Source organism: Anoplopoma fimbria, chromosome 3 (genome assembly GCF_027596085.1).
Source record: "Anoplopoma fimbria isolate UVic2021 breed Golden Eagle Sablefish chromosome 3, Afim_UVic_2022, whole genome shotgun sequence".
Classification (NCBI taxonomy): domain Eukaryota; kingdom Metazoa; phylum Chordata; class Actinopteri; order Perciformes; family Anoplopomatidae; genus Anoplopoma; species Anoplopoma fimbria.
In genome coordinates, this window is record NC_072451.1 from 3,301,241 (window position 1) to 3,371,792 (window position 70,552).

The following is a 70,552-nucleotide window of genomic DNA, read 5'->3' on the forward strand; positions in this document are numbered from 1 at the left end:
TAGTTATGTCAGGTTGTTTACGACAGTATGTGCACCAAACGGACTTGTGCATTTAAAGATAAATATGACATAACAAGATGGATTCATAAAGAAATATATAGTTTGTGCAGGTTGGGCAAAAAAACGACTTTTTTAGCAAAGCAAAGTGGGACAACAACGTTTAAATGTAACTACATGACCAGGAAATGAAAATAATAGAAGCAGAGATGTATTTAGCTGTTGCTTTTCATTTTGATATATATTCATAATGATCTGTATCTCCACTCTACTCCCAAATATGTCCCTGTGTTCTGTAACAGTTATTGACATGTAGCATGGGACAAACACTCCTTTAAATGATCTCTTTATCTACACAGAAACTACTTAAAGGGTGACTCCAATTCAGCATTGCACTTCCAAATATTTGGAGGAAATAACAAGATTTAAGAAAATAAATAAAAAATAATGTTCAGATGTTGCAGATGTATCTGGATATATGTCCTTTGTTTGGCCCCAAAAATACCACTGCACTGCAAATATCAGAATCAAAATACTTTATTGATCCTCAGGGGGGTAATTGGAGTAACATTACAGCTAAAATGTAACGTAGAGAAGATACAAGTAAATACAAATGAGAAATAATGATCTAAAATATTAGCATTACACTACAATATGACAACAACACATATGGAAAAAATGTAATAAGTAATATGTCAATGAAGTCATACTACAATATATGTAAGAGTGTAAATAAATAGGCTTATAATGGGACAAAACTAAGAATATTGTAAATAAATAAGAATACTAAATGACTGTCCTGTTGAGTCAGTATTACACAGTTGAAGATGTAAATAATGCTGTTTAGGCTGCTGATACAAATAATGAATATTGTATTCAAATATAGAACATTTTACAATCAAATGAATACTGCTTTTTAAGTACAATGTTACATTTAAGTCGATATTAAACGTCTATCTTAGTTTGAGCAGTAAACGAGTAAATGACCACCAACTGAGACCATAAACTCATGTTTACCATGTTTACTGAGGGAATAAATCAAGAGAGAAGTAGAGTCATTTTCTCATAGACTTCTATACAACCAGAGGAGTCGCCCCCTGGTGGACAGGAGAGAGAATGCAGGTTTATGGAACTTTTCAGACCCAGAGTTTTCCCCTCTTATTGGTTTGGGGATGGAACTATGCATGGAGGACCCGCCACGTGAACATTGAGTGACCTCACCGGGGTAATTCTTTCACAAATTTAAGAACGCTCAAACCATAAAAGATATGAAACAACAGTTTTAAATGTGCTGATGACAGTAGGCGAGGTTTCCTCTGGCTCGTGTAAAACTGACCCTTTAAGATAAGCAGCCTGGCTGGTTGACAGAAGTTGCTTGGTGCTGTCTGGTGTAGCTCTGGATGCCAGAGAGCAGAGAGGAGTGCTACAGTTATAGTTCTGCAGCAGAGATCATCTCAGGACACGCAGGGTTTATCAGCAGCTCTGAGCAGAGGTCAGGTGACTGACGGGTCAGTCGGGTCACAGAGTCTTCCAGAACAAACTGACCTCTCCTTAATCCCCACATACTTCCTGCTGGGGGAGGGGGAGTATAGGGCAGGGAGGGGGGGTCTGTGAATCCCTCCGGAGCCGCTGAGATGTTGATAACAAACTGCTGAGTCTGACACAGCGGAGGAGGATGCATGCTGATTCAGTAAAAGAACAGCTTCTGCAGCTTCGTACCATTAAGTCCTGCATGTACAACTGTGTTTAAGTCAAAGGATGAGCAGTAAAAGTACTCAGCAGAGGACTGAATCTGTTGTGAAAGCAGGAAAAGTTTCTAAAACGTTCGACTTTTGAAGACTTTCAAGATTTTCCCCAAACACTTTCCTCTGAAATGCAGGAAGTCTCTTCAAAGAGAACCAGAACCTTTAAGCTGCACCAAAGTACTGAGCTGAAAGAAAAGACTTGAGGTACTGTGGAGGAGAAGTATGAAGAAAAGGAGTGAGCTGGTTCAGTGAAGCAAACAAGGCAAGGAACAAATGAAACTTCTGAATTGTTTGCAAACACTGACATCTAGTGTCATAGTGTGAGTACTACAAAGACACAGCGTGATTCAAAAGGCATCTTCTGAGGCTTCTGAAAAAACACCTGTATCAGACTGTATCACTGTTTTTACATTTGAACAAGATTAGTTTTCACACAGGACATATTTGAATACGGAAAAAACGAGTTTTTAGTATTGTTATTGCTAAAAAAAACAAATTATTGATTTGTCGATTGGATATTAATGTCATTTTTGAAAGATAATAAAGTCATTGCATACTTATTTATTATTAGTATTCATCAAGACCGAACATATGTCCAATATCTTCTGGTTACAGCTTCTCAAATGTGAGGATTTACTGTTTTTCTATCATTCTAAACTACAATATATTTGGATTTTGAATGATGAGACGAACTAAAGAACCTTTTCCACTGTGCTGTGCTCTCTCTCTCTCTCTCTCTCTCTCTCTCTCTCTCTCTCTCTCTATATATATATATATATATATATATATATATATATATATATATACAGTAGCAGTCAAAAGTTTGGACACACCTTCTCATTCAACTACTTTAAGAATCAAAATATAAAACATATCTGGTTTTATTTGTTTGTTTAAAAATTCTGTGTTCCTTCAGGATGTCTTTTTACTTACAATTTTTAAACTGAATGATAAGGTGTGTCTTTTGACTGGTAAGTAAAACATGATTAACAATTTTAACCACTGTTGTTGTAAACTTTTGTACAAATATTCTGATATTATTTTAAAATCTGGAATGTGATATCGCTTCTTTTGCTTAAGTAAAACTACCACTATAGAATATATATATATATATACATAGCAGTCAAAAGTTTGGACACACCTTTGGACTCATTCAACTATTTTGAAGAATCTAAAATATAAAACATATTCTGGTTTGTTGAGCATTTGTTTGTTTACCACATAATTCCATATGTGTTCCTTCAACATTAAATAAAAAAAATTAATAATAATAAAAATATTGAATGAGAAGGTGTGTCCAAAACTTTTGACTGGTACTGTATAAATAAATAATATAATATATATATATATATATATATATACAGTATATACATACATATATATATATATGTGAGCTGCTGAATGAAATAGTGTTTGATGCATTGATGACATTAGTTAACAGTGATGATGATGCATGAACCCAACTCTGGTCACAAGCTATTATATCGATAACCTTTTGTGTGTTTTACAGGACAAATGGGACATTATGTTTCCCTACTAATCAGATCTTTTGATGAAATATGGAATCAAAGCGGTGCGTCTCTGCGGCGGCCGGCAGGGGGCGCCAGAGGACGGAGCAGTATTCTCCCTAAAACATGCGCAGAGGAAAACACGCACCTTCTCCTCCAGTGCGCTTTATTCACCATCACACAAACCACCAGGAAGAAGAGACTGAAGAGCAGAAACAGAGCTACTGTGAGAGATAATGTTATTATGGAATATTACTGTGAATAAATGACCATAAATGAACATCTGTACATTTTTTATTTGTATTCTTATTTTTTATTTTATTCTATTTTTATTTTATTGTATAGTATGTGTATTTATTGTCTGTGTAGTTGTATAGTATGTGTATTTATTGTGTAGTTGTATAGTATGTGTATTTATTGTCTGTGTAGTTGTATAGTATGTGTATTTATTGTCTGTGTAGTTGTATAGTATGTGTATTTATTGTCTGTGTCTGTGTTTGTATAGTATGTGTATTTATTGTCTGTGTAGTTGTATAGTATGTGTATTTATTGTCTGTGTAGTTGTATAGTATGTGTATTTATTGTCTGTGTAGTTGTATAGTATGTGTATTTATTGTGTAGTTGTATAGTATGTGTATTTATTGTGTAGTTGTATAGTATGTGTATTTATTGTCTGTGTAGTTGTATAGTATGTGTATTTATTGTCTGTGTAGTTGTATAGTATGTGTATTTATTGTCTGTGTAGTTGTATAGTATGTGTATTTATTGTCTGTGTAGTTGTATAGTATGTGTATTTATTGTCTGTGTAGTTGTATAGTATGTGTATTTATTGTCTGTGTAGTTGTATAGTATGTGTATTTATTGTCTGTTTCTTGAATCCCCCCATGGGGATCAATAAAGGAATATAATAATAAAGAAGGCTGATATTGACAAAAAAAGGGGAAAAAAATCACGCTTTTATGAGATATTATTATTTATTTATTCATTTAAAAAAAAGACTCAGTAAAAAAACAAAAATCTGATTTTTGCATCAGTGTGCGTGCGTGCACAACCCCGTGCCCGTGCGTGTGCGCGTAGGGCTGCGCGTGCACGCCAGCGGAGGATCGCGGGGCCGAGCCGCAGCGTGCAGCAGCACTAGCCGCTGGGCGCGCAGGAGAAGCCGCAAAAAACCAAACCAGCTCTCAGCCGCTACCGGAACCCGAGGAGAGCAGAGGACCGGACCCTCAGAGGCACGGTAAGACCCCGACCGGCTGCTCTCCGGGCTTTACGCAAAACAAGAGAATAAAAAAACAGTTTGGAAGCTTTTTAGGATTATTTTATTCCAAAAAAAAAAAAAAAAAAGATCCATCCCTTTTGTCTTTTTCTTTTTTTTTGTGTGTTGTTGTTCCATCCGTCCATGTGGAGAGAGGTAGAGAGATGAGGAGGCAGGAGATGAGCTGCGTGACTGGGGGAGAAAAAGAGGAAATATATTAGAAATAAAACTGAAATAGAACATTTTTAAATAACAGGAATAAATTATTTATTTCCAATGGAAGAAAAGAAATGTGCACGAGCTTTAAAAGGGGTGTGTTCCTGTCTGGAGGAGCGCGCGCTTCACCTCATCTCTCCTTTATTCTCACTTTTATTGAGGTAAAGAAATATAATCTTTATAATGAACCGATTGCCCTGAATCTGTTTATTATTATTATTATTATTATTATTATTATTATTATTATTATTATTATTATGCTGTCTGTTAATTTAATCTATAATTTACAGACAGTTGAAATAAGCAGAGCTCCACCTCTTTGTCTGCGCGGAGGTGTGACACCACCTCACACACACACACACACACACACACACACACACACACACACACACACACACACACACACACACACATTCATTCAGAGTCTCCAATTGGATTATGTCACAGAATTTAGATGAATTATTGATCTCATATTTGCGTTTTATTGCGCCGGGAAGAAGAAGAAGAAGAAGTGGAGGATGGAGGATGGAGGAGGATGAGGAGGAGGGGGATGAAGAACTGGGGGTGTACCTGAATAACCCCCCCCCCCCTCCCTCATACATTAAGTTCACCCTCTCACTCCGTTTGCTGCTCGGCTGGTGTTTTTTCTGCAGCCAGTCAAACTTTACTGGTCCTCCTCCTCCTCCTCCTCCTCCTCCTCCTCCTCCTCCATCGGCTGGAAGCTCGGTCCTTTGTTTGCCGCGGCGCGCATGCGCACTGGGAGTAGGGTGTGGATGGGAGAGAGATGCCACCTTGCCTATCAATAGGATGGAGAAGAGGAGGAGGAGGAGGAGGAGGGTGGTGGGGCTTTTAATTCTCGGTCTGAGGATGAAAAACAATTTGATTATGGAAATAAAATGCTTTTTGTGTTAAGTGTGCGTGTGTGTGTGTGTGTGTGTGTGTGTGTGTGCGTGTGTGTGTGTGTGTGTGTGTGTGTGTGTGTGTGCGTGTGTGTGTGTGTGTGTGTGTGTGTGTGTGTGTGTGTGTGTCTTCACGCTCACACATCCTTCAGCAGATTAGTGTGTTGTTTTTCTCTGCTTCATATCTTTGTGAACTGCTATTTTCCGTCATTTTTATCGACTAAATGATTAATCGATAATTCAAACAGCCTAAAGATGAATCAATAATAATAAAATGCTGCATTAGTTGCAGCCCCGGCTCGATATAAAGGAATCCTATCTGCTCCTACTGACCTGGAAGGATGTCTGATACATTAAAGGTCACACAGACACCTTTTGTTTATCTGCTGAATTCAACATCGATGTAAATATAGCAATACGTGTGTATATCTATTGTTTCTGTGACTGGATGCATCAATCACGGCTGAATGTAACAGGTTCTTGTACTTTACTTTCCATTTGATGCTATATTTCTACATATTTTGGGGAACACATTTATTACTCCATATATTTATTTGACAGCTTTAGTTTTACATTTTACATAGAAAACATATGATAAAAATGAAGAATAATGCATTTTTTATAGTTTCATCTCCTGTTTTAGGGTTTAAAATGTACCTCTTTGACCAACTTATACATCAAAAAGCTGCTTATGTGTTACTGCATCAGAAGTATTAATACATCAGTAGGCCGGTATTTACTGGTAATAGTATTACACATGATCTAGCACATGTACTTTTGATACTCAGGTACATTTAGATGAGAATACTTCTTCCATGATCTGATTTCTTACAGTCACACTGTCCTAAACAATCCCCTAAAGTGTTAACATATGATTCATTTATTCCCTTTGTATTACCACAGCATTCTTGCAGTACAGTAGACTGATTTCCTGCCTATAATAATCAATAAATGAGCTTTTAATTCTCCCGTAGCCTTCCAATAATACTCATCTGGCAGTGATTTTCATAACTCCCTTAATTATGCCGCATTTCATCATATTGTGCCAATATTTTGGTTCTTTTAAACAGAAGGAAGTCCTCAATTATGATAATATAAGACGCCTTCTGATTGGCTGATGAACCGGCGTGCGACTGTGGGCAAACATGACTCCCGAGACAAATAAATGATAATCAATGCAACAATTCAGCAGCAGCAGCACGAAGATGTAATCAACATCATGATATTAGAAAAAAAAACCCATAAAGAAACATTCTCATATCATGACATCGATGTTACATCAATCTGTAACCTTCATTTAAAGCTCTCCGTCTGAGCCGTGTTACACGATCACCATGGCAACGGTGATGACTGTAGTAATGTGGTCCTGTCCCCGTCTGGCTGCTGATTGGCTCTCATAAATCCGGTGCGTTCATTCATCCTTCTGGACGGAGACAAAAAGCGACCTGATGAGGAAGTTACGACAGTGACTCATCCATTACCGCCGCTGTCGGCTGCTCAAGGTGTGTGTGTGAGTGTGTGTGTGTGTGTGTGTGTGTGTGTGTGAGTGTGTGTGTGTGTGTGTGTGACAGTGAGGAGGACAGAGAAATGGTTGCTCGCCCTCTCTCTCTCTCTCTCTGTAACGTATACTGTCTGACCCATATACTGTCTAAAGGCCCAGACACACCACAGTGTCGGGGCCGCTGCTCCGTGAGTTTCCGACGCCATAGTTTTTTACGGCGTGTCCCGTCAACGTTCGTACTAGTAGAAGATTGTTGGCGTCTTTTTTTTTTTTGTCGGATTGAGTGCGTTGAAACATCGGTGAAAAAACACAAACGGTATCCTGGGTGAAAGTCCTGTGTTTGTTTCAAATGCAACGTTTTAGCCAAGGAAAGGGACGTGAGTCTGCCTTCGTCGCAGCTAGTTATTTGATGTCAGTTTGTTGCGTCTGGGGCTTAACTCTTTTCTGTCTCACACAAACTAAAAGTATGTGGACAGGAGGTTATAGGGTTTTTGTCAGAGTTGTCCACATACTTTTGTCAGAGCGCAAGAGAAAGGGTGAGGCGGTATCGTGCTATGTCACCTCTCTCCTCTAGGGGAGTCTCTCAGAAGCTCCCTTCTTTGTCTGTCTTTGTGGTTCTCTCAGTGCCAAGATGTGCTATATTACACTCTTATTCCAGTCTCCAGTGAATCATGTGATCAACAGGATCACTTTCATCCGTCTTAATTAAACCGCCGGGCCGCGTGTGATGAGACGGAGACTCGTTAGCGTTCAGCGGTGGAGACGAAGCAGGACAACGGGAGGCTGCAGCTGCTGCTTAACGCACAAACAAGCGAGTGTGTGGAGGAAGGTGGGGAATAGGTGCAGCTGGGGGTTGAGTCATCACTGCTGTCATTACCGCGGCAAAGAAAAGTGGACAATTAAACACAATGGGGTCGGGTTTTGATCCTGAAATTCTCTTTGAGAGAAACAAAAACATATTCTGCCAGTGAGAGGACATTATCTTCACTACCAGTGCAGTTTGGCTCCAGAAATGAGTTTCAGAATCGTGAAACAAGACAGAATACGGATGATTCCTGCTTTAGAATGAAGAAAAATACCCTTTATTCTAGAAAAGTCTTAAAATAATCTTTAAAAGTATTATTCACAAGAGGGAAAATAGTCTCTCCTCATTTTATTGTCGAAAATAAGATCTCTTAGATTCAACCAGAGACAAAATTAACTGAGAATGTCAGGCAGTGATGTCAGAAATACTGCTGAGGTGCAGGCAGCTGTGTATCATGTTTAAGAAGCGGTTATTATAGTAGCAGGTTGTGTTGTGTGTTAGGTTGTAAGGAAGAACTGAGCTGGGTGGCCAGATGCTGACGGCCTTGCAGCGTGCAGCGGTATCTAACGAGTCTAAAATTGGAGAATACAGATAGCATAAATGAATGTGGAGGCATTTAAGGCTTGTCTTGATTAGCGCTACTGTGCGTTTGCTACATTTAGTTATTGTGTTAGGGAGGTCAAAATACCAGTCATTCCATGATTCTCATACAAATACCAAACACAGGCTGACAAAACTGCATTCACCACAAGCTAAGAATGTATTTGTGGTTGTCAAGTATTTAACGTTTAGTCATCTGCAAAGAGTCAGAGTCAACAAAATGTTCCACAGTTAGAATTTGCTATCACGACTGTTGTATTCGGTCCCACTAGCGAACAGATGTTTCTATTTTCTCAGTTTAATGCTTGAGTACCATAATAATGAAAAGAAGCCTAATACTTTTATAGTTATATCAAAGTTTGATTGTATTGAATGAGGTTGGGTGTGAAATGGGGAAGTGACTTTCTTGGAATGGAAGCCACTGTTTTGTGTTGTTTGACAGAGCAGCTCACTGCAGTGTGAAGGTATAAATATTAAGTGTTGGCTGTTAACTGTTTATAAATCTCTATAAAGAGTCCATGAGCTGCAGGGAAACCAGAAGAAGTTGTCGTTTCACACTTTTAAACCTTTTAGGAGTTTCAGATTCTACATATGGCCAAACTTCCGCTGTTTGGTTACCGTTCAGCGTCCGTCGCTGCAGCATGCTGGCCTGACAGGAATGAGGAAGTGGGGTGTTTCGATTTTGTGTCAAAGGAAGCATGACACTGTTTATTAAATGGCTTTCTAAAAGTGTATTCTGGTGCTGAAGTGGAGCCACGGTGCAGCAGAGGGTTTACAGGGAAGATGGAGGCATTGTGACGATCATCAGGAATTTGATTTCCCAGCAACATGGTCATCTGCTGCCTCACAGTTTATATCTGAATGTCTTTTTATAGATTTCATAGTGAGTAACACAGAGTCATAGTATGTCCCAGTGAGGACACTGAGGTTGTGTCCTCTGTGTTTCCTTTGGGAAGTTGGTGTTTTTAGAGACCTGGGGGAAATGATTGAAGGATTTTTTAAAAGCCAATTCCTATATTTTTACGATTATCTTTCCCACAATTTTCTGCATCTTATAGAAAATGTTTTCAAATACAAACTGTTTATAGTGAGTTTTTCTATCCAGTAAGTCTTGCATATGTGTTAATAACCGGGACATTGTGTCGAGAAACACATTTTAGAAATGCTATAAGTGCCACAAATAAAATTCTATTCAACCAGCACTGTGTTCAAGTGGTGTCAGAAAATGCTGCAGATAAGAGCTCTAAACCTCTTCAAATGATAACAGAACCAGATACAAGTAGGGATTAGCAATGGGCAGTACAGATCAAATCCATCACTGTAATTTTATATATTGTGATATTTATATATTTTGTTGTATGGTCAGAGTGTTTATGGATGAAATGAGAATGTCTGCTTTTTCTAGTTCTGTTAATTCCATCCCTGACAAATCAAGAAACTTCATTGATGCAACAAATCCAATATTGCCAATAATAATTTACAACACTGCCTAGAAAATATGACAACGGTTTAAAAAGGTATAGCAAAATGTATATCATCTCATGGTAAATATACAGTATGCATCAGGATAGGCAACTGTTTGCCAACGTGTTAGCTGTAACAACTCAAGAATCTGCTAGTCTCTGGTTGCTGTATTTGTCAACTTGTTTTCGTGTTTTTCTGCCCCCTACAGGCCAAAAATATATGCAGCTTTAAAGACAAATTAATTTGTTCATTTAATTGAGCGCTAACAAAAACAAAAAAGCACCAACAGACGTTTTCTCTGCAAAATACCTGCAGAAAAAGACCTGACGGCAGCTTTTATTCAACACAAGCACTAACAAGATTTTACAAATGTTAAACTCAAGTCTTTGACCCGCGGTTTGATGTGTCACACAGTCAGTGATTCTGCAGCAAAAAGTCCATGAAAGTGGAAGTGGAGCCCCCCCGCCCGTCATCCGCCCCCCCACCTCCTCGCGTCCCTGCCCGCTCCGGTCCCCGCTGCAGGTTTGACGGCGGTGCAACATGTCCTCGTCCTCGGCAGCTCTTTCACCATGAGCGCCATCTGTCACATCGCGCCTCGTCTTTCAGGAAATTACAGCTCCAACCAAAAGTGACAACGTTATCTGATCTATGTACCCCGACGGGGCGGGAATGAACTCAGCAATCTCAGCCTGCTCTCCGCTGAATACCAAATCCACTCACTCGCTCGCTCACTCTCTCCGTCTCCCTTGTGGATTTGGAAATCATTTGCCGATAGATAAAGGCACAATCCGGACATATTTCTTCCACCGTCCTGTCCTCTTATCTGTGAAGTAGACAGATCTCATCCTAAAAGCTGAGCAGACAGGGGTTTCAACGGCCAAACAATTTCATTTCAGACTGAAAAACTGTGACCTGTTATTGCAAAGTATTTGCTATGAAAGAGGAACAGATTATGGAGTATTGTTAAGGCCTTTTACAGCTACTATATCAACACCTGCGGTTGCAAAACAGGATTTTTTTTTTTATCACTTGTGGATTGGTTAAATAATAACTCATGGCTTTGAAGGAAAGTGGGGTTTTTTCTCTGGATTCAGGCTTGTTTACCGTCGTAATGTTCACAGCAGGTAAAACAAAAAAAGTGGCATTCCTGTTCCATGATCTCACAAGACTTCAGTGGAGGCATTTTTCTGACATTGTATGCAAGAATCAATTATTAACTGGAGGAATTTCCGGATGCAAATATGCAGTGTGAACCTCAGTTAAAGTTTACCTTTATATCTGCTGCTTTTATCAGCGAGGAAGGCAGCAGCCATCTTGTTTCAGCCCACCAGGCAACTGAGCACAAACCTGTAACAGCAGAATATCTGGTGCATGAACACTGATTATACAAACAATACAGATAATACAAATATTACATTTATTTGCATGAGTATACTGTTAATGGTCAGTATAATGTGATTGGAGGAAACAATATTTTAGCCTCACACGGATTCATTTAATCACCTGCCAAATTAAACTTTCACTGTTTCTTTTCTTTTGTGCATCTGATGACAAATACGTACATTTAACATTCAGTTGCCTGTTTAACATTAAGCTTCCTATAAATCACGCAGGCTGTTGCTTCTAGCATCAGATGTGTGTACTAAATCATGTTATGTGCCATTCTGGTTCTTTTTTATTGATGTTTGGTTGTTCAGCACTTCCTTCCAGGCTGAATTAGCTCTAATCTATTGGATTGATTAGCATGAAGTTTGGTTCAGACATTCATGTTCCCCTCAGGATGAATTGTAATAACTTTGGTGAGCCATCCTTTTCATCTAGCGCCACCATCAGGTCAACATGTCACTTTGGTTTATGACTAAATACCTGCAAAACTAACAACATTCCCATAACCTTCAGCTGTACTTTGTGCTTAGTGCTAATTCGCAAATATTAGCATGCTAACATACGCAACTAAAATGGTGAATATGGCCAACATTACTTGCTGGACAGTGTTGTGGAGATGCAGTGATTTGCACGGCTCCAATTTCCTGAGCTGAAGAGTCAAGTCAATGCTTCATGCCTTAAACTTGCATTCTCTCTCCTGTCCATCAGGGGGCGACTCCTCTGGTTGTATAGAAGTCTATGAGAAAATGACTCTACTTCTCTCTTGATTTATTCCCTCAGTAAACATTGTAAACATGAGTTTATGGTCTCAATCTCTAGTTTCAAGTCTTCTTCAATACAGCATGATGTTCATTTAGTAAATGATGCTCCATTTAGAGTCAAACAGACCATAAACAATGAGCTGAAACTTACTATAAAGCTCCATAAAGCCAATAACATATATTATATTTATTTAAATTCTGCATTGTCAACAAACATACTGTATTTGGTTCAAATTTTATGAAAAAAAAAACCAATGGTAAGCTGGACAAATCTGCACAATTATCATTATTCTATTCAGCCGTCACAATGAATACGTTTGATCTCCACAGCCTTCAGCAACGATCAGCGTCTTTCGTCGTCCCCTCAGCCTTTACCTTTCTGTGTAAATCTTTAAGGACTGCCGAGTCTGGGAAAACATTTGGGGCGCTGCTCTTTACGTGAATCACGAGACAGTTTCAGAGAGTCTGAAAATAATGAGATGGTACAACGGAGTTTAGACTCGTAGGTGCGTGGCCTCTTAGCGCTTGTGTTGCAGTCCCAGTTCTGTCAGCTCCCATCAGCCAGAGAGAAACTGGCGACGAGAAGTTACAAGAATATCTCTCTCCGGGTTTTTTTTTTCTTTTTTTCTCAAGTGCGAGACGTGATCAAGAGCTTGTCTGAAACACTCAGCGATGTGTGTGTGAGCAACACGAGACGCTGAGGAGGTGGATAGTTCTCTACATGTATGTAACAGTTACAGGCTGATTTTACATCGTAGTCTATTGTTCAATGTATAATTTAATATTTGACTAAACCTGATACCTGAAGTAGAATTTTAAATAATTTGAATTGGACTTGTATTAAAAACATATGTATATATCTAACTTGTCCTTTTTATTTTTGGTCATTAAATTAATTAATTAAATATTTTTTTGATATGTTTTTTGAAAATATATATATTTTTTAATAATTTGGATTTATTTTCATTTTGTCTACTTAATAATTCAAAAAGTTTGAATTATTTAAAATAGATATAAAATAAATATATTATTATTATTATTTACATATATTTAATTTATTTATTTCTAAATCATTTTTTCTTCACAATTTTTAATTATTTGATTAAATCAAATAATATATTTCTTGTATTAGTTTATATATCATATTTCACCATCCCCAAGGCCTTAATAGCAGAATTAAAACTAATTCTGATTTCAATAAAATATTATTTGTATTATTATGTAGTATTTAGTATAAATACTACATATTTTTTAAATAAATAAAGTACCATTCATTTGGAAGTATAAAATAAATAAATAATGAAGCCTGATTTAATTTAATTTGAAATACATTTAATAACGTTTATTTTATTTAACAAAAATAATCAGAGCAACTCGTGTTTCTTTCTGTTCATTTAGAAATTCTGAATAAATAAAATCTGAATTATTGCAGCTATAAACTAAATGGGGCTTAACGATAAACCCATAACCAGCCTGCCGTTCTTTAAATGTCTCGATCTCTCATTTTGCTTCTTGCTCAGCTATAACCCAGTTGATACCAGAAGACCAGTTAGCGGTCTGTCTAGACGCTGTGTGACCCGTGTCCTCATCGGGTCCAGTCAGCCTGCGTGGTGCTGGGTGATGGGTGTCTTGGCTCTCTCATCCCCCCCCAAATCCCCCTTGGCTCTTTTTTGGGGTTATCTGGAGTTTAGAGCCGACTTTGTCCCGTCTCCTCGTCTCGTCTCTGCCACCCAGCGTCGCTGACTGCAGGGCTGTCCTCTCTCTCTCTCTCTCTCTCTCTCTCTCTCTCTCTCCTCTCTTTCACCCTCTCTCTGTTGTGGCTGGAAACAGCACGTCCGATTTCGCTCCACCGGCGTCTGGCCGCTGGCTGCCGACGCGCTGGTGACAGGGGTCATTGAGTTGCGACGCTGAGAGGGCCGGTTTAGCCAAACCGACCAGACAGACAGACAGACAGACAGACAGACAGACAGACAGACAGACAGACAGAGGAGGAACCAGGCCGGGTGGATGTCTGTATGTCTGTTTGTCTGTCTGAGTATGCACCAGATATGTTTGTTGTGTTCTCAGACCTCGGCCTGAAGCCACATAGATTCTGCTGAGTGCTCTTTCTGGTTCCACAACCGCAGTTTCCTTTTCTTCAGTTCGACTCTAGTGGAAACCAGGCAGTCACATGACTCACGTGCAGTTCATTTATTAGACACTTTCTGGCTCGCCTGTCTTTCCTCCAGGTGAGACGTTTTGGCAGCAGAGAAAGTTCTTCTAGTGGTCACACTTAAGAACAAAGTCTAAATAAAGAGGTTGTTTCATGTAAGAAAGTAGAAACTAAAGAGAGGATGCAGCTAAAGCGTGACATTTGTGGGTCATTAGAAATATGTGGATGTTATTTTTCGTATTTAGTTATGACTAAGCTGCTAAAAGGCAAAAAAAACCAACACAGAATGTTTCAACATTTTTGAGGCAGGATTAAAGCGCTAACACACTGAATTGGAATGTTCCTTCATTTCCTCTCCTGATAATCATCTTGCATCATCCTTGCAGGAGTCTCAACCCTCAGGTTGGAATGAGAGCGAGTAACGGGAGTAAAAGGGAAGTATAAAATGCATCGTAACATGTCCGGCCTGCGTGGGCAGCAGCGGTTGATGAGACTGTCTCTCTGCTTCCTATAAACGTCTGAGGGAATCTCTCCCTCACTTCATGCAGCAGATTTATGGAACGATATTAAAGACGATTCCAGCGGCGGTGCTTTATGTTTTCCTGTGCGCCGGGATTCAGCGGATCATAAACGTCACAGAATCGTCCCCAGAAAGCAGTCAGGAGTTATGACCTCCGTCTCAGAGGCGGCAGGACTGGAGACCCCGAGAGCTGGTGTCCTCTGATTGACTGGGTGTTTTACAAGACTAAAAATACGACTCAAACAAACACATGTGGTATCATAAACCGACCACCTGACTAATTGTTGCCATAGAGACACAACGCTGTCATAGCTGAAAAAAAAGCGAGAAAATATATGATTTTGTTATTTTCTTGCAATAAAACCAGATGCTCTTGAGCAACACTTAGATCTTAGATCGCCTTAATTATGCAAAAGTATCTTTGGCAAGAAATAAAGTAGACCAAAGGCTGTTTACTGTATTGGATAATCAATCATTAGCCCCTTTTGGACCGCAGGCACTTTCACGAGTTCAATCAAGTTCTGAGAAGGTTTTACCCCCCCCCAAAAAAAGGTCCTGCTCTGGGGTAGTACTTTCTGAAAGCACGTTGATTGGTCAAACACATTCAGCGCCACTGCTTCAACTCGTGTACCGCTTCATTCATAAAACAAGGAAGCACGCTAGTATCAATTTACGACGAAAGGAGGACATTTCTCTTTGGTCTGGCAACATTAAAAAAGTCAAGTTAGGCTTGGCTGCCGGACTCTTGACTCATTTTAAAAAACGATAGAGGTAGCGAGCTGGGAGGGCGAGCCGTAGAAGAGAGAGAGAGAGACAGCACGGCGATGCATAAAGTTATTTCTGATTGTTTTTTGCAGACAAGTTCTCAAAGCTCAAATAAATAACCATCAAACACTCAACAGAAGACTTATTGTGGAGACAGACGCTCTTAGTTTCATTTTCCTCCTCTGCATTTTATTCATTACCTCCAACGTGTATCGGTAGTAAATGTCGACAGCGGACTAATCTGTTTAATCCTCACTGATCTTCAGACTAAACTATGGAAACACAGATAACAACGAGCTGAAGGAACCTTTTAGTCCCTTGAAAAATAGTCCCAGCACTAAAATGACCATGGTGGAAACACCTCTTCAGTAAATGTCTGGTCTATATGGTCTATATGTGGCAACATGAATTAGATTCTGTGTCTCATTAAGCTGAAATGAAAAGTAAGAAGCTAATGATAACTAATGATAGTGATCCAAGAAATGTCCACAGTTTGCAGCTAATGAGCTAAAACATGCAAAAACAACCGATAGTTTTATTTAAAAAAAAAAAAGAAACATTTCCCATCGGAGTCGCTCGTTTTGTTCCCAGAACTTTCTCAGAAATGTCACTTGGCTCTGATCCGTTCTGAGAAAACCGGCTCTGCATCGCTGCAGAGATATTGATTGATGTTGGACTGCGTCTGGCTCTGGGTGGGAAGCCAGGGGCCTTTGGGGGATCCGAGCAGACAGATTGGAAATGGTGGGGGTGATGGGACGGTGGGACGGCAGAGCTGCTGCTGCTGGTGGTGCTGGTGGTGGTGGTGGGTTTAAAGCTGGAGAGCTATTGATCGACACGAGAGACCAGAAGCCGAGACAAAGAGAAAAAGAAATGTCCTCCTCTGAAACAATACCCGGGTGGTTTCGGTAGCCAAAAGGAGCCTCTGTCTTAAAGCCGTGTGTGCAGATCATATCAACCTCTTTAGTGTTCGCTGCACTCTCACTGGAGTTGGACTGCGCTTCAGGAAGAGCAGATAAGCAGTAATCAGACATATCCCTACTCCCATGTCTCAACCATCAGGAAAATAATCCCCCTCTCTGTCTGGCTCCGGATTTCTGTCATTTCTTATAAAGCTTTGGTCGTTTCAAGGTGACAGTAATATCTGCAGGTTCCTCCTCACTGCTGGCTCAACCAGGAACTGAAGACAGTATTTTATGATAAGGTTATGCATTCAGCAACGGAATCTTCATCAAGGCAAATGTTTAATAATGACATCAAGTAAAGCAAACCTGTGCTTTGTCATGCAAGCACACGTGGGACATGTGGTGCACGATTGTTTCTTGCAGTTCCTCTGCTCCGTGTCATGTCATGTCACTGAGAACGACTCCATGCAGACAGCAATCAGGAGATCAAAAGAATGGAAATGCAGAACAGAAGTGAGAAAGAGGAAGGAGATGTTGAGTTCGCTGTACGCTGTTCTGGGTGACTGGCAGTGTCACATAGAGATGTAAGATGTAAATGTGATCGCAGGCTGAACGCAAACACAACAGATCTCAAACCAGTCTGGAGCTTTTTTTTTATCGATTAATTGGATTCCCTCTGTGTCTTTTCAGAGGGGCGTGTTCATGCACCACGAGAAAAGATTCACATTCAGGTTGTTTCATTAGATTGGAGTCTAACATTGAGCAACAATTAAAAATGTCGTCATTGTACGATTCTGGAATTCATTTAATGTTTCGGTTTTTAAAAAAAATTCTGACAGAGCAAGTGACATAATATATGGAGCCGCCGTTATTGAAAGTTACAATGGTATAATAACGAGATGGACGGCTCAAACCAACAGGACTTTAACCCAGGAGACCGCTGTTAGTGTCCCGTGAGAAAGCAAAAGTAAACTTGGACTTAACGCTTCTTTCGTTAAGTTGATATGCTTGTTACGTAACATTACGAAAGAAAGACCGCTAAGGACGATTGTTATTTATTCATGCTAGTTACGTTGTTACGTAACCTTGTGACGTTAATTTGTTTCGTAACATTACGTAAGAAAGGCCGCTGAGGGTGATCGTTATTAGTGCTAGTTACGTTGTTAGGTTACTTTTACGTTACGTAGTTACATGCATTGTTACGTTACTTTCTTACTTTACCTTCTTATGTAACGTTGTTATGTAACATTATGTAAGTAAGTCTGCTAAGGGCGATTGTTATTACGTCACACTAGTTACGGAGTTACATTGCAATGCTACGTTCTGTTGTTACGTTGTTATGCTTGTTACGTAACATTACGACAGAAAATAAGCCAATTGTTATCGTTATTTATTCACGCTAGTTATATTACGTTGTTGGTGTAATTGTGTGTTTCTGCAAACGTGATACGAGGCTGATATGAAACGTAATTTCTCTTCAGAAACGTTGACATTCAAAGTTTACAGAAAGGTATAATGTGACTGGTTTGCTCGCATAAACTGAATCTACAGAAAGTTGAAAAATAACAAATTTGCATTATAAAGAATAGAAAATGCAAGAAATGCTTCATGCGCAACCTTTTAACCCCAAATAGTTTTTAATAAGCACGCTAACATTAGCATATCTTTATGAATGGCCTCACTTGTCAAAGTGCCTGCAGCTCGTGGTGGAGAGATCTTCTAATTATTGGTATTCACAACACTTTGATTTATCATTTGATATTTCATGTGACATGTCTGAAAGTCACATGCCTGTCCAATGTGGATTTTCATCACATGGCATCTCATGTCTTGTTCTCATTTGATATATTGACACATTTTGGCTTGATGATCTTTGATAGAAACATAGAATCTCTGACAGATATCTAGTTATTGATAACCCTTTTTTTATAATCGTATTCCTGTAATTATGCGTCACATCTCCGTCTGTAGCTCTGTTTGAACTTCTCCGTTTTCTCTCTCTCGACACTGGACACCTGTTCAGGATTTCCAGGTATTCTCTTGTTCTGTATGTGTGGTTAAAACCGGATATGAAAGTGAAGGTATTATATTAATAAAGAGCACAAAGCTGCTGTACATTATGGATAACATGCAAACACAGCTGAGAACACAGAGTCCTTATTTCTCCTCATAACACGATACCACAAAAGACAAACACTGGTTATGACACAGTGCAGCGCGTTTGTTGACTTATCAAAATCAGATCAATATTGTCTGTTGTTTGAATTAATACACTCACCGCGGTGTCGTGCGTTCACATTGATTAATTCACTAATCAGGGCTTAACATGGCTTCCAGATTCTAGTTTGCTTAATGACATCGCTGCAGGTGCGAACGGTTTGCACAGGTTGCAAAGGTCAAAGGTGAACAAGTAATCTAAGTATACGTGATGGTGATTATCAAACGTTGAGTCAAAAAAACAAACCACCCAGCTTGCCAGGCGGGTGGGCAACCTCATTTAAATTCAGCAGAGTGTTTTGAGGAAAGATGCAGAGACGAGATCACGGTTCATTTTGAAAAGCACGCAGACCGAGTACTTGACGGTTCTTGAAGTCTCCCGTCTGTACGGCGTGTTGGCGTGGCGACGGCGGGCGGTGTGTGTTGGGAGGAAGGGGTATTGGCAGGAGCCTGTGATGGAGAGGAAGATAGAGCCGGCTGTCACAACAGTTTGAAATGACAGAGAGGACTTACACATCCACTCCGCTCAGGGTCCATTTTGATTTGTGGTTTATGATGTTCACTTTATTGCAGCTTATCTTACGTGTACAGAGTGCACTCCTGCTCAAAATGGCTGCCGCGTGGACTGATCAGAGAGACGCTGCTGTCAGGCCTTCAGTGAAGGACCACCGAGCGGCTTTATAGATGGGGGGAAAAAACAACAGAAGTATAAATAAGAGCGACATTCTCTTTAGAAAGTATCATCCAGCTCGGCTAAGAGCTGAAACTCTTAACTAGATGAAAAATGAACGCAGTCATTGATATTCCACGATGGCCGACTGGATAATTAGAGAGCACAAACTGAGGAGAAAATGGACTTCACATTAATGTGAATGTTTTATGGAGATGGATGAGTGGAGTCGTTGGTATGCACTCATTTACGTGGTCGTGCCCTTGTAGCCGCTCTATTACACTGTGACACAATAACAAAGCGCCGCAGTTAGTTCAGAAGATGTTTCCTCTCAGCACTCCTGATTTATGATCGCCTGATTGAAGCTGACCCAAACAGCTGCTATTGTGCTATTTTTTGCACATTTGCATCATGTGGGTGGAATGTATAACTGCAGAGTTGGTCATGTTAAGATGAATATATAGCGCTAAAGACATTAAATCAAGGTTTAATTACCTGGAACAAACCAGCTCTGGCTACGTCAGTCATGCATTTTTGTTTGCTTTTTCAATCACTTTTGAATGTATACGCACTAAGTAGTTTATATGAGAGCTTTCAGAAATGATTTCTCAGTTGTGGTCACGACTTTGATGTTGGCGTGTAAACTTCCTCATGACATGAATGTGCCTTCACGCCTGACGATCTTTAAATGGAAACATCACAATCCTGCTAATTTAAGAAATGCTACTTTTCTACTTAAAGGGAAGCTGCAGTGAAGCAGCGGCTGAAACAGGAAGCTTGATGAGGACCCAATGACAAGGCAATGAGTCGTGCATTTACATGAAAATAAAACACTTTTTTAAACAGGTAGCTTTAGCTAACAAACTAAATTGTACAAAACGTAGAATGCAGGGTTAATAATTCTGTAAACTCAACAATTAACCAAGCTGCATGTTACATTGCATCGCTTTAACGACAGTCAGCGACCTCCGGTTCTGAAAAGTGAAGCCAATGCTTCATGTGTTAAAGCTGCATTCTCTCTAGTGACCATCAGGGGGCGACTCCTCTGGTTGTATAGAAGTCTATGAGAAAATGACTCTACTTCTCTCTTGATTTATTCCCTCAGTAAACATTGTAAACATGAGTTTATGGTCTCAATCTCTAGTTTCAAGTCTTCTTCAATACAGCATGATGTTCATTTAGTAAATGATGCTCCATTTAGAGTCAAACAGACCATAAAGCAGGGGATGCTTTAGGGCGGGGATCCATGTTTTCATCTTACAACTCACTTCATGAAGGTTAATTGTAAGATTGTGGTTGCATAAAAAAAATCATTATTCAGTGTTCAGACGTACTTAGCTCCACCCTTTCAAAGGCGACGACCAAAAAAAACAAGATGGGGAACTTGAAGCTTCAAAAACTGCAGTCCACAAACCAATGAGGGAAGTCACGTAGATTACATCAACTTCTGATACACAGTCTATGGTTCACATTAAGTGCTACAGACACAGTTAACACTCGTTTTTATTAGCATTAGCTAGCTTGTTAGCCGTGCAAATGAAACAGCGAAGCCCATGTTAAGTATTCCACATCTGCGTAGTTGTAGGAGTCCAAGCAGCGTAACATTCCGTCCCCTGCTCATGTTCAGGGGTCCAATCAAAATGTGTAACTGGACTGCATGCACCTGCAATGTGTGGAAAAACAAATGCCCAATTACTGTGTTACAGAACTGTGTCCATCATGTAGTGCAAGTCCATTTATATCAAGGACGCATTGTGTCAAACATTTAACATTAACAAAGGCAACACACACAACAGCTGATCCATGACGCAAACTGTTCTTCTGTAACACAATACTGGACAGTGTGTGGGTGCAGACTGTATTCTGTCAAACAGCAGACAATGTGTTCTGTCTGACAGGAAGCGAGAACGTTTTACTGTAAGTATGACTAAGAAACTGTCAAATGACTATTACTTAAAACTGATTCACGGTTTAGAAATATACAAAAGTTACCAGAAACATTCAAACCTCAGTGTTATTCAGCTTTTATGAGATTTTGCAGAAATGTAGATTCCGAAAAAAATGATAATTGTGCTAAGAACCCAGAGCTTGGTTTGAAAATGTTTGTAATGAACGCTTGAAAACACACGATGCATCTGAAAAAGCATGCATTGCTTTTTTTGAAACCATAAAACAATGCAAACAAAACTTGATCAAACATTTGGAGGTTGTGCATGTTGGCAAGCTCATTCAGATATATGACAGGTCACTTTTATATAAATGCAGACTGTGTATAGACTCACACATTCCTTTTTTCTTTAATTAAATGCATTTCCATTGCTTTTTCATGCCGTCCTTCACGCAGCTGCAGAGGACTGTTTAAATGAATATTTAATGGAACAGAACATGTAGTCGTTGATGTGCTGCAGCTACACTAGCCACTCATTTGCTTCCCTAAGTACAGACTGCTGTTCATTTTTTTTTTGCCGTTTTCTATTTTCAAACTCGACACGTTACGGAACAAACTGATTAATGGCTAAATTTATAGCAAAAACTATCATTCAAATTCAGTCCAGCTCTGCTTATACAGTATACCTGCCACACAAAGTAGATCCTCTGCTAAACATAATGACCTTTATTCATTTTAAACTGATGTAAAATGCTTGCAGCTCTCTCCGCAGCATGGGTTGGATATCCTTCGGGTTTAGCACTTCAGCTTGTGTTTGGTTCCCCTTTGAAACCAAGAGACAACATTAATAAATTGGTATTGTAAATAAATTGCTCTGGCAGATTCTCTGGTATGAATACACCGGGGTGTTTTGGCTACACGCTTTGCAGCTCTCCTAATTGAGGGGATTCAGAACGCCTTTGAAAAGACTGAGAGGTTCTGCAGTGCATCGCAGCGTTCAGGAGACGGAGGGGCATGATGCCAGACTGAACACATTGGGGGAGGGGGGGGCGTTGGCAACATCCAAAGCTGCACTCCAAGGAACAAAAAGGCAGCGGGCAGTGCTTCAATTACCGCTGTCTACATACAGCTTTTGGTCCAATAGACACTGATATGTAATGGAGTTACAGCGTGGGTGCTGATTCGCTGTTTTCTGAAGGCCGAGATGGTTCATGGTGAGGTCAGTTGGGAGTTCATTGTTACGTATTGGTTTTCTGCACATTTTTATTGTTCTTTATTTTTAAAGTGCAGCAGAAAATGACGGCAGACAACAGAATGGTCGACTTGCTGCGGAGTGGAACATTTAGGAGTTAAGTGTCTCAAAAGGTTGGTGGAGCTTCAACCAGAGCTAAAAGGAACTAAACAATCATCAGGTGAACACAAACACGACGCCATATCAATGTTAACAATGTTTTCTGTTTACTAATAAGTACGCCGTATCAACTTTTGCATCAACCTTCAATAGACTTTTCTTTATCCAACGTCCTCGAAAATATGCAAGCTCATGTTGGCAACGTTTGTGGCGTTTTGCCTCGGCCACCCAGAAGAGTTACCAGGCTTTAAACATCCAATTAAAACTGTTACCAGCATCAACATGTCTGCTTGTTGGATGATCGTGGTCAGAATCGATATCCCAACAGTGTATGAAAGTTCCTACAGAATTCAGACAGGGTGTTTCAGTTTAACGAGTGACCGTGTTAACTGGTGACTTTCAGCCAAATATATCTGTGGTTGCTCACATAAATGGTCGGCGTTGATATTAAACACAGAATATTGAAAACTGATTGAAGGCTTTTACAAGGACACCTACATGTCCTCTTGGTGTTTTCAACAGATGACGTCACTAAGGTCAAGAGTCACCAGTTAACACGGTCACCTGTTAACCTGAAACACCAGCGGCATGTTGACTACCAATGGATTGTTTGTAGCTCCATTTTAGAAGTGAATAAAGTCAAACCTCTGAGTCTCTGTCCTGGTGTTTGACCTTCTGAACATGAACACAAATAACAGAGTTGGATCTTTCAGTGATTTGTTACTCATAATATCTCTCTGGTGTGATGTTGCACGCTAAGTTTCTCCACCAAACATATGTTTATATCTGGACACTTGCTAATGTATTCTGATAGCACATGGATCTGGAAAGTCAGTTTGTTTAGGTTGCATTCTCCATCTTTGGTTGTTAATGAACTTGCTGTTGCACTCTGTGGTACCTTGTTGTCAAACTGTTTGCAGCACACTTACGAACGTCATTGTTAAGGAACTGTAGAAGGGTCTATGATGCTGACCTGAAGGTCACCTGATCAGGGTGCTGTTGTATAATAGTGTTGACTATTTAATTCCTCTATTCAGACATATATCTGACTTCCCTATAAATATGAGTCACAGTGTGTAGAGGAAGCTGTTATCTGCATACACAAAAGCAGTTCCTCTCCTGTCGAGTCACCTCCGGACGCTGTAAAACTGAACAATCTCATCAGACTCTTTGTCACTCAGACGGGCCGAGCGACCGACCAGAACAAATGTCGTCTCTCTGTGAGCCCGAGGTGTCACATCTATTTGTCTGCATGGTCTCTGTGTTAATGTGTTTGTGTCTTCCACTTTATCTCCCTCTGGTCTCTTGCTGTTCACAGTTTGAACAGAATAGCTTCTTTGCATGGAGGTAATTAAACCCATTGGCAGTGCTTTGGTCTCCCAATCAAAACCTCCAACTCCAGGCTTTAATTACCTGGAAATCTGACATTTCTGTGCTGATTTATTCAGTGATTTTTAATTCAAGATAAGTCTGCCGTATTTATGTTAATTGACAGGTAAAACAAATCCCACATGAATACGACTGTGCTGATACGGGCACGTGTTTGGTACGGATAGCAAAATGATGTTTTTTGTGGTATTTAAAGAAAACACAATCATTCCCACGGTGTTCCCCAAATGGTAACCGGCACACGATTTCCACATTTTCTACTCTTCATTATCGGTGCATTTGATCTGACAGCTTATAAAAATATAATATATTACTACATAAAAAGTCTGCAAATGTGTTTGTGGATCATTCGGCGATTCATAATTTTTAACAACTACAGTTACAATGACAATGAAAAAACTGAGTTTCTCTGCCCTTTTACAGTATTTTTTTTCACTATAAATTATATAGTTAACAGTTGTGCCCTTTTGAAGTAATTATTCAGAATATCAACACATTTTGATGTGGGGCAGGACACGTCTGAGCTTCCCTCTCAGGTCCTGTTAGCGGGACATTAACAACTGTCACAGTTAACCAATCAGCTCCATGGAGCTGTAACACAAAAGAGATGCAGTGCAGTTACATTTGAATTAATGTAATTCAATTACTTGAATTAAAGATTGTCCTTCAATCTCCAGCTGTGTGTTTCAGATTGGTTAGTTTACAACAGTGGGAGGGTGGAGTTTAGAGGCCTGGGTGTGGCTTGAGTCAAAATGTCTTCAATGAAAAAGGACCAACACCAATGAAGTGGAAGGACAACAATAACTACTCCAGTTTGAATATGAAGTTTAACAAAAATTTGAAAGATTGTGAACTCTTTTTCACTTCCAACGCGTAAAGTATGGCAGCTACTAACTAAGTGCCTAAACCTAGCTTCCTACGTGGAAGCGTCCTAGAGTGTCATTGTTTGAATCTTAGGGCCTCTGACCAAGCCTCGGCTTTCGACCAGCTCTGAGTGAGAAAGTGTTGACATAAACTATTTAGAAGCTTCGGTTATCTTCTGTTTACTGAACTCTGTTGTTGTTGTAGCTGGACTTTGCCAGGACGTTTGCTTCAGTAACCTCTGAAGCAAGAACAACCTCTACAACTGTCATTGAAAACCACCTCATTTAGAAGAGAAAAGCCCAAATTTGTAATGTTTATCTACAATGTTGCTACATATAACCGTACTGTATATAATAAGTAGACGTAGTTGTCTTAACGTCACCAATTTGTAGGTATTTTTGCCGCCACCATCTTGGATTTTGGCCGTTGCCATCTTGTTTTTTGCAACCAGTGAACAGGAAGTGACCATATTTGGACTGAGGAGGAGTGACGTAGAGACTCCGTATACGTCTCTGATGTCGACCTGTCAATCAGTGTGTAGCCCCGCCCTAAAGCATCCCCTGCTTTATGGTCTGTTTGACTCTAAATGGAGCATCATTTACTAAATGAACATCATGCTGTATTGAAGAAGACTTGAAACTAGAGATTGAGACCATAAACTCATGTTTACAATGTTTACTGAGGGAATAAATCTAAAAAATAAAAAGAAATATGAATCTTTATAATTAATAGTTTTATCCAGTATAGAACTCGTACAATAACAGGAATCTGCAATGCGATTCAGGGATTTGTTTTGTTTCCCTCATGGAGAACTCTCACTTGAAATAATTAAATTTAATGATGGTGTTTCCAGGAGCAAATGTTCCGTCTCATGTGGACATGCATCACTTCCTGTCCCCAGAGACCCAGAGAGATTTCCCAGAGGATGTGAGTCCTCTGAGGACTTTCCTGCTATTTCTGGAAAACTGATTTGGGAACATGGACATAAGTTTAATTTCCATAAAAGTGAGCTGCTGTTTTACTTTGAAAGATTAGAGGCAAAGTAACTAAACTATTTCTCTTCCTCATTTTTTAAAGTCAACTCAGAACTAACCGCAATATACTTCAGAAGGCCGTGAGTTGATTTATAGCTTCTTTATCTTTAAACTCATCCAAACTCAAACTGTGCTCGTCAGAGTTGTTTCAGCCTCATATCCGGAGGATGCGACAGTTTCTAAACGTAATGCTTTTCGAAACTAAAGCCGTCCTATCAAGGGTTCATCAAGTTCATGACAAGCCTGACAGGAAAGAAACACAAGAGTTATGGAAATCCACTGGCCCACGTCCAGAGTAAACGCTCGGAATCACATAAACCAAACAACGAGGCAAGAAAGCAAACTGAGACGACAGCTCAGCGGCTTCTTCTTCTTCTGCTTCTTCTGCTTCAAATTAAACTCTTTGTGTTTGTTTAAAGCTTCAAGTGTGTGTGTGAAGGAGGACAGAGGCTGACAGCCAACATCCACAAACACAATGCGTAGTTACAGTTCACAGCCTCTTAAACTGCAATATTTCCTATTTTACTTCAGAGGCTAAATATAAGAAGAAGAATAGGTTTTCCACTGTTTGACTCAGTTATTACATATATTTATTTTCCTGCCTGTTCCACACGAACAGTTCATTGAAGTGTTATCATTCTTACCTTGAGACACAGTTTCAAACCTAACAGATTTCATGGTTACATCAAAAGCTACAGGTCTTATATAGATTTCCCTCCAGCTCTGTGTGACCGGTGTCTTATCTTTGATAAAACTCCTGATGAGAATTTAAATTGAACTTCTGTCAATTTAACGCCTTTGTAATGATGGAAAATGTGTGGGAAACAAAGGCAAAAAGAAAGAAGGATAACTATCAAAGCCTTTCATATTAAAGTTGCTTTGGTTTTGTACAAAGAGGAAAACTTTTCAACCCTTTCATACTGACTGTTTTCCTTCTTTAAGGTCTTCTTTCTTTTCATAGTCACATTGAGTACACAGGAGTGTTTAATTGCAGAAGCGCTCCCACTTTGACCTCTGCTTCTGGTTTGTGTAGTGCTGCTGATACACCAAACTATCCTCATTGTGCGGCTGGATTTCGAAGGGCATCGGCTAAAAGGTCTTAAATGTAGGAGGTGGTGCGGATTTGTCGTGACATTTACCAGGTGACATGGGAGCAGGATCTGCTCTGCTGATGTGGCCGACCGATTAAAAAACACTTCAGAGACAAAGATAGGATGAGAAGAGGAGATACGGGAGATGCAGATCCTCAAAAAACTCTGCAAAGAATCGGTAATCCACAAAAAACTGAGGAGGGCTGCAGAGAATAAAGTGATGTAAACAGATGGAGGGGATTGTTCCACATCACTTATACGGTGATAGTAGATGAGAAGTGTGTCAGAGAACCACACGTGGGTAACACAAGGTTCAAACTGAAGACTTAAATCTTTCAAAACAACCAACAAATATAGAGTTTCATTTTTTTTAAAGGCTCAGTTATTCCCTTAAAACAGCTACTGTAGTTTATGAAAGGTTATTCAAACATAAAGAGATTTGTTAGGGACTATTGTCAGCCACAGATTAAGAAGATTACTCTTTACAACAAAGTCGTAATCTTCATCTGAGTCTTATCTAAAGGACTGCAATGAGTTATTCTTTTTACTTATGCATGCTGATAAACTGCAGCTTTCTGATTTGCTGTTTGCTGCTTAGGTGATGAGTTTTAGCCAGAGGTTCTGATGACAGGAAACAATCTAAAAGTCAACTGGTTGACCTTATTTTGGGGCTGACAACTCACCTGACACCGTCTGAACTGCACTGACAGAGTGAACACCACCCATCTGGTACCGCAGGCAGTTAAAAACAAACACCAAATATGGTCCAAGCCCTGGAATGATGCCGATGACGGAGAGAGAGAGAGAGAGAGAGAGAGAGAGAGAGAGACCGGGAAGAGGAAAAATAACTTTAGCAAGGCAGAGTCCCTGACTTATGGTCATGAGCTGGATCATTTACAGAACATCCATTCTGTGGAAGTTCACTCACTGGATAAAAACAACAACAAGGCCACAGGTCACAATTCTGCTCCATAAATAGCACCACAAAGAGAAACTATTTGGCTCGTCCGGTTCATTCATGCGCCCGGCGAGGACTTCCAGCCTGCGGCGTCTAGTGGAGCGTATCCCACATCGCATGTTTTCTCACAAACAAGTGCTGAGTCATGGAGCGGCCTGTAGCTGTGGGTTGTCAGCAGGTTTAGCATCAGGACCGAAATTCTGCCTCCTGCAGGGGAAGTTTAAGAGTCCAGTGAATCAGATCAGTCAGATCCTCAAGTGTTTCTTTTTTTTGCAACATGTGGCTGAGTTCCTCTTTTGTTCATCGTGCAATTATCGTCTTTGATTTTAAATGAAATACACAAGATGTTTTCCATTTATGATTTATACTTTGCATCGCAGTTAACCCCCAGTCCATCGCTTAGGGAGAATATTTATATGATGAAGGAACATGTTTTTTTGTCCCGATAAAAATGAGAGGCTTCCAGTCAATATTGATATAATCCCAGTCGATTTACGTCATTATGTCTAAGTGGAGTTTGTTGGAGGTATTGGACGTGTACTGCCGTCTGTATCTTTCTTTTTGCAACGAAAGTGGAACATCGTTGAATCCTACACATACTGTATTGACTTTCATTTCACAGCTGGTGATGCAGGATTTCTAAAAACCTTGGGCAGAATTAATACAATGTTTTCTTTAAATAATGTAATTTTAAAGGTGTCTTTCCCAATGGAAGACACTGTATCTTGGACTTCTGAGGATTTAGAAATCCCTGTCTGTGCAGAGAACTGGAGCAAAGGGCTGTTTATTTAGTCACTTCTATTAGGTTAAAGAGGAAATAACACATTTTTATTCAATGAGATTTGTGTCTAGTGAGGTCATATTTTGTGTTGAAGCGTTAGTCCGAAGTCTAAACTACATCCATGCACACTGCAGTGTCTCTGCAGACAGTTTAATCCCTTTAAATATGAATGTTTGGTTGAGTTTACACTTTGTGACGAAGGGCCCCTTCTTGTTTTCTTTATAGCAACCTTGAGGCTGACTGATGGCTGTGTGTGTGTGTGTGTGTGTGTGTGTGTGTGTGTGTGTGTGTGTGTGTGTGTGTGTGTGTGTGTGTGTGTGTGAGAGAGAGAGAGAGAGAGAGAGAGCAGGGAGCTGAACTGTGGACCGGTCAGAGGTCACATATTTCTCAGACACACTGTCCATCGCTCATTAATAGACAGTGTGTGTGTGAGTGAGTGAGTGTGAGTGTGTGTGTGTGTTTATCTGTCCACATTTTTTTGTACTGTGTGTGTGTGTGTGTGTGTGTGTGTGTGTGTGTGTGTGTGTGTGTGTGTGTGTGTGTGTGTGCGTGAGAGCAAAGGAAACTGCTGAAAGTGTTATGATGGTAATCACCTCCTTACCTAAACAACACATACGAGTTTGTATTTGACCCTGAAGGCACAATGCATTCTGGGTCTTCCGGCCTTCCTCCATCATTCCTTTGAGTTCATTCACCGTAGTCATGGTTGAGGTCGGAAGACGCAGCAACAGCAGAGTAGGAACCCAAGGAACCCAAGGAACCCAAGCCCTCAGACACCAGGCATCCATCGAAAAGACACATTTACGAACAACACGATATCTTAGTCCAAGAGTACAATGAAGATCTTTTAATTCATTGATGACACCGGAAGGTCAGCAGCTCATTATCTACAAACCGGTTCTTCCTAAAAGGCTGAGGTTCTACCAGAACCATATGCTTCTGAAGAACCCTTTTATGAAGAAAGTGTTTTCCAAGGATTGTTGGGTATTGAAAGATCCTCCCAGTCCACACCACCAGAAATATGTGATTGTGAACAAGGATTGTTTAGGGTTGAGCTGCAGCCCCAGCCCCTAAAGGTTCTAGAGAAAACCCTTAAAATATAAAAAGGTGTTGTCGGTTGAACCCCCTGGATGGGCTCTCGATGAAACCCTTGGAATTTAAGAAGGTTCTTGGTAGAACCCCTTGGTGGTTTCTAGGTGAAAACCTTGAAATACAAAAGGATCCTCGGTAGAACCCCCTGGGTGGGTTCAGGATGAAACCCTTGGAATATAAGAAGGTTCTTGGTAGAACCCCCTTGGTGGTTTCTATAGGAAACCATTGGAATATAAAAAGGGATCTCCATAGAACGCCCTCCCTGTTGGGTTCTCGATGAAGCCCTTGGAATATGAAAGTGTTCTTGGTAGAACCCCCTTGGTGGGTTCTTGTTAGAACCCTTAGAAGGTTCTTGATACAACCTCCCTCACAGATTGTTCTAGATATAACCCTTTTTGTTGGGTTCTGGACAGACCCCCCTCCCTGGAAAGGGTTCCAAGTTAAACATTTATGAAAAAGGTTATAAATAAGGTTATAAATTATTATTATTACTTTTAAGGAGAAGCCAAATAATAATTTATGGTTCTGGTTAGAACCTTTATTCCAGAGAGTGTAGAAGGTTTCTATTATCTCCCTCAGGAGGTTTCATTTGTATTTCTGTTGTTAAGAGTTGGTTCTCAGGTCTGAAGTTCAACTCGGTTCTGCATTGATCAGAACCGCCCGTCAGTTTGATGGAAAATCCTTCCCCTAACATCTGAACACTCACTGTTCAAATATTTAGGAAGGTGAGGTCACTGTGTTCCCTCCTCCTCTACACATAACTGTTAGAACTCTCACCAACAGTCACAGTACCAGTGTTCAACTCCGGCCTCCAGGAAGTTTTTGGTATGTGGAGCCTTTTTTCTGTGTGTTTCCCCGCCATCTTATCAATCATTCACAGCAAGAAAAGACAAATCTAAATAGAGTTAAAGTGGGACGAGACATCTGAGGAACACCCCCAAGCATCACAATGTGAAGGCCTAAATACCCTCTAAATCCATCAACCCTTTTCAGACAGACACGTCATTCTTTCTCCTTTTGCATTGGCTGTATTTATTATATTTGGACCAGCTGACAAACAGCTATTCTATCAGGGCCACACAGGACATGGCTGCCAGCCAAACAGCGGGCCTTTATTGCATTAAAATCAGACTACATCAACTGAGTGGATAGCCGTAAAAGTTGGCTGCACTTGAACTGTGAGTCCGTGTGTGTTCAGGTTAACGCTGAGCCGCAAATCCATCGATGCTGAAACCGCAAACCAACGGGTGGGTTGTGATCGGTTTCTGTGCTGCAACACAACAAAGAAGAATAGAAATAGGATATTCAGGTTCTATTTTCTTGCCACAACAAAGAATATCTTTTAAATACATTTAAATCACTTTTGTCGCAGTTAGTGCCATTGTCAGTTTGCAAATATTATTCTGCAGATACATTTTGAGGCAGATCTTGGAAGTAAAATTATGTTGCAGTAAGCTCCAGCTGTTACTACTTTAACCAAATAATTGTAGGTATGAGAATTGTGTGCTTTTCTGCCACTTGCATGCTTTCAATAAACATGATCTCATCCCCAGTTCGTCACATATTGCTGCTTGGACAGAAGCTTTTTTGCCTCGTATACGGACACTGAAGGTGCATGCGTAGTTAACATTGCACCATTTGTACCAATGTTGTTAGACGTCTCCTCAAACAATGGTTGGTATGATATCTTACAAAAATTCCCTCCTCATTTTTGGTGCGTTTTCCTTCCACTCCTGCAAAATAATAATTCCTCTTTACAGGAAACTTTGGTTTGGGTTTAGTGGGTTTAGTTTAACTAAGTACTTAGTTAGGTTTTGGAACAGCTCATGGTTTGGGTTAAAATAACTACAGACGTGCAGTGACTAATGGATGAAAACTTGCCATTTGTTGAACCCATTCATCTCACCTTCCACCAGCCCTGCGACTGCTTTCGCAATCTTCATACTTCCTCGTTCATGATGACGTAGATAACATAGGAAATAAGTTTGTGGGATACCTAGAAATTACGGCTCATTAGTTAAAAGCTCCACCTGCTGGATGAGACCAGCCTGTTTGCTGTTTATGTTTTAACGCGATCACTGTTATCATAATTATGCATAACTTTAAGCCTCAATATCATCTAAACTTTACCTGGTAAAAAAGATACATCACTGGTAAATGTTTAACGAAGCGCTTGAGTTCCTCAAAACCATACGATGTGTAAAATACAGTAAGAACAATGATTTATAGATATGTGGCATTCCTCATATACATATTTATCTAAGGTAAAGAGGAAGCCTCATGACCTGTTTGCTCTCGTACACTGAACTAGCGCTCCATATGGATAAAACACATATTTACCTTTTGACGCTCACGTTTGTTCAAAGAGCTCTCATGTGTCGCCTCGTCTCGTCTTTTCATTATTCTGCACGGGACGATGCTGGAGTCATTGATCACGCTGACATAATGGCGTTTGCTTTAAAGATTAGGTGGAGGTACAGAGCTGGAACGCGTCAGGTACATTATACCACAAATGTGCATTCTAGAACCTGGTTCTTTAATGACAAAAACCATTAGAGCACAATGCAAGTCTGAGTGAGAGTGAATCTAAAAAGACAACATTTTCAGAATGGTTTATATCTTTGACTTCACTTTCTCTTCTGTTCTAGTGATTTGATAAGACTTTTGGGGGATTTTCACTCCTTTGTTCTCTAAAAGACTTAAAGTATAAAGTTGATGTGATCCTAAAAACCAGATTAGTGGATGTCTCGTTGAGATGTTGTTACTAAATGACGATCCGAGAGCAGATTTTGTCCTCTAAATCGGGACTGGAAGTTGTTTTATGCTTATTCAATGTATTTTTAATCCGTCCCTGTGCTCTCAGAGCTGCAGCACAGTAAGTCTGTGTTTTGTTCTTAATAAACTTCACCATCTCCCCGTCCGGTCATTCAGTTTTACGACTCATGGAAGGTTTTTGTCCTTAATTGCTCTTGTATACCTAATTCAGAGAGGTTTTGCATTATCTATGTCTGTCTTTATTTAATACTCGGGGGCTCTTCGTTGCAGTATTCTAGGTTGCTAAAGGTTTTATGGTTCTGCAGTGTTAGCAAATATTGTATTCTACACAGCCTTGTAAACCAAATGGAAAGTGCATGCAAATCAACAAAAACCCTGGGACAGACATACACTGTTTTATGAAAATATGTGTTTAAATATGCAAATTAAAGGTTAATGCCAATTTGCATTAAAGTCCACAACAAAAATCTGAAAGTTGGACAAATGTTCAAAATTCTTGTTTCATTTTGTTGAAATATTAGAGTCAAAGGTTTTTACAGAGGGGATTATGGATATATCTTTGTATCACTCCATAAATCCCCCCCAAAATGTCAACATCTATAAAGAAATCCATTTTCTCAATGTTTTTATTCATAAATTGTAGAATAAATTAGGCTATGAAATGTTATGTTTAAAGATTCAAATTATGCACCGTATAATGGTAACTTGTTTATGAATTTGGGAGAAGTCTAAACAAACCAGTAGTTCTAGAAAAAAAAATCACGGTAAGCAACAATTCTGGTAATCAATGAATCTTTTAAGTCATTGTTTTAAACAAAAATGTCCCAAAATGCACTTTTCCATCTGCTCCACTGTGATATAGTTCATGTTTTTTCAGTCTAGCATGATAGTTAAATGAATATTTTTCAGTTTTGGACTTTTGGTCGAACCAAGGAAGCATTTTGAAAAGGTCACTGTGGGCTTAGGGAGAATCTGGTGGCCATCATTTTGATAAACAATGTTATTAAAAAAGAAATGACCTTAAAGCTGAAATGTGTTTTTCACTAAATGAAGACTGAAGATTTGAGGATAGTTTGTTGATTTTGGTTGGCTATCACAGAGGGCATGTTGGGAAGAGAAGGGAAAAGAACTAGAACCACTAATGCTTCTAGTTTCTACTTGCTTTGTTCTTTAAAGATAAAATCAGGACTAAGACTTTTCCAACCCAGCCCTCTACTGTCACGCTTGCTCTACTCAAGCGGCTCTATTGCTGCTCTTTGCAATCAGCATGATGTGGGTCAGGTGTGAGGAGCTGGAATCAGAACGCTTCAGAGACCAAAAGCTTTAAATGAGCCAGTTTATATATATGTTATCAGGCTGAATATGGATTGATAGAACAGCTTCAGAGCTTTTGCCACATCAATTAGGAATGTTTTTATAGTTTTACTGCGGATTCATCTGCCGTGTTCGTGCAATTCAAGAAAGAACACTTAAGTCAACGGGTCATTCACCTCTTTCTGAGGGTATACCGAAGATATATACGGCTCACTTTATTAATAAATCAATAAAGTTTAGAGTTTAGATTGTGGATTTGTTCAGTATTTTATCTACATACATGACACTTTAAAGTGGTCTTGTTTTCTGATTTTGGGTTGGACCAAAAAGGATTCATTTTTAAACCATTAAATCAGGGTTTTTTTTGCACCAAAACTTGTAAAAGTTAGTATTAACATAAAAAGGTACATGCGAGGAGGTTTAACTTTTAAAATGGCTGCCTTTTTAGATGGATTGAGCAAAACAGTTCAGTTTCTTGAATTGATCATTAGACTTAACCAGTTGAGTTTTATGAAGCTGCTGCTGAATTTCCTTAAAGGTAGCAATTCAGAGCTGAACAGGAAGACTGGACTGCCAGTTGTTTTTTTTTCAATATTGTGCTTTTGTCACTTGTTTTATCTTCTATTATTTCTACATATTGCTCCATTAATTTGTCCAAAACGTTTCTCTCACGGAAGGATAAATTAGAGCTTCTCTGCTGAGTCATCATAAGTAAAGTTCAACTAACTAACTGACTTCATAGGTATCGAGCAAACAATGTAACATGTAGTTAATGAATAGAGTTTTGAAGGAACGAGTCCAAAAACCCAGAAATGAATCAGCGTACTTCCTGTTCCCTTGTCTGGATGTCAATGTGTTTTTTTCTTTGCTTTGGTTAGATGAATGACATATTTTTATGCTATAGATATATGTTTTAGTTTTTTGTTGTTGCTGGTGAAAAATCCTCTCATCATTTAGAACAACCCTCTGAAAACCTTTATTATAACGACAGAAAAACATGTTGTTTTCTGAATAAACCATACATTCAAGTAGAAGAACCTCCTGTAGTTAACCAACTGACATGACCCAGTTACATCAGCTGCTGCTGACGGTAGCGCAGTGAATTGTGGGTATTCTGCTGAAGCTTTGATGGCACCTGTTCGATCACTGAACAGCGCCTGAAAGCGTGACCTGGATGTGTCAGACAGCAGCAAACTCTTTTAAACATTCTGCAGGAGAAACAAGGCCAGAGGCTTCGCTGCGTTTCACAATAACTGGAGATGGAATGACAGAGTATCAAAGGTCGGCGAGCAGAGAGAAGAAACGTTCTTTATTAACGCTTCAACGGTTTCTACAATCAACAAAAGACGAGACGTCAGAAACTTCAGAAACAGAAAACCTACCTTGTTAATTCATCAGACAGCTTTATTCTCAGCTCTAATGTGTTTACATTTTTACAATTTCAAACACATTGTGGAGCCAAACTCTTTTACAGGCAGACTTTTACAGCTTTCTTTTTCCTTGACGTCATGCACAGTCGTATTGACAATCGTGAATCCCTCTACATTAATGTGTGTGTTAAGCTTGAGCTCAGGTTATTCTCACACACTTGATGTCAGGGTCCATTTAGATGCATTCGACAAAGTGTTTGCAACACGTTTTAAAGAACTGGGAACACTTGGTGTCAGAATAAAACAACTTGGTTTTGTTAAGTTAAACATTCTAACTCTCAACTGGTCAATTACCAATGCTTGGTCTGTAACCCTAAGCTTCAGACTACAACACTCACATTTGGACGTGTCAGGGTCTGTTTGTACTTTGTCTTTTCAAAATAAACTTCCATCTTACGGGAAGTATATATTTAGTTTCGCACAGGACACGGACAGTGGTCCCCTGGATGAAAGTCCTGTGTTTGTTTGACCCATTCACCTTCCTGCCCTTTGTAGACAATCTTTATTCATCGTCAGTTTCTCTGACTGGCTAACAATGATATGTATGGGTTCACATTAGAGTTGGTTGAAAGCCCCGTGAGGCTCATACGCTGAAGGGTGCTTAGGTGCGTTCTCATCAGAGAGTTTGGAGTGAGACTGGGTTGGTTTAGATGTGGTTACATTTTACGTACTTGACATAAGTTGAGTACTAAACCTAAAACAAGTCAATGTTGAGTTTTGGTTTCACATTGGTAACTAATAGCAGTCTTCTGGGGGAAAGTTCTTTGTTTGTTTGACCCCCATCCTCCTTTCTTTGCAGACTTTGTCACTTTTACTACGTCACCTGACCTTCAGAGCAGTTGTTCTCAGCGTTTTAGTAATGATGGGGTTTACATTAGAGTAACTTGAAAGCCTCATACACTCGGTATCAAGACGTCAAGTGTCATGACAAAATGTGAAATATTGGCTCCCCTTGGGACCAGGCTGGATCTGCAGAAAACTGAACAGCTTCTAATTGGAACGTTTTTTTAACCTCCACGTCTTGAATTCTAATCATGATTGTTTTCTTATTTTCTTGGTGCATCACGCTGTGTTCTTTAGTTATTAACATTATCGCAATAATTGAAAAGACTAATTGAAAAATGTAGTTTAACAGAAACAATAACGACTCAAATTGCCGTCTCCGAGGTCAAGAATGAACTTTCTCTCTCCTTTAAAAAGTAGTTTTAATCCAAAACTCCACAGAATCTGGACCAGTATTAGCATTTGTGGTGAGTGACTTCCCATCCAGATAAACTTCTGCCTGCTTTGCAGACATGGAGGTCATGTGATTGTCTGAGGATTTTTGCAGAGTGAAATGCCACTGATTCCACAGAGGTGGACGTAATCCGTTTTCACTTCTCTGTTTTGTTTTGTCTGCCTGTTGGTTTCCTCTTCAGCCAACAAAGCGCTCGTAGAGATTTAGTTTTCGGTTATAAACGTCTCAGTTAGAAGCGTCTCAAAGCGCCTCGCTGGCTTTCATCTCTGCTGAGTGCGTCCTCTGACTCGTAAGCAGCAGCTGAACACACAGCGGCTCTCTGTCGGCCGCACCGCGACGATCAATAACCATTTCCAGCCCCGGGAGTTTTCCCAAGCTCTGTCAATTTGAGAATTGATTCTCTAAACACCAATGAATATGTGTGTGTGTGTGTGTGCTTATTTATGCCTCTGAATGTGTGTTTAGCATTAGCTTAAATGCATGCATGTGTGTGTGTGTGTTCAGCCCGAGGCCAGAATAAGCAGTGGGCAGTCTGTGTGTACTCTGAGTAATTAGACTGCTCTCCAGAACAAAGCGAAGACTTTGTTTGGATCACTTCCTGCTTCAGGATAAAATCCCAAACAAGCTGCCTGATCTACTTTTTTGTTTTTTAAATGCAACTCCTTTTGCAAGAATTTTTACAGTTTGACAATTTTTTTTGCAAAGCAGCTTTGTCGATGCACCATTTTAGTTTTTTTGCCCCCTTATTCTAAAGGATAGATTCTAGAAACTTGATGACCCTTTAACCTTTGACAAAGTGCCATTCTTGACATTAAACACAAGTTTTCTATTCCAGTTCGCTTACTCCAGTTTTAAAGGTCCTCCGTACGATATTCAGAGCATTAATATAACATATGTAAAGACGCCTACGACGGTTAGCTCTGTTAGCTCTGCCAGCACTGTTAGCGCTGTTAGCTTCTAGCCATCGGCACAGCCATCGCCATCTTAAGAGCTGTTTGGAGGCAATCCCTCAATCACAGATATGCTCTGATTTTTAACACATTCAAATCTATATCAATTTTAAATGAGTTGATATTTTAGCCCATTTCCCCTTTTTGGTCCTTAAAACCAGTTGAAAGTTAGAATCTTACCCATTGTAACAGAAAGGTACTTTAATCTTACATTTGAACAGATTTACAGCTTTGAACACATTGATTCCCTTTTTGGATTTTATTTTTTATTCTAAAAGGGACAATGTAAATGAATCAACATTTAAACAAATGTAAATGTACTCCAGTTAGCTCAACAGTCTAGTCTTTCATTTTCCCTGTAGACTGAAAGTGTTTTCTGTTGAACAGAAATAGTCGCAGCCGGCGGCCCTGCTGCGAGCTTTGACTCAGGGGACCGTGCACTGACTTTATCGTACGGTTCACTCTGTGCCTGCTACTGTATCCTGAAATCCACTGGCAGCTCTACAATTTGAGGCTGGAATAAAAGTACAGAATATGTGGTGGGAGTGGGAAGAGAAAGAGAATACTTTTGCATCATCTCTGGCTCTGATGTCGTCAGGCTTGCCAAGGGTTCGGAGAGCTGTGTATTAAAATAGCACACTGCTGTGGGAAAATCAAACCATTACTTTGTGAGAATTTTGCCTCCTCAAAACATCGTCATGGACTCAAATCTGTCATTTCAGCTCGTTGAATATCTGAATTCACACAATCGCTGAATGTGAGCTCCCAACTCCCAGCATCCTCTGCTCAGCGCTGTTTCTTCCAACTCAGTGCAGTTTTTTATTTGTGTGTGTGTGTGTGTGTGTGTGTGTGTGTGTGTGTGTGTGTGTGTGTGTGTGTGTGTGTGTGTGTGTGTGTGTGTGTGTGTGTGTGTGTGTGTGATTGGGCCAAATTTTCTGCTCTAGTTTTCCAGCCTGTCCGCTCAGGCTGCTGCACTTTGGTGTAACAGACTCATCTTGAATCAGCCAGCTGGATGGCAGTAGGAGAAAGCGTTCAGGCCTCTGTTATAAAGAAAGCGTTGCATTGATGTCGGGCAGAAACGTGACTGTATTCCGACACATATCACTGGGCATAGATGTTTTCAATATATATACATTATTACATTTATTTGTAGTTTTGTGCTGGAGCTTTTGCTAAGTGGAGAACATAAGTGCTTCTTGTCTTATCACAGTGAGGTGAGGTGCTAATACACAGACTAAAATCTAAAAAATAAAACCTTGGCCAACCGAATTGGCAAATTGGGCTTTATAGCCAAGAAAATCTCAGCAAATGGATAAACTGCTGTTTCGTCAATAAATAGTTCCAGTCTGTAACTACCTTTAAAACCACCAATTGTTATTTTTGCATTGATTTTAAACTGTGGACAGTCAGGCTAGATGTTCCAGGTCTTTATACTAAGATAGGCTAACCACATCCTGAATCCAGCTCATTTCAATATTGTTATCAAGGAAATGGGATGAATATCAATTTTTGCATCTAATATTCCTTTTTTCTTTCGCTTTTGTTAAAACGTAAAATGCACAAGTGATTTTTAGTCAGGCGTAATCAAATCACTCAACAGCTCATTTGTAATAATAAGCAATAAATTAGTTTTGCTGTGACAAGGATGTGCAGAGTAATAACATCAGAGCATGACTTCTAATCGCATGGTGGGCTGTAAAACAAATTAGTTCAGATAATGTATATTAAAACATACATATGCATAGATAGTTATGTTTTATTAGCGTTTTCTGCAGGTATGCATGCTTTAAAACGATAAAGAAACACAGCTGAGTGAAGCTCCGTTATCTGACAGCTGCTGTGTCGGTCAGGTGAAGAGCTGACTGTCTGAGCAGCGATAGAGCCTGAGAGCTGCAGCAGCTGAACAAGCTTGTTGTTAAGTGGCTGTAAATGGGTTCAGTAACACTGTGATAGGGCGAGACGGTTTTAAAATGGAGGTCAGTGTCACACAGGAGGTGAAAGTGTTTAGTAGCTTCAGGCCGAAAAAAATGGGACATCTCTGCCAGTGTCCCACGAAAACCATGTCTCTCTTCAAATGTGAACTTCTAGGAACAAAGAAACAGTGCCACGAATCCCAAGTGATGCATTTTTGATTAATTGTCATTCCAGCCGTGTTTATTATATAAAGGTCAGTATCACATACAGGCGGACATGCAGCCAAAACGTGTCACTAAGACCAAGTGAGAACGTTCACTCAGCTCATTGTTGCTGAAAAAAAAGGGAAACATACTTGCTTCTGGACTGTCCAGAAGCAACCAGCAACAGTGGATTTGTTACATTACATTACAGTCATTTAGCAGACGCTTTTATCCAAAGCGACTTACAGTCAGTAGTATATTACATATCATTCACCCATTCACACACTGATGACAGGCTACCATGCAAGGTGCCACCATCAGACTCTAACTAACATTCACCATCCAGTCCACACCGATGGCAAGCCTTCAGGAGCAACTTGGGGTTAAGTGTCTTGCCCAAGGACACATCGACTGCCGAAGCCGGGTATCGAACCACCGACCCTCTGATTGGAGAACTACCTTGCTCTCCACTACGCCACAGCCGCCCCCAAATGAGCCCCTTTGTCTCATTTGCATCCAAGTATGCAAAGTGCACCTGGCTTCGGGAGCCGATTAACTCCAACTTCCAGGAGCAAGTCTTGGGTTTGTTCGGATCGAGACTGGACCGTGACCCCAACTCAAACAAACCAGTTCAGTTTGTTACTTCTTTGTGGGCGGTCATTATCGCTTAGATCTTGCTCACATGGCCATGACCGGTAGATGGTTCTTTTTGTTGTGCACATGTCAAAATGGGCTCTAATGGCATTTCCTGTATCAAACCCTGCTGATGTACTACTTCTCTTGTTTGGAGGATAAAAGAGGTTTCCATGACAACAATCTTGGTCCATCTGTCCTGAACCCAAACTGTAGTTAGTGCTCCTGCAGCTCCTCCTGCTTTCTGCTGTCAAGTTGATTTTCCAACAGACACAGAAGGAGAGTGAGACGGGGAGTCGGTCAGTGGCAGCTTTAACCTTTAACGTGTCATCTTGGACGGCAGGAACACAGAACCTGCCAAGCCGAGCTCACCACTGCTCCGAGGGGCCAGGGATTTACTAAGACCCTCAGGACCCCCCGGAGACCTCCATCTGCCGGATCAGAGAAACAGGAGAAAGGGATTACAATCCAACCTGCACAGAAAGTAGAGATCAGTCATTGACGGAGACAGATTTACACAGACCTCTAGTAGTAAGTAGTAGGAGAAAGGCCGTTCTTTGCAGACACAAAGCAACATTAGCATCCATTTGGAAGTTGCTTGCTTTTTGAGATGATTACAAGTGAATAATGGAGCAAAAATATCTGGCTCTTTAGCATTTTGTTCTGCAGCAAATTGCTTTGTTCTGCCTGCTGTTTGCTGCTGAGCAGGTAGTGTTCCGAAAGTTTATCACAGCTTATTGCTGAACAGAACAGCTGTTGCTGGAAATGACACTGATGAGAGCGCTGTGCAGGTCATTATTCCTAAACAAAGATGCTAAAATGTTCCCTAATGAAGGGACCTTTGGTGCATAGTCATATGAGCCACCGTTATTATGAATATATATTGATACCTGCAGCTTTCTAACTTTGTGTAAGTATTAAAAGGTTCTCTTTTTGATATTCAGAACATTGATATAGCAGAAAACAACTATTATTTATGTTAAGATATAGAGTAATGTCTACCTAAGCAAAGAATGAAGTCACTCTCTCTGTGTTTGTATTGTTATCAGAGCTTCTCCTCTCCTTTGTTGCACCTTCAACAAAGGAGAGGATACTGTGAAGAGCAAAGGTAGTGAAGGTGAATCCTCAGGCTGAAACAAAGAGAAAATTAATGCCAGTAGAGAGAGAGAGTCTAATTTAGACTTGTTAAAGAAAATATAACAAAGGACAGATCGGCTGCAGAGGAGGGAGGAGAAGAAATTCAAAGGATTTAATGCTACATTCTCAAGATAGAAAACACAGCAGGTGAAGCAGACATGAGCAGAGACACGGTAAGGAGGGCGATGATGGAGGAATTATTGCAGAGAGAAGAAATGGCGAGGCGAAGACGGGTAAAAAGAGAGCAGAGCCGAGCAGTGGCGTCGGTGTGTGGGCGAGTGGGACCGATGACGCTCCAGAGAAACTGAGACACTGAGAAAAAAATCTAACAAGAACTCATCCATCTGTTCCTTCAGGGAGTTTTTTTGCTCATCTTAAACCGCTTTGCCCTCCTTTTTCGACTCGCCAGACGTGAATTTGATCGTCGATTAATAATGTTGAATAAATACTTCCTCGCCCAACGCCACCGCTGAGTGATCAATCATGTGTTTTGTTAACTCAGCAGCTTGTCGGGGTCGAGGGATTGGAGAGTCGGTGGTAACTGCTGAACACAGTGGAAAACAACCAGAGGTGTTAATCTAGTGCATGTGCACTCTCAGGGAAAATAAATGGACCTTAGAAAAGATTTCACTGAGGTCTTTAAAGATTGCCTTTAAAAACAGGGTGAGTGCAGATCCTTTACGGAGACTCAGGAGTGTTTCAATCTCAAAGTCCTCCTTCCTTAAAAGGGAGCATGTCTATATTCCCTCAGCTCTGTGTTCCCTCAGTCCTATGTTCCCTCAGTCCTATGTTCCCTCAGTCCTATGTTCCCTCAGTCCTATCTTCTTCAATCCTATGTTCCCTGAACCCTATGTTTCCTCAACGCTATGTTCTCTCTGGCCTGCATTTCATAAACCCTATGTTCCCTCAATCCTATGTTCCCATAATCCTATGTTCCCATAATCCTATGTTCCCATAATCCTATAATCCAATGTTTCTTCAACCCTATGTTCCCTCAGTCCTATGTTCCCATAATCCAATGTTTCCTCAACCCTATGTTCTCTCTGGCCTGCATTTCCTAAACCCTGTGTTCCCTCAGTCCTATGTTCTTTTAGTCCTATATTCCCATAATCCAATGTTCCCTCAGCCCTATGTTCCCTCAGTCCTATCTTCTTCAATCCTATGTTCCCTGAACCCTATGTTTCCTCAACGCTATGTTCTCTCTGGCCTGCATTTCATAAACCCTATGTTCCCATAATCCTATATTCCCATAATCCTATGTTCCCTTAATCCAATGTTTCTTCAACCCTATGTTCCCTCAGCCCTATGTTCCCATAATCCAATGTTTCCTCAACGCTATGTTCTCTCTGGCCTGCATTTCATAAACCCTATGTTCCCATAATCCTATATTCCCATAATCCTATGTTCCCTTAATCCAATGTTTCTTCAACCCTATGTTCCCTCAGCCCTATGTTATCTCAGTCCTATGTTTCCATAATCCAATGTTTCCTCAACCCTATGTTCCCTCAGCCCTATGTTCCCTCAGCCCTATGTTCCCATAATCCAATGTTTCCTCAACCCTATGTTCTCTCTGGCCTGCATTTCCTAAACCCTGTGTTCCCTCAGTCCTATGTTCCCATAATCCTATATTCCGATAATCCAATGTTCTATCAACCCTATGTCCCCTCACCCTTAAATTCTCTCAGTCCTATGTTCCCATAATCCAATGTTCCCTCAGCCCTATGTTCTCTTAGTTCTATGTTGAGGAATTGGGGCTAAAGGAATTTAGGCCTGACCCCAACAGAATCCCAAAATAGGTTAAAATAAGTTTTCGTTAGGGTAAAGATTGTTCATGGTTAAAATAAACCAACGTTAACTGCTTGTTGGAGTGAAAACCTTTTAAATTTAACCCTGAAAACAGGTCTAGAGCTGTTTGTGCAGGGCCAGAAATAAACTGCCAAACATGAAAATGGCAGGTAGATCTTTTATATGTTTTTCTTTCCTAATAGTTTTAACAGAATAAGCGAATTCCAAACAGCAGAACAACCTTGGTCAGGGAACAAGAACGGATTTCACAGTGATTGAGATCAGGGATTTACACGGTTAGAAGATTAGCGTTTTACTGCAGTCACAATGAAGCTGTGTCTAAACGGATTGAGACACTTGATTCCAAATCCTAATGGGTACGTTTGAAAGGTCAAGAAATCCATTTAACTCCATTCATTTAAAGATGAAGTGATAGGAAGGATGTCTTTGGGTGTTATGGGACATTTATTCATTTCATAGAGGTTGTATGTTTTTTATTTGACATTCTCTTCTGCTCAACCCATGCTAAGGCCTTTTAAAGACCCTTTTCAACTCATTTTCAGACACTCTGGGTAGATAAACTGGGCACTGATGCCATTGTCCTTATGAAGTGATGCTGGAAGTTCACAACTGGCAGATCTGACTTCCTTTTGTGCTTCCATGACGGCAGCGTGCAGGTCAAATTAAGTCTTTTGTGCGGCCCAGAGCATTTCCTCCAGGTTGTCTCGGCCCTGCCCCAGCTCTTCAAACACTAAAACCACACGCCCAGCAGCGAGAAAGCGTGCCTTTGGTTGAAAGGAAGCCATTGTGTGCTCAGATGATTGTGAGTCATTGTACTGGCAGCGCAAACCAGGAGTCAAATGGTGTGATGTAGCAGAGAGACCTCCATTGTGGCCCGTATAAAGCTGCGGCAGGAACGGCGGCCCTGGCAGATAGCGACCGCTGGACCTTTTCTGGGGGGACTTTTGCATGAATAGTGGAGTAATTCAGTCAGTGGCGACGAGGTGATTAGCATTTTGAGTGGATTCACGGCCGGCTCTGTCCCATTCTCAGGCCGAATCAGTGAGTAAGCCAGCAGAATCTCTCAGTGGACGGCTTTGTTTGGGGGGAAAAGGTCACGTCTGCTGTCAGAGACATTTTGAGAGATTTCACATTAATAGATAAACAAATAGATTTTGTTTTCAACCACATTAATGAGGGAGAATCTCTATTTTTTTTTTTTTTTTTAATCACCACATTTGAAAAGATGATTTTAACGGATTATTATTAATGGCTAATGGCCAATACATCATATTTACTCTTTACAAAATGCCCTGCATACTAGTGAATTCATTGTTTGTTTAACCTGAGACTGGATGATAGATTATTCAATTTATTTTTATTGCTAATACCTCTATAACAAATTTTATGGACAATACCAAAAAAACATTTAGTTTTTATTGTTACATAATTCAAACTTTTTCTTCCAAAAATGCTTGATTTTAAATTTCTTTTGCTTTTTATTCAGCAGGATATGTCAGATAAAATGTACGTGGCAAGTGCTTTTTAAATTGCATAATACAAATGAAATGAGACAAAAAAGAACAATTTAGAATAACTCTTATTTGAAGTAACAACTTAATGGTACTGTAAACACATGTTTTAAGTTTAGATTTAACATTTGGATAGGGATAAAATGAATGAATATTCATACGGACAGAACATGTCAGCAATATAATAAGGTCGTATTCTTAGACACTTCAATCTTAATATATGAAATATACATCAGGAATAAGTTGTTTTCCCAAAAGTGTGGGGGTGGATCAATGCATGAATCAAAATAACATTTTAAAAGGGATTTCTTAACATTGTGAGTCACTTTTGAATATTCTCACTATTTCCTCATGGAGCACATAGTTGGATGAACAAAAGAGCTTTGGCACATGTTTCCATATGATTGTCTGTCACTTTCAGTCCTTAGATGCAGCTTTGGATCCAAGAGTGTATATAAAAAGTCTAAATCTGAGGACTGTGTTTGTGCCCTGAGGTCTTTCCAGTCATAAATCCAAGATTGTTGCTTTTCTCAGTGACAGTAAATAAACAGTGAAAGTATTTTCTTGTCAAAATACTGTCATGGTTGGAAAACAGATCTGTAGATTTCAGGTTGTTTTTTTCTCCAGTGAATGCAGAAGTTTGGAAATTCCGAGGCAGGATTTAAAACATCCACAGCACTATTCTTTTTTCTGGCTTTTCCTAATGAGCAGAATAGACTGCCAAGTTGTTTTTGGTATTTCCAAGCATCGACATACAGACTTCATATTTCAAATAACAAACGGTTCCGTTCTCGAGTATTTGCTCCTAATAAGACTGATTTGTTTTGGTATTGAAGTCCTCTCCCCCTCCGAGCAGACAGATGGTGATATCCATGAAAAAAATGCTTCAACTGAGGGAGTGAGCCAATAATCTGCAGGTGTGTGTGTCTGTGTGTGTGTGTGTGTGTGTGTGTGTATGTGGCATGAGCCTGCCTCCATACAGTGCTATCTGCAAAGACTGTTTACCTTCAGCTCTTAAATTACATGAAATGCAGTCATGGAGTCATTTTATACGGAGCACTACTGATCCAAGGATTACATTCAGTTTGCAAAATAAAATACAATCTAAAGTCGTTTGGCAACACATTCTCGCTTATATGATGCTCTAGGTTAACGTATCATCAAACAACGGTTATCTTATGAAGATGTTCTTCTCATGTTTGGGGCGTTTTCCTACGAATGCCAGCAACACGTGTACATTTCCACTCCTTACATGCATGCAGTGTTTTCAAAGTCATTTTGTTGGACTCATCCATCCCCCCTCCCACCAGCCCCCTGTGTTTGGTTTAGCAGTCTTTATACTTATTATTTCATGATTACTTAGATAACATATGAAATCAATATCTACGAATTAAGGCTCATTATTTTTTGTGGCTTTCGCTGCAATGCTGGATGAGACCAACCTATGCAGTTTACCTTCTAGCGTCACTTTTGGACTCAGGAACCGCTTGACACGTGAATAGTGTCTTTTCAAAAGAAACTCCCTTGTTTAAAAGAATCACAGTTGTTACTTGCATACAGTCTCTTTGTACATAAAGTAAGTAGGCTACGTTTATCACGTAACTTGCGTTAGTTAAGTACGTAAGTTAGGTAACGGAACAAAGGTGACATTTTAGGTGACTTTTAGTTTTGACTGCTGCTGGCTTTGTCATGTTTTTTCTATAATTTAAAGCAATAATCTCAAAGATTTTCCATTTAATTAAATGTCTGTTAAGTCTATAAATATCTCCAAACGAGGTAACACCATGATTGAGCCTATGACCCACTGAAGCCTTAATGTGCAGTATTACCAACTGGGAGTCTAACTAACATAAGTAAATTACGTATAAAAGATCTCAGCTTACGTACAGTGGTATCAAGTCAGGCGGATAGTTTTGATTTTGTTCGCCTAGGTTTTGAGACGCGTATTCCGTAAACAGATGTTTGTGTTGAATCATTAAATGCTGTGAGCAACCCAAGCTAGTTTCCACTCATATCTCTGAGACCAACGCTGCTGCCTGAAAAAAAAATGTTTATACTGCTAAATGGTTTTGATAAATATGTTTAGGAGGGAACGACATTATTGCCTGGATTATGTCCACCGGCATCGTTTTTCCACGAATAGCTCCAAAGCAAAAGTAGCATGTAAAAAGTATTAAAATGTCTTACTTTCATCTCTGGAAAGGTGTGAATCCAATCAGCCAGCTACAGCAGCCATTTAAGGGAATTTTAAAAAAGCAATTTGATAGGTTGTCTCAGTAACAGATGGTTTAATTTCCTCTTTGCCTTCCAAATTAGAAGTTCTTAATGTGAGAGGTGAAGAACGAGAAAGTGCTGAGCATCTCCAGGAGAATGGAGGATGAACATCAGACGGACTCAGACTACTGTCACTGCTTCCATTCGCTTTTCTTCTCTGTAGCGTTTCAACTCACATCGCTGCTTCCTCTCCTCATGTTTGAATAAGCTTTGCCAGCTCTGAGAGAGGAAACATCATGCTGGGAGGTTCTCTGAGGACCATGTGCTTCACTTTGAGACAAAAATGCAGCACGGGAGATGTTCCATAAATGCATTGCTGTTGGTCTCTTTCTTTATGAAAGCTAACGCACAGATGTCAGATTATGTACAGAAAAGTATGTACGCTGGTGCAATGAATTAATTCATTTTACCACAAAGAGAGACTGCTCTTCATCAAAAATCATCTTCTGAAGAATAACAGTGCTCGAAGCATCACTCACTCAGTCATGTGGAGCTTATAATGAGCTCAAGACTTATTTTTTGGCGGTTGTTGCTCACTTTTGGTCCATTGTTTGGTTTGTTTTTTGTAAAATGTGCATTTTTGTTATTGTACATCATCTGAGTGAATGATTCTGTTTCTATAATACTAAAAGTCATTTGTCTTTCCCTTTCGTTGCAGAGGCCAGAGATCCAAAATGGGAGGCAAGCTCAGCAAAAAGAAGAAGGGATACAACGTAAACGATGACAAGGCCAAAGACAAGGATGCCAAAGCAGAGGGGGCCTCTGCTGAGGAGAGCGAAGCACCGAAAGACAACAAAGACGAGGCCCCGGCTGCCACCGACGCTAAGGAGGTAGCGAACGACACGGCGGCCAAGGAGGCGCCGGCGGCAGACGCTGCAGCGCCCAAGGAGGAGGAAAAGAACGCCACTCCCGCCGCCAAGGAGCCCGAGAAACCTGCCGCCAACGCCGAGCCGAAAACAGAGGCGCCCAAAACCGCAGAGCCCGCCAAGGCTGAGGAGAAACCAGCGGCCCCGGCCAAAGAATCGGCCCCCGCCGCCAAGGAGCCCGAGGCGAAGGCAGCGGCGCCTGCCCCGGCGGCTGAGAGCAAAGATGAGGCCGACGCCAAAAAGACTGAGGCCCCCGCGGCACCAGCATCCAAAGCCGAGGTGGCCGCCTCCGCTGACCCCAAGCCCACAGAGGCGGCGGCAGCGGCTCCTGCACCAGTAAAGGAGGCCGCCGCCGCAGCCCCTAGTTCAACACCAGCCGCCGAGCCTCCCGCCAAGGAGGCCAACGCCACAGAGGCACCAAGCAAGGATCAAACCGTAGCAGTTCAAGATTAATGGACAGCTTCTTTTCGGAAATGAAAAAAAAAAAGTACCTAACTCAACAACGATGAAGATTAAAAAAAAAAAAAAAAAAAAAAAAAAAAGAAATTAACTAGCCCACCCATATTATGATAATAACAATAATAATAATAATTGTAATGATAATGAATTGTTGATTGAGGAGGACTGGAGCAACCACCTGGAGAAGTTTCCCACACCTGCAGATGATTATTGCTATTATTATTGTTATGTTTTACTCTATTTTTTTCTGCTGTAGTATTTGAACTTTGATACGAGTCTGTGTTGACCATATATCTCCTCGCCTCGCCATTCCACATCCATCATCTCTCTCCTTCATACGTCAAGATGTTTGACCTAACTCCCATCTCAGCTCTCAGTAGGCCTGTGTTAAACATTCACCTGCAGCTCTGTGGATTTCAGAATATCCACATTTGGGGGAAATGGGAAGGAGGGAAGGCGGGGGTTTGAGAAATCACTTTACCAGCTGGACTTCCATTATATCCGTCCACTCTTCATGCTCTCGGCTTTGGCCTGGGGCCTCCAGTTTTTCTTTGCCCTGGAATTGTGGTTCCTTTCTAACCCATCCTCCCCCTGGCTTTTTGGTACCGTTGGGTTGTGTTGCTACATATTTTCCTCTTGGCGGTTACACGCCACTTTCTCTATACGGCAATAAATTGACCCTTTAAAAGGGAGTTTAAATCTTATGTGAGGACTGAGAATGCTCTGGCTTCCTAAGACATTTCGGAGGTTGAACAAAGCAGACTTTGCAGAGCAAAACACATTCTTAGACGTATAAAAACAGTCGTAGGAATTTTTTCAGATAAACTTCTAGATTTTGTACTGAAACCCTTAGCTATATTGTAAGTGAACTAAGAGGTTTTTTAACATTTGTAAAACACTTGTAAAATCTGCAAAGCCTCGCTGTAAAGATCCCCCTCAGTGTTCTTAGAAAGTCTGATAGAAATCTCTGATCCTCCAAACAAATCTGATGACAAATTTGTTTCAGAAGACATATCTACTGCTGACCTTGGTGAGATAGGCTTAACGAGCTCGTCCTTCAGTTGGATCTTGCTTAGAACTCTTAAGTTGATGACGTTAATTGCATCATCAGGAGACGTCTGGAGTTAAAGCTCTTTTCTGTGATTGTCTTCTGTTTCTGGATGGCAAAGGGATTCAAATCCTTCACTTACCTAAGTAAAAGTAGACATACTTAGATATACAGTATATATATATATATATATATATATATATATATATACAGTAAGTAAAAGTCCTACATTCTACTTAAGTCAAGGATTAGCAGAAAAATATACTTAAGAAGCAAAAGTATAGGGTTAAAGTATGTTGATATAGTGGACAGTGATAGAAAGTGGTGATTACCACTTGTTGCCGTTGCCCCCCCCCCCCCCCCCCGGGAAAAAAAAAATGTTTGGGATGTTGGAGTTAAATTTGGGAATGAAATAATGACAGTATTCTAATTAAAGACCCGTCCACCAGTAGATCCTTTTTAAATTGGCATACACAGTGAAGCTTTCACATAATTAAAGCAGTGTCATCAGTAAACAGTCTGTCCTGTGGAGCAAACTTTACCAGTTTGGTATCTAAGCAGGTGAAAACTAGACGAGCTGCTCTGTGAATCCATCCATAGCTCCAACCTACTCGGTCTACTTCTGGTCCATGATCCTATGGCAACCGTACACCATGCTATCATTATGGGATGGACAAGCCTTGCACATGAAACGGGAGCTTCTGATTTTTGTCATTTTCACCCCTCATGCATTTTCCTTTAGTTTTCAAAAATATATATATGACGTGTGTGTACATATATGCAGCGATGGAAGAAAGAAGGTACTAACATATTTTACTCAGTATAAAATTAGTATTACTGTAGAAAAATACAGTCCTGCATTGTCATATTTTCTTCAAGGCAAAAGTACCGATAGTGAAGAAAAAAGTGAACTATTGTCGAGCTTTAGGATCAGCAGAATGGAAGGAAGCTTTATACGAGTTGAGTTATCACTTTCATAATCTTATCTGACCGTTTAGGACTTTTAATTGAGTAAAAATGACAAAGTTCAGAGTGTTTCCCAAAATAGAAACAGTCTAGTAAGGTAGAAGCACCCTAAAATTGTACTTAACTTGAGTGCTTGAGTAAATGTACTTTCTTTGTTTCCAGCTTTGCATATACGTGGATTTATACTGCATGTATATATTTACTCATTCAGCCATCCATTTGCCAACTTTTATGTTTCATCCAGCTGACACACACCGTTTTCCTCCCAGCACTTGTCAAACCGTAGCAGAAACAAACACTTGAGGAGCGTCGTGTGTCAGTTGGTTCAGTTTTTCTTCCTCTCTTGACTCAGTAAATTGCATGTCCGTGGTTGGGTGAACCTGTAGTCCTGTCTTTTTGGTCAAGTGGAAAAAAAAAAAATCTTTCTCAGTCTGCATCCATGGCAACTACAGTTGATATTTTCATTCCATGTCTCACCACTGCTATTTCCACCCCACACGCTCATTCAAAAACAAAAACAAAAAGATGATATGGAAATTGATGCATTCAAAATTATATGTACTTGTATAAATGGTGCAACAGTAATAAAATGTAAGAAATTGACTGAAACTCGAGGATTTTGTGCAAGTCAACTTTTTTCATCCACTCACAAGTTAATGAAACAAATATCGCTGTCAACAAATCCAATGAAATATCAGAAACAATGTGTTAGTTCCTGTCTGGGCTCTAAGCTCCAAGCCAGTTGGTTCCTAAACTCTTAAAAATCACCGATCCAAAAGGCTTCATTCTGAAGGGCGGAGGTCCACTTTTTAAAGAAGGGGGTTTTCATGGGTTCTTTGTAAGACTACGGGTTCCATTAAGAACCCTTGTTTGAAGTAAGAGTTCTTCACGGATTGTTTAAATTTAATGAGTGTTGAAAGATCTTCCCAGACCACACTTCCAAAAACTGATTGAGAACCAGGATCGTTTTGGGTTCAGCTGCATCACATCAGCCCCGGCCCCTTAAGAGCCTCTTGAGGAACCCTGGATGAAATCTACTGGAAACCCTTGGAATATAAAAGGGTTCTCGGTGCAACCTCCTGGGTGGATTCTAGATGAAACCCTTGGACTATAAATGGGTTCTTGGTAGAGCCTCCTGCTCGGGTACTTGTAGAAACCCTTTGAATAGAACAGTGTTTTCTATAGAACCCCTCGGTAGTTTTCAAATGAAAATCTTGGGATATAAAAGGGTCTCAGATGAACTCACTACCTTTAAACCGCACTAATACACAACAGTCTCAATAATACCACACAATGTGTATTTTGACTGTACCCATGCTCTGGTACCTTCTAAATGAACTTAGTGTTAAAAACGCTGCAAATCATCTCTTTTTAAAGAGTGCTTTGCCCTGCCTTTACCTCTCGAACAGGTGAAACCATTCAGGCTCATCTGTGCAGAGTGCTTCACATTAGAACACTTGAACCTCCTGGCACAGTTTCAGCAGAACTCAGCCTCTTCGTCTCTGCTGCATGAGACATTAATACCAGTGTGTGTGAAATGTGGGTGTGATCAGCGATGGATCTACTATCCACTGATGGATCTGAAATACGAAACAGACCGATAGATAGAAGTAATTTCTCAATGAGGAATAAATGTGAGGTTTACAATCAATGGAAATTGCAGATAAAACAAGCAATTTGAAGATTTTCATCCGATAAATCTGTGCATCCCTAGTTTACATTGGAATTATTTGAAATATTCAAAACATTATGTAAGACAAAGTATCTACGAGTTAGAATCTTAAAAATAAATGTTTTTGTGTCCCATTCATAACCACGCAGCACTTTGAGACCACCGGGTTCATACAGATCACACACAGAGCACCCAAAGGCCCCCACAAAATGTCTCTGAGATTTTGGTGCTGCCAATATTTCACTCTCTGATATCACATAAAAAAAGATGAACATTGGGACACCAGAAAAAGGACAAACAGAGGAACGAAGCCTCGCCGAGAGGAGATGATTGATGTCTTTATCTCGTCCTCTTTTCCGTCGCCCTCCCTCTCTCGTGGCGATGGAGGGGCAGTAAATCAAGGACTTAATCTCTCTGCTGTGATTTACTCCTGTTCGAACGCCGTTTCTCACCTGGTAATACCTCCCCCCATGCCTTTACTCAGGCCACAACAAGGCTAGATAAGACGCGGTACAGAAATAGGAACTGGATGGGATGTATCTCCTGAACCCAACACAAGACCTGATAATGTGAAACTCCAGATAAAAGCTGAATGACAAAGTATCAGCGGCTGTAACAGTCTAGTTTCCTGGGTAGTTGGACTGAGGACTGAATTGGATTATCTAATGGCAGTTCAGATTTTCTCAACAAAAACATAAATAAAACATTTCACCAAATGTTATTGGCTTTATTAGGCGGGGAAGAAACGTGTCAAAATATTTTACTGCTACTTTATAGAATATTTCAGCATGTAGTTGGCAGTGAAAGACAGATTATAAAACTGAGTCCACCAACTCATTAGTGTAATTCAGTAAATGTTAACAGTATTGAATGAATACTTCTTGTTTGGGCTGGTTGGAGGCGTTATTATTGGTCTGTCTGTGGGCTATGAATCGAATCAACATTTTCTCATACAACGGTTTAATGTAAAAGTGTCAATTTCTGCTTGTTACGCGCATACAATCTTTTCAAAATAAACTTACGTCTTCGCAGGAAACAACAAATTTGGGTTAAGGCAACAATTTACTTCAAATCAAAGTTGACTTCTTTTTTCATACTGGTTACAGCTGGTTTGGAAAAAGATTGACAACTACTTAGTTAGGTTAAGGCAACAAAAGTACTTGGTTAGGTTTAGGAAAGATCGTTTGGGTGAAAATAGCTACGGAATTGCTATTATTGGCAAGTTACGTGCAAATAAATCAGTTTGTTGGATCGATCCATCTCGACTCCTGCCTGACCCGTGTGTGCTTTTGTGGTCTTGACACTTCGTCTTTCACCATTATGTTGATATCTAATAATTAAGACGCATTATTTTTTGTATGTAAGGCTACGAATGCTGGATGAGAACAGCCTGATTAAATACATGGAGAAGCAGCAGTGTAGTGGTGTTTTTGATCAACCGGAGAATGGGAGATACAGCAGCCTGAAAAAGAATGTCAGACAGGAGATAAATATCAAATGTCTGGTGATTTCTTGATGGGGTTATTGAAGAGGCTATTGCCACCCTAGTAAGGTCAGCCAATGACTCAATGTTTTGGGGCAATTAGAGTTTCCACCAGAGAACAAAGCTTTTTTTGAAGCTTTGGTGCTTCCTGTGGCTCCAGATTTCTTTCTTCAAACTGAACTCCAGCTTTGATTGGATTTTGTTGGATTTATTTCCGCAGACATTTATTATTCCTCCATTTGGCAGCAAGACCTAAACAACGTTTCTATATTACTTAATAGTTTTACAAAGTGATGGCAAATATCATCACACTGCATTTATGAATCATGGTACAAGCTGGAGTAGCAGATTCCCTGTTTTAAAACAAAGACCATGATGAGAAGATATTGTTTTACGATCGGATTCAGTGGCGGAAAACAAATGAATATCGACATTATTGCATAATTCCAGATACATTTGTTATAGAAAATGTCCTGTTCATAGAAAACATAACCCAGTTGGTATTATATTTCCTTAAAAATGTATTTGCTTTTGGAAATAAGATGCATATGAAGGTGATTTCTAGGAGACAGCGTTGTACGACTTGCAGAGAGTTCTATACTTTAAAGTTATTGTAGGATTAAAAAACAGAGATCTACAGAGACTGGAACGTGTTCATTCCATAGAGACATGGAGATATAGAATGACAAAGAATACAGGTAATGTGCTGGATTTCAACCCTAAAAACACACACACACATTTCCTCTCTCTAACATTTAAACAGCCTGCCTTAGTGATATTTGCGGAGATGCGTTCTGACATTTCTATTTCTGTTTTTATTTGAAAGCACTCGTAAGGCTTGGTCTGTCTTTCTGTCTGTCAGAAATATTAAAATGCTTAGAAGCAGAAGCTCTGACCTTTAGTACGTGGGGTGACTCAGAACCCCACAATACACACACACACACACACACACACACACACACACACACACACACACACACACACACACACACACACACACACACACACACACACACACACACACACACACACACACACACACTCCCTGTAGTGTTAACTGCAGGCTACAGAGCTGCACATCAGCTGGCTTCATGCAGAGGCAGAAAACCGGCTGAAGACAGATGGTGAAAAACATGTTGGCATTGTACGTTTCTGCAAACAACGAGATCATTTGAATGATGATGTTTCTGAACCATAAACAAGTTTCATAAAGGCATTTCATATCAGAAAAAAACAAAAAACATTAGTGTTCAAATAATAACGTAACAATGTTAGTGTAACATTCGTTACAACATAACTAAATAAATAACAACCGCCCTTAGCAGACCTTTTTACGGAAAGTTACAAAATAAGCATGACAACTTTCCATAAACGTAATTTTCTATAAAACTTCTATACAACCAGAGGAGTCGCCCCTGCTGGTCAGTTGAGAGAATGCAGCTTTAAGACACATTCACAGGTTGCCGCCTTGTGCTACATTACACCTTACAATGAAACATGGATGGCTTCAGATGAACTGTCTTATAACGGGCTTTCTTGTTGTCTAATCACTTAAACATAATCATAGAGCTTGTCTCCCCGTTTATAGTGGATGGAAGGCTAAAGGGCTGATCTGACACCACCAGTCTCCAGCAGGTGTAAACCTCACAGCAGGTCTAACCAGAGAGGTCAGAGTCGTGTTGAGAAGCTCTTCGTTCCTCCCGTTCTGTTCTGCTGCTCACTCGGCTCCCCCTTCTTCCCTCCCCTCCGATGTGACTGTCCTTTGAACTGTGCGAAGTGTACTTTCAAAGCGTCCGTGTCATTTAGCTCGCTGACTGTGAGCAGGTCCTTACCCAGCCTCCATCTCCCTCCACTTTCAAAGCCAGGAGTGTGGGGGATGATCAGAGAGAGAGAGAGAGGGAGCTAGACGGAGGCGAGGCTTTGTGGAAGATCAGTCGGATCCTCCTGACGCGTAGATACTCTGGATCGGGTGGTGGGTTTGGGGCCTCCGGGGCAAATGTGCAGAATCTGCCGGCATCTCTGCTCGGCGGCTGTCAGGGAGGATCTGTTGGGATGTTTGTCACCATTGGCGTGATGGTAATCGGACATGTTTCAGGCTCAGGGGACACAGACAAAGATCTAATGGAAGGCTTTAGAAAGGACAACTTGATATATTTCACTGGTGTTGCTTTTAAGACGAACACGGACGGCTCTAGTTGTTTTACAGGTCCGAAGGTGCAGAATGACAAAATATGAACTGAAAATCTTCTGGTTGACTGGAATATTTTACTGTTACTTTGAACACAGCTACATGCGATTGCAAGTTAGGAAAGTAAACTCGGAAATTCATTCCAAAATGCAATACCTCAAGAAGTTTGAAGATTTAGTTTTTGGATGCTGTATGTACTGCATTTAGAAAACATAATGAAATGCAGTCTTAATTGCGATGCACAAAAATTTGCAGTATATTCTTCTCTTTTATAGGATTTAATCCAACCAATAAACTCCACATATTATGGTTTATGCATTCAATGCATTTTCTTTTATCACATACTTGTGATTCTTTCTTCCTTAATGGGTTTGCTCAACCTGTTTAGCTGTATCCCACTTCAATGCTGGTTACTAATTAATTAACAGTTTTATAGTCCGCTTTAAAAATGACTATTAAACAGTCTACAGCCAAGCTAGTAGCTCTGTGAGGCTGAACTAAAGACCATATTTGTGCGTCAAGCGAAACGTTAGAATGCATACATTTACTGATAAGTGCTAAAAACAACATTTTTATATTACTTTATCTTTGTTCCTCCATGTTGGAAACCACATTGGTTTTCTCCATTTATTTACGTCTTTTATATTTTTTTCCTCTATGTCAGACCCCTTGTGGGATTTCTCCATTTATTTACCTCTTTATCTTAGTTCCTCCATGTTGGACTTCATGTTGGTTTTCTCTATTTATTAACTTATTTTACCTTTATTGCTACATGTTGGACTTCAACTATAGGTTGTTTTTCTCCATTTATTTACCTCTTCATCTTAGTTCCTACATGTTGGACTTCATGTTGGTTTATCCATTTCTTAACCTCATTATCTTGGTTCCATATTGGACTCTTTGGTGGTTTCTCCATTTATTTACCTCATTATATGTTTAACTCAAAATTGGACACTATGTCTCTTTTCTCTATTATTTTATCTTTGTTCTTCCATGAAGGATTTTATGTTTGTTCTCACCATTATTAACCTTATTTAACTTTGTTCCTTCATGTTGGACCCCTTGTGGGTTTTCTCCATTTATTTACCTCTATCTTTGTTGTTCCATATTGGACTCCATGTTGGTTTTCTCCATTTATTTACCTCTCTACCTTTGTTCCTCCATATTGGACTCCATGTTGGTTTTCTCCATTTATTGACCCCTCTTTATATATTTGACTCCAAGTTGGACACTATGTTTGTTTTCTCTATTTATTTAACTCTTTTGTCTTTGTTCCTCCATGTTGGACTTCATGTTGGTTTTCTCCATTTATTTATCTCTTTTATTTTTGTTATTTCAGGTAAGACTCCATGTTGGTTTTCTCCATTAATTTACTTTATTTAACTTTGTTCCTCCATGTTGGACTCAATGTTGTTGGTTTTCTCCATTTATTTACGCTCTTTTATCTTTGTACCTCCATGTTGGACACTTTGTTGGTTTCTCTCTTCCTACAGATGTCAGCTGTCAGCTGTCAAGTTGGTTTTCTCAAGTCAACCGTGCAAATTTGCTAATATCAAAGAGATGTGTAGAAAAAGGGATTTCGTGTGAATATTGAACTGCATGCTAGACTGGCCAAACCCTAACTGTGAAGTTTTAAAGCTTCATCTAGTTGTAATGTTAAAACTTTGCATTAATGTATATTGAATGTATATGATGGTTAGTGCCAAAATGTAATTGCTATCATCTTAGAATCTGTTCCCTCAGAATAAAGTGATTTTAAATGTCGGTAGGTGTCTGTTTTAAAGAGGAAACGACAGCTTTACAGCTTGGATCATCTATATATTAGGGCGGAATGATTACCTAAAGGAGTCGTTTCCTGTGAAATGAACACAGATCATTATGAGAATGAACTCTTTAATTCCATAAAGTGCCATTTAGCTGTAATGAAAGAGCGCCCGTTAATGTGAGGAGATGAAGAGCTGAAGTCCAAAATGAGATTACCACCGTCTGAGAAAGGGACGCCAATTTATTACAAAATGACTGACATCATGGAGGAAAAGCTAATTATGGGACTTTATAGAGGATGATACTTAGTAGTTTCTCTTTATAGACTGAATGTTTTTCTTTTAAAATACAATGGAATGGAATGGCTGGCCTAAGTGGAACCAGGTTTCTTAATGCTGCCAATGTGCTGCCAAAGTGGTGAGGATGCATTTCTTTATTGGCTTGTGTTTTGTGGATTGTTTTTTTATTGGTGGTGGGATTTTGTAAGTTTCAGAGTCTCCTCCAGAACTGCCCCTCCCTCTAGAACTCCCTCCCTAAACCCACATCTTCACAGAGACCTGACTCCATCTTGGCTTCTCGGATCAGGCTGCAATCGAGTAGTACGAGAGGATGTGGACTCTGTGTTTACGTCATGATGCTTGGTGCTCAGACGTAGTCAGAGTTGATGGAAAATGTTTCCCTGATGTCGTACTTTTAACGTTAAGATTTAGGCCGTATTATCTACCCCGAAAATTGTTTTGTTGCTGTTGTTTGTCCTCCTGATGCAAATTCAAGAAACGCACAGGAATGAACTCCTTTTTTTGTTTTCATTTTGTATTTTTCCAAATCCTCACAAAGAAAAAACACACGGTACAATATATAACTTCACACACAGTCAATCTGCCAGCAGGTCAGTAGTTTGTCTATGAATAAGAAGTGAAAACAGTGTTTGCAATAATTTTCAGCCACTACTTGGAAGCAAATGGAGCATGAGGGCGTTCTTCAAATATTCAGTGCTTCTCATGATCCCCCTCATGTTTCCTCGGTCTCCCTCGTTCTTGCGTAATCTTACATAATGTGATGAATATTTGAAGCGGGTTTTAGCTCAAGCGCTCGTTTGCCGCTGAAGGAACGAGGACGAACGGTTGGAACAGTGATGGAAAATAACAAGAGATGACTGTTGGAAATAATTAAAGGATGTGTATAAACTGCGTGGTGTTTGAGTTTCATTTGAAATGTTTAACCTCCAGAAGTAGACGCGGTGACAGCTGTTAGTGCGTTCACTGTGAGGAGACTCCACCCTCACATAGGGTCACATGGAAGCCGTTACATGTTCATGTTATTTTTCTAACGAAGCATTCAAGTGTACCAATTTCTGTTGTTTCCTACATTTCCCAGAATCCCCTTTGATAGCCTCCAGAGAGCTCTGGACTTCCTGCACCATCCAGCTGTTAAAGATAATGATGATAAGAGCAAGGGCAAGTTAGTGCAAGCCATTTGTAAGAGTCACATTGTGATCATTTAAATAAATAAAAATCTATTATATATATAATATTCCTGGTTCTTCAAATTCAAAATATTAGATTTTTTTTAACTGCATGTTGAACAAAATAATCTTTAAATATATCAACTTAGGCTCTAAAAAATTGTGATGGGCTTCTTTTTTTTTTTACTATTTTCTGACTTTTTATTCACCTATAATGAATTGTCAATCAAGAAAAATGATCTGCAGATGAATCAATAAGCTAATTAATCATTACTTGCAGCCCTTTGTGACTACAGTGTCTTACTGAATGAACTGCATTCCACTCCGGTCTACTTCCTCGTCACATCAGTGCAGATTTGTGTCTTTTTCTGCCTTTTTTATGACAGATTTCTTCCGGCACAATTCTTGAATTTTTCCGAGAGAATGAAGAAAAAATTAACAGGAGGAAAAAACACACAAAATGTTGCTTCACTTTCTTTTTAAATAACCCTTATGGCAGAAAACATGCATTTAAATCCAATTTAATCTCAATCTTTCTTCATTTCTTAACTTATGAGGATAATAAGAAGCAAAAGATCTTTTTCCAAAGCAAGAACTTGAGAGTAGTAACTTTTCTTTCAAGAATTAATGAGCATTATTTGTTGCATTAATAGACTTTAAGGTGTATTTTAACACGATTAAGGCTGTTATTGATGCACAAAATCCATTAAAAGAGCAAGCACATTTTTTTAAATTGCTCATAAAACCATGATCCTAAACCCTTTCGTTTTTTTGATATAGATCTTTTATTTATGGGATGGAATTAGGTGTTTTGGTTCGTGGACGTCCATGAAGGTCAGAGTTGACCAGCGTTGTTTAATGAGCTGCTTCTCACCGGAGAGCTTCCTGGTGAAGAGGCTCCACCGTTAACGGCCCACGACAGAGAACAACGATGCCACCGCGTCAGAAGACAAAAGAGGGGAGCTGAGAATAACTTCAGATACCTGCTTTGATGTCCAACGCATAACAACCCCATCGAGAAATCAGTCGTAAGAAGAAAAAAAAACTCATCGAACAACCGAGTTGCGACGTCCCCATTGGTCCATGAAGCTTCTTGCATCATCAGGATTGGCTGCGGAGGCGGCCACCGTGCCAACTCTCGCCTAGCAACAGGCACAAGTGCAGCCACTGCAAAGCACCCCCTCCCTCCTCCCTCCTCCCTCCTTCCCTCCTTCCCTCCCTTCCTCCCCCTCCTGCCTTCCCTGTGGGGGAGCAGCTGATAGATGGAGCATGTGGAGACACACATAGAGGGAGGGAGGGAGGCGGGAGCATCGGATGGCATATGTACATGAGCACACAAACGCATAATCACAGGGCTGAGGACGCACACACACACACACACACACACACACACACACACACACACACACACACACACACACACACACACACACACACACACACATTTACAGTAAGTACATCTTGTACTGTCTTGTTGAACCTTACATAAGCAGGCTAATATTGGTAACTTCAGCCTGGAAGAGCAGCTGGAGGGAAATCAAACACACCAACATTTTTTTTTCTTCTCTTACATATGTTTGTGTAAACTACAGAATAATTCATGTTTCTGTGGTTACAAAGCATTTAAGGGAGACACTACAATTTAAAATTTAAAAAAAAAAATAGCTAATTTATATCACCATGAACTATTATCTTATTAAACATTTCCACACCAGAAATGTGAACATGGGATAAAGCTGGTTCAAAATTCTTGTTTCTGTTGACGTATTAGAGTTAAAGGTTTTCACAGAGGGAGTTTATGATATCTCTTTTTATCACCTCATAAATCAGAAAACACTGTCAACAGCCATGAAAAACAATTTCCTCCATGTTTTTAGTAATAAAATGTTGTATAAATCAGGTTATGAATGATATCTGAACAAACCCCTCTGTAGAAACCTTCAGAACATAGAGAGGAATTAAATTGTAAAGTAAAAAAAATGTAAGAGCTACTGAAGAGGAGATTTCTAGATCAGAGTCTGAGAAAAAAAACTCATTTTAAAGATATGTTGAAGACACTACAGGTGAATAGGGTGAAAAAAAGCACTAATAGATATCAACATGAAACTTCACCAGTTGATTACTGACATTCAGACAATTATTTTTTGTATTACGACTTTTCTGAAATGTTATGTTTAAATATGCTAACGAGGCATTATCTAATGGTAACTATTGGTGAATTTAGTAGAAATCTACAGACGCAAATAGACAAAGTAGTAAAATAAAGGTTTTCTTTCCACTAGTCTAAAATACAAACATGTTGAATGATTGATCGCAGCATGAAAAAATATTTTTTTGCCTTGGGTTGGGTTAAATATTTACAAAATGAACCTGAAGCACTGGAAGATGTGGTGCTTTGACTTTTTCAGAAATAAAACATTAAATCAATACGACTTTTACAAAGCTTTGTGTTTTTACTCAGACTTTAAAGTCTAAAGGTAAAGTTGGACATTACAGATCATAGCCGGAGTTTATTTGTTTTGAAAAATGAAGGCGTAAAAGCTAAATATCCCAAAAAAAGGCCATTCAACAGTCAATATTTGGGGAAAACACTCAGATCTCTGGAGGTGAAGGACCAGTCTGTGAATTCAGTCATCATCCAGCGTCTAGATTTTCCTTCAAACCTTCAAAGTGGAGAGCGGAGAGATTTGAAAGCAGCTCATCAGATGCAGAACATGCAGCGAGTAGAACCAAACAGTCCCTTTAAGCTGTCATCTTCATCAGAGCCAATGAACCCGCTGTCCTCTCGCTGTTCTCCAAATTTAGATATCACAAGTTTGGCAGACGATTACAAAGAACGACAGGTCGCAAAGAGCAGCAGCAGCATGTAGGTTTGGAGAAGGAAGAGGGTGTTATGTTCGATTTTACGATATTACATTTTACAGGGTGGTTGGTATATCGGCAACAAGAAGCTCTGTTTCAACAAAGACCGTTTGCTTTAAGGATTCAGGGATAATTTACTGTCATTACGCACAACCTAATGCAGTTGTAGCCCATTCTCTGCACAAGTAATAATATGACAAACAACAAAACAATGCAAACAGAAGAAACAAACAATTTACTGGTCAAAATGGCCGACATTTTCACATTTACAATACGCCACCAGAGAAACAAGATGGTTCCAACAATCGATCTTTCAGCCAGGAGACAACTGTTCGTTCTTCATGTGAAACAAGAAGTCAATGTTGATTTATTTGTCACTAAATGATCTTTTCCTAAACCTAACTAAGTAGTTTTGTTGCCTGAACCTAAATAAGTAGTTTTCTGTGAAGATGGGAGTTTTATTTTGAAAAGACCATATTTATGTCGACGGGGAAATTGACATGTGTTGCTGGACTTTCACAGGAAAACACACAAAAATTAAGGAGCAGCTTTCTGCATGATACGTTTCCTTATACAGGAGAGGGGAATGGGTGAGCGTGAGTTCTGGATGTACTGGCGTTAAGTCAGGAATTTGAATGACGTGTTTCCAAAGAACGCTGTTGCAGTCGCCAATGGATGTGAAATGACCATTCCCTTTAAAACACCCTCATTACTTTAGGTTTAAGTTGAGAAAATTCTCAAAACTAAATCTTGAATAGCGGGAACTCTGGCACTGATTCAGATTTCTGGTTTATGTCCAAACTATGATAAATATCCTGAAATAAAAGTGTTTAAGTTTTAAAGATAAGCCTCCTTCGAGCTTGTCAGCAATGTTCAATTGTGCTTCACATTCAGAATTTATCCACTGAATAATTTAAAGTGCTTCATTTGCCAAGTACAACAAACGTGCAGGCCTTTTCCACGGTGCATTGCTGCAGACAAGTCAATAAAACAAAAAACGCCAACGCAGCATAAATACATGCAGTACAACAGTTAGAATACTGCAGTTTACACCCATCGTTTGATTTGGTCTCTGTCCCGCTCTGCACCTACGTTCAAAATAACTCTGCATTCCTCAGGCTGATGGTAAATGATGGTAATAATATTATTTCTGCAACCGGTATTAAATCTCATTCATCAACGCCAGTTTGCACTGGGATGCTCTTCCTCCAGGGAGGTGAGAGAACTGCAGCGTGTTCACAAAGTCTTCACCTCTTCAACAGTTCAGACGACTCGTTCTCTCTTCAAGAACAGCAGCAGACTCTACGACCGTTATCACGTTTAAAGAGGAAAGAAACTACATCTCACATGTTAGAGACTTATTCTGCTGCAGTGGAAGTAAAAAACGACAACTCATGGACGCTCAGTTTGCTGAACTGTAACCCTAACCCAAGAGCAGAGTTTGAGGTTTTTGTCTACCAGGCGGCAACCTCCAGCTCTGAAAAGTGTCTTAAAGCTGCATTCTCTCTCCTGTCCACCAGGGGGCGACTCCTCTGGTTGTATAGAAGTCTATGAGAAAATGACTCTACTTCTCTCTTGATTTATTCCCTCAGTAAACATTGTAAACATGAGTTTATGGTCTCAATCTCTAGTTTCAAGTCTTCTTCAATACAGCATGATGTTCATTTAGTAAATGATGCTCCATTTAGAGTCAAACAGACCATAAAGCAGGGGATGCTTTAGGGGCGGGGCTACACACTGATTGACAGGTCGACACCACGGCGTTGTCCAATCTAGGAGTTGTCTATGTTTTTGGTCTTGAAACACACTGTGAAAGGGTTAACGTTTTTAACTTAGTGAAAGTCAATTGTAGCATTTCGGTCGCCTGATTCAGCGTGCGGTTATTCTCAGCTCCAACATCTAGTGTCAATTATGGTTACAAAAAAAACAAGATGGCAACGACTGAAATGTCAAACTTTAGGCTTCAGAGCTGCAGCCCACAAACCAACGGGTGACGTCACGCTGACCATCTCCAATCTTTAACAAACAGTCTCTGGTTTAGAGTCAAGAACAGGAAGTCTCTTACAAAACATTTTCAAACACTTCTAATTTGTTTTCTCCTAAAACATTATTACTGTCTGCATTATAGTCACAGGCAACATTTTTATTTCAAGGTAATAACCACCTGAACTCTTTACTCTACTATATAAATTAATTAATAAGTACGTTTAGGTTTTTCTTGCAGGCGACAGGATGTCATTATGGTGAGTCAGCACTAACACCACCATGATCTAAAGTCTGCTCCGCTAATACTTACGTTCCCAAATAACAAAACCATTTTGTGAATTACATTTTAAGGAAAGCATGAATACATTGAATGCTTCACAAATACAGTTTACAATAAACACTTCTTTCATCAGGTACTGTTAGTGTCCGAAGAAAACAAAGTACTTTTATTGTGTTTTTGTTTTGTTTCAAGTTTTTACTCATCTTAAGCCAAAGCATGTTTTTACTAAACCTTACGGTGATGTTTTGTAGCAGTGTTTAGTTTGTTCCAATTTAAGAAAATACGTTTCCCTCCAATTGTAATTGAGAGATAAACGTAGTTTTTTTGGGAACATAACTTTGTAGAACACAGGTTTGTTTGAAGCACATTCTTGTTGCTAAGGTTCATATTAATCTGTTTGTATGAATTACAAGAATCAGCGGACAGCGTCGTCAAAAACTCTCATGAATCCTTTCATTGAGAAATATAACATTTTCATTCTGGTTCAACAAGTGCTTCTGCAGCTCGAGCATTTCATGAAAGCGAAGGAAGAATTCAACACAACAATCAGTTCACTCCATCAGCTCAGCCTCCGTCTTTTTTTACATCCACTTCTCCACCCTCACCCAGCAGGGTGCACAGTACACAGTAGCTGTGTGAGAACTGGATCTTTGTGATTGTTGTAATTTTCATCTCACCCCTCCTCCCCCCCACACGTCTCTCGTCTTCGGCCACCTGCCCTTTGTTTCCTTTATTTATTTCTTTTTCCTCTGCAGCTGCTGATGCTGCTTCCTCGATTCTGAGAAGAAGAGTCGCCGGGTGCCATTGGCTGGCTGTGTCGTCATGGCAACCGCATATTTGGAAAAAGAAGATGCAGCGATCAGCCTCTGAGTCATATTTTTGTTTCGACGTATTTATGTAGAAATGTTTACATGCTGAATGTGTCTGAAAGGCGTCTTGGTGACATCAGTGCTCAGAAAAACGTTCACAAAAAATACGTTTATATCCAGTGATGTAGTGGATACTAATTATTACCGTTTATATAAATAAACGGTAATAATTAGTATATTGTTTCCGAATGAATTTGACTTTAACTGTTTAAAATAACCTGCAAACAGGAGCTTCTTTGTGTTGTATTTGTTTTTCTTTTCGTCCTTCTTGTTTGATCAAGTTTTATTGAGTTCTCGGGATCTTGGATCTGTGTAGTAGGTGGAGAGTTTCACCTTTATCTGTCAGTATTGGTTGTTATGACGACAACTGTTGAACTACATAAGATGTGGAACATGTATAAACTAGTTTGGTCTCATGCTTATGCCTTAATGTGATTAAACAGGATATTCAGAGCCAAACGTTTAACTTCTATCAACGTTTTTGGAATAAACAGCACAACACTGAATAATTATGTGGAGAAACAGAAACATTTCTAAAACTATATATCCTGGTTTTGTGCCAGTATCTTTTATTTAAGGCGAGACACTGCAGGCAAAAACAACATTATGCACGGATCAATTTTAAGATTTTGCTCTATTTTTCTTCCATTACACGTCTTCTTTCAGACTGTAAGAGTGAAAACATTTATTTTACTACTTTTTCTATTTTGCGTCTCTAGATTTCTCCTAAATTCACCAGAAGTTACCATTACATAATGCCTCATTTGCATATTTAAAACACAACATTTCAGAAAACTAGTAATACAAAAAATAATCATCTTAATGTCAGTAATCAACTGGTGAAGTTTCATGTTGATATCAATTAGTTATTTTTTTTACCCTATTCACCTGTAGTGTCTATAAAATATATGTAATTTAACAAAACATATCTTTAAAGGACGTTTTCTCTAAATGAGTTTTTTCTCAGACTCTGATCCATAAATCTCCACTTCAGTAGCTCTTACACACACCAAACTTTACAGTTTCATTCATATCTACATTATGAAGGTTTCTACAGAGGGGTTTGTTCAGATATCATTCATAGCCTGATTTATACAACATTTTATTTCTAAAAACATGGAGAAAATTGATTTTTTTGGGGGGGTTGTTAACAATAATTTCCAAATATTCATACAAAGAGATAAATGATCATAAATTCCCTCTGTAAAAACCTTTGAACCTATGTAGACAGGATGAAACGATCATTTTGAACGTGGATTGATGCCATGTTTGGATTTATCATCTTGTAATGTATGAAAACGATGACATATTTAATTAGATAATGTCTAATTTGCACATTCAAACAAACATTTTCAGAGAACTTGTCAAACAAAAGATACTTGTCCTTATGTCAGTGATGAACCGGGGAATGTTCGTGGTGATATCTATTTAGCCTTTTGTCTCAATTACTGCTTGATTAAGTTCATATCTGTGTTTTTATAATTGTGTTTACTCACACGACACGCATAGCCAGAGTTCACAGATGAGCATGAAAGAACGCTCTGTTGTTTGTCTCCCTGCTGAGGACGCCATCACAACAGAGCGAGAGAGAGAGAGAGAGAGAGAGAGAGAGAGAGAGAGAGAGAAAGCATTCATATTTGGCCGCCTCAACAAGCTTCAATTTGTCTCCCACTTAGAGACCAATCGACTCGCTCAGCCCTTCATCACCCCCGAGAGCTGCGAGCGGTTTGGAAGAGAAAACAGAGCTCTGCTGAAAAGCACTCAGCGGGGGGGGCCTCGGCTGGATGTCCAACACGGCTACACAAAAACCGGAGACGAGGCTGTGGACAGACAGGCGGTCTAAAGATAGATAGATATATATATATATATATATATATATACCTCACATTCCTCGGGTTCATCTGAGGAGCTTCATGGAAATTTGTTCCTGTTTGAGATCACAAAGTGGTACTAATCTACATAGTATGCAAATTTGGCTTTTTGGAAAGACATAAATCTTTTTAAGTGGAATCACTGGCGGACACGAAGAAGTAAACTGCGAAAAAAGTTGCATATTTGTGATCTTTGAGAGATAAATTTGGACGGCTGACAAAGACAATGACCATCTCACCAGTGCTGAGCTTTGTAAGGAAGGTATCAGCTTTGTGTATCCATTTTATGTAACCTGCAAACTAATTCTCCACTAAAGATGTTTGTATTCAGTCATGAGACAGGAGATAACGGCAACGATACATGCATGATTAGCTACTATGGCAACCCAATCAAAGCATCCTCATACAATGGTTTGTATGGAATGTCGTTTTTGTTAATTGCTTGAGTTTTGTGTTCTTTTCTGAATAAATCAACCAAGACAGTGATCAAGGCCCAGTGACGTTGCTTCAGTAGGGTTTGGACCAGGTGTTAAAGCTGCATTCTCTCTCCTGTCCACCAGGGGGCGACTCCTCTGGTTGTATAGAAGTCTATGAGAAAATGACTCTACTTCTCTCTTGATTTATTCCCTCAGTAAACATTGTAAACATGAGTTTATGGTCTCAATCTCTAGTTTCAAGTCTTCTTCAATACAGCATGATGTTCATTTAGTAAATGATGCTCCATTTAGAGTCAAACAGACCATAAAGCAGGGGATGCTTTAGGGGTGGGGCTTACTGTGATTGACAGGTCTCTACCGGAGACGTATACGGCGTCTCTACGTCACTCCTCCTCAGTCCAAATATGGTCACTTCCTGTTCACTGGTTGCAAAAAAACAAGATGGCGACGGCCCAAACACCGCACTCGAGGCTTCATAACGTCAGTCCACAAACTAATGAGTCACGTCAAGATGACTACGTCCACACAGTCTACGGTTTGGACATGAAATCCAAATAAAAAATAGCTTCTAACCAACTGGATTTAGTTTCAGCCAGAGCAAACCTTTAGCCTTTTAGGGAGAAGACACAGTCTGAAGGAGACCTGATGAACAGCTGGGTCCAGATCTCCAGATCTCTGATGTCCTCCCTGCAGCCTCAAACACACAAGAAGACCAATACTGAAAAAATGGCTCTGTTGGGGGGGGGGGGCACTTGTCACATTTGGTTAGGTGGCTGTGTGTGTGTGTGTGTGTGTGTGTGTGTGTGTGTGTGTGTGTGTGTGTGTGTGTGTGTGTGTGTGTTTTGAGACTGTTCCTTCCCCCCCCCCCTCCGCCTCAGAGCCAGTCTAGCAGCTTGTCCTTCCCCAGGGCTCCGTGTCTGCCATGTCAATCCAAGTCTGGGTGGACACACACACACACACACACACACACACACACACACACACACACACACACACACACACACACACACACACACACACACACACACACACACACACACACACACACACATAATCATGTACACAAATGTTCAGACAAGCACTCACAACTACTTTTTTAAGGGGATCTATCGAAAAATGATGTTTTCATTAGTGTATAATGACCTGAAACTAAAGTATCATTATGTTGTATTTATCTTAGAAAAATATGTTTCTATCTACGTAGAGAGCGGGACGTTTTCCAAGGAGTCCGCCATGTTGTACCGCAATGTTTCTACGGCAGCCTAGAATGGACAAACTCTAACCAACACTGGCTCTATGGCTACCGAAACTAAGTATTAAATGTGCCCCGTTGCTTATTTATTAAATATAATCCAACGTTGTTGAAAGCTCGGCCAAATTTATTTTAGTTTTTTTTACAAACAAGCTCAAAAAGTTAGTTCTTATAAACTTCTCTGCTGGCTGAGACAAAGCAGACAGGAGGAATGACTGCACTATTTATATTTAACTTTATTACTGATTATTATCAATTATAAACTTCACGAAGGAATGTTATTTATTATATTGACATGTTAGATTTGTTTCCAGTGAGATATTAATGACTTTATATAGCGACTTTGCTGTTGTTAACATTACTGTCACGTCTATCTAAAATATAAATACATTCTAATCCTGTTCTGATTGTTTTTAAAATACTACATATGTTTAAAAAGCAATATTTTAGTCATGAAAAAGAACATTGTATTGATAAGAGTATCTGCTTGTAGTCAGAAAAAATCCTAAAGATACCTCTCCCTACCAGAAGTTTTCCCACACGTTTGGAAACGAATGGGTGAGCGGAGGGTGGTGTTGTTTCTTGCAATCTGTAACCTCACCACTAGATGGCACTAATCCTCACAAACTGTTCCTTTAATCAACTCAAACTAAGCATAGTCGTGTTTTTAGTTCCCTTTGAATGTCTACACATGGAGCGGGTTCTCTTCTCATCTGACTGTCGTGCACGAAAATTATGATTTGAGATTTGAAATATCGTTAACACACAAGACTGATGTTGATGTTGATCTCGTCACCTCACTCAAAGAGAATATAGCATATTTACAGAAATAATCTACAAAGCTGCATTGCCAATTTCTTACTGAAAAGGAACATTAGTATACAGATATAATATTAGAAACGTTTCTTGGAGGAAAGATCATTTTATTGTTTTACTGCTGATTGTAGCTGCTCTTCTGTTTCAGAATAAAAGCCCCAACGTTGCCTCCGTATCAGTAACCAAACGTTAGTTAAGGTTTTTTAAATTAAAATGTGTCGGTAAAGTAAAGAGTTATTTTCAGTCGGCCTCACTGCAGGAGGCACAAAGACTTCAGCGTCTTCCCACTTTTTCTTCATTATATTTTCATGGGTGTAATGGTTGCTAAGCAACAACAGCAGTACTTTGTGTGTCTGAGGAACACGGAGAGAAAACTACAGACAGGCTGAGTGGGTTTTGATTAAAAGAGAATACATCTTTGATCTGTTTTATTCTGTGCTGCTCGTTGAAGACTCAGTTTGAATGTGAGATATTTTTTTTTTATTAGCGGACGTGAACTTTCAGGAGTGAAACTAATAATAGAGGATGATCATGTTGGAAGAGTGACGGCAAAGCTGACAGACTGAGACTTTATTATGTAAATTCATATCCGTGATATTTTACTTGTTTATAGCAAATAATTACGTTTCCTCCTGGATGTGTTCATCTTTATTGTTTTGGCTCTGGAGATGGTGAGTCAGTTTTATTAATGACAACGTTTCTGTACTTTATTGTTTGAAGCCCTTCATTAAAACCAGGCGGCAACATCCGGTTCTGCAGAGTGAAGCCAAAGGGAAAGTGTTTTAAAAGCTGCATTCTCTCTAGTGTCCATCAGGGGGCGACTCCTCTGGTTGTATAGAAGTCTATGAGAAAATGACTCTACTTCTCTCTTGATTTATTCCCTCAGTAAACATTGTAAACATGAGTTTATGGTCTCAATCTCTAGTTTCAAGTCTTCTTCAATACAGCATGATGTTCATTTAGTAAATGATGCTCCGTTTAGAGTCATATTGCATCATATAAGCAACATTGACAAGAACTTGTTAGCACAGCTTATGTAACAGTACAGACGGTTTCTAATTAGTTGACATCAAGCGTGTCAAAATTGCAGAAATACTGTTGGTAATATTTGAAATAAAAGGATCATTACAGCTCTTGTTATATCTTATTTAAACACTTTAAACTATATTTTCATGACAAATAAATTACATTAATCCTGCTACCATTGGGCGAGTGGTCACCAGACTATGGCATGGCTGACAGAAAGAGACAGACATCCATTTACGTTCACATCCAC

General features: G+C 39.8%; 1 protein-coding gene across 1 annotated transcript; it reads left to right on the top strand.

The window, feature by feature from the left end:
• The first annotated feature begins 4,362 nt into the window (after nt 1-4,362).
• On the top strand, nt 4,363-49,729 carry basp1 (brain abundant, membrane attached signal protein 1). Its single transcript, XM_054624582.1, has 2 exons — nt 4,363-4,484; nt 47,651-49,729. The coding sequence occupies exon 2, from the start codon at nt 47,667-47,669 to the stop codon at nt 48,309-48,311; it is 645 nt and encodes a 214-aa protein (XP_054480557.1). The 5' UTR covers nt 4,363-4,484; nt 47,651-47,666; the 3' UTR covers nt 48,312-49,729.
• The last annotated feature ends 20,823 nt before the right edge of the window (nt 49,730-70,552 follow it).

What these genes read in the sequence shown, in the direction of transcription:
- basp1 (XM_054624582.1), top strand. Translation starts at nt 47,667, where the DNA reads ATGGGAGGCAAGCTCAGCAAAAAGAAGAAGGGATACAACGTAAACGAT.